Genomic DNA, 72,089 nt, shown 5'->3' with positions numbered 1-72,089 from the left:
AGTTTATTTTTCCTATCTAGGTGGCTTGTCTAAGTATGATAGGGATATTACTAGCTGGTTCAATGTTTTGCTATAATGTTTTATGGGCGGTGGATTATCTGAGGAAATTGGGTGTTGGGTCTGGGCTGACTAGAACTATGTTATAACTTAGGCAAGTCTGAGTCTGAGCGTTTCCTGGGTTCAGCGGGAAGGGGCAGGGCGTTCCCAGACCTGGAAGTGTGTGGTTCTTGTCTGTTCCCTGGTTCCCTCACTCAGTATCTCCAGAGCCACCTGGGCAGAGTTGGCAACTCTCACGTGCTTCCTACCTGCCTTCCCGGGTCACAGTGGTGCACCGCTAGTCCCTGGTCCCCTTTACTCAGTGTCCCAGGGCTTCCTAGGCTGGGACAGTGGGATGGCGACTTCCGCCCGCTTCCTCCTGGCCGTCTGGCCTCTCCTGACCTCTCTTACTCACAGTATCCCAAGGCTGCCTAGGTTGGGGCACTTGCTCGCTCTCTCCGGGTTCTCTGGTCCCTGTTTCCCTCCCCCCCTCTCATTTCTGATTCTGATTATTAAGTTTCTCTCTCTCCATTTCTTTGTGAATCTTGCAAATGGTTTATCAGTTTATTTTGTCAAAGAACCAGCTCGTGCTTTTATTGCTGCTTTGGATTTTTTTGGTGTACAATTCATTCATTTCTGTTCTAAGTTTCATTGTTTTCTTCTGCCTGCTTACTTTCAGTTCAATTTGTTGTTTTGTCTTTAGATTTTTTTCTAAATCTGTGATATTTTGCAGTGATGAGGTTAGTTTGACAGTTGTTACATATAAAGTTGAATATTAAAATTTATATTTTATGTATTTGTATACATATGCACATATAAATTCCATTTTCCAAAAAAACAATTTGTGCATGCATGCGTATTTAAAGAGTGAACTGAATTAAATTCTTGGACTAATTAATTTTAAGTGTAGGCTTTAATGTTTAAGTAGAACCAGGCAATAAACAGTGTTATAGAGTTAAGTGCTCCATGTTCATATTACGGAGTATGAAGGCTGTGATCAGAGCTATTACAAAGGAATCAGAGGGTATTATAAAGGCTGTGACTATTAAAACGACTAGTTAAAAAAATAAAACAGGGTTTTTATTGGTTAAGGCCTTATGTCTCAAACATTTATGAAATTATCTAAAAGTTTAGAATTTTTGTGCTATTATTTTCAGAGATAATGAAATAAAGTATAATTTTCAACTAAGAAAAGCAGAAGAGTTCAAAGTATCTAGGTAACTCCACCATTTAATTTAAAAAAAACACAAGTTTAATATTTATTTTACCTCAGTTGAAAAATAGAAAACTTTAAATAGTTTTGGTGATTTAAACTTGTTTTATCACTGGTTTTACAAAATAAAATATAGCACTCTATAATCTATATAATAAATAGATAGGTTTATAAGATACTATCCAATATTGTTTGCAATAATCTCTGGTTCCCAAGATCAGAATTAAATTCTCCTTTATCATTTAGGTTTTAGACTAGCATTATGTAGTATCTTACTAGGAAAAATACATATCTTTTATTCTTATTACTAAGCATAATAATATAAATAATAAATATACTATAATAAATAATATGAATAATAATATAAATAACCGTGGATGTCTGCTCATCCATAAACTCATCTCTGTAAACACATTGTACTCTCAAAAGGGATATAAAACAAGCTCTAAAAAATCATGGGTACATAGACCTCACTATTGAAAACTGAGCTCTCTCATGAGGAGAGGTTGGCCAAGTCCACTCAAGCCTTGTCAGTTGTAACTACAATGCAAAATTGGTGCAACACCAATGGCCCAACTTTATCACTTTATCACCAGAGATGCTTAATTGGTAAAAACTCAAGTTACACTGGTATTTGGGCTGAGAACTCATAAATGTAGAGTGACTATGGGCTTCCTACCCCCATCATTTTTCAAAAAGTCCTGGCAGCTGTACCAAGCCCCACAGGTAAAGCATGTGAGTTATAACTTGAGCCATGCCCAAAAGCTGCAACCATGTTAGTCACAGAATCTGGAATTTATGGACCACAAAGCTGCATGTGAAGACAGACCAAACCTCCATTTTTTTTCACTACTAACACTCCAATGGGAACACCAAACTAGATGTCAAAGTAACATAGAAGCCACCTAAGGTTACCAAATAAAACCAATAACAATATGGTCAACAAACAATAGTTTAGGAAACCCTCACATGCCTACTCAATGAGCCCCATTGAGAGATTCAATAATTTTCATAAAATTTCTTTTGCTGTAGTTTATTTCCATTCACTACCACTTCGCTGTATGCAAACAATATAAAGTAAATGATTTTATGCTTACCAATGGGACAACTTGATGGTGGAGAGTATCAGGGACAATTGTGAAGGCATTTTTACATTGGTGGTGGGATTGGTGCTGGAACACAGAATGGGAGAAACAAATGTGTTATGAACAACTGTTTAAAATCATATATTTAAATAAATTAATGAATATTATAAAAAGATCCACTTTGTGCTTTGTTTGTGCATTATTATAGCATTCAAAAAATAAATTACTTGAACATATTATACTTGAGGGTTCTTTGATATAGCAACATAAAAAGTTAAAACTATTTTCCATATTTTTATTTAAAATATTTATATCATATTAAAAATTCCAGATTTTAATTCAACATCATTTTCTCTACTATTCTTTGTTTATTTTCAACTCTTAAAGCATACCTATTGGAATGCAGATTAATTCTGGCTTAACTTTCAGAAATCAGTCCTAGGAACCCTTTACCCACTATACTATTTCCCCAGTCTCTCTTATTCCCAATTTAAGGAAAAGTATTAGGGGAAAGGGAAAGTTATTAGCCAAGAGTATAACCTCAGTGTGTCTCATTATGTTCCCTAAATTTCTCTTCTGAGCTTTAAAAGCTGTAGTCAAGCTACATTTAAATTTGAAATCTTATGGTCTATTTTATATTTATAGTTAGACCAAAGTTCAAAATTATGTTCACTCTAGTCATATATATTTAGTTATTTTCTAGAGAATAACTCTACTGGTGACATTAAACTTAGAGGATTAGAACATATTCCAATCTGAGAATTTACATGTACAAAAGTACATTCAGAACTTTTTTAGAATATATACTTTTTTTGTTTATTGTGTCCTATTTTCCAACTTTAGCTCATTTGTGAAAATGACAGTAAATATTTTTTCAAGTCAAATGGCAAAAACTATTCTTCTTAATCATCCCCTATGCAGTTTAAATTTTAATAAAGTTACAGAAATTTGACAAAGAAAGATAATTTATTTATACAACTCTGAAGTGATTTTAAATAATTTTTAATTTTTTAAATAAATATTACATTTTAGATTAGGAGTTACAGGAAATATTGCCAAAGTTATTCACACTTTACATTGTTTACTGTATTATTAGCATGTCATGTTAGCTTGGTACATTTTCACAATTAATATCTCATTAACCATGTTTGCTTGGTAGTAAATCCAAGTCAACTGCATGTAAGGCAAAAACCCAACCAATTGTAAAATTTTATTTTTCTAGTACTAAAGGAGATAAATATGACTTGTATTTTGAAGACAAACTAGAACTTGTTTTGAATAGAGAGTTTATATTGAGCTATATCCTGGATTTAGTTTTAAACTTGTTTTAAGTCAATAGTACCTCTTAAGTTTTTCGGCTTATGCATTTATTTATTTATTGGATTGGTACAACAAATATTTTTTAATAGTATTTAAGTTCTGGGATTAATTACCCCTGCATTTCTAGGGCTCTTTATTCAATTGTCAGCACCAATAACCTAAGACGAGAATATAATCTTCATAATCCTTAGTTTTTCACTGTGAAAAGTGTCTTCACTCTTCTTCAAGCAGACTGAAATACTTAATTATCCACATGAATAGAGAAAAGAAGGAACAAGGATTATTCAAAACAGTGACTAATTCCATTTTCCTCTGTAATTAGTCTGGGTTTAAGATAGGGAAAGAGGGAGACACTATGATTCCTAAAGAATTGGCAATATTTTAAACAAATTGGAAGACAGCCAAGAAAAACAATATACACTCTGGGTATAATGTTCATGATTTACCAATTGAAAGGAAAAGATTATAATATAAGACAAAAATGATCAATATACATTGCAATAATATATACAGATTTCTTGTTATCCAAATGTAAGCACATTATTTGGTAGTATCTTTTTTAAGTCTGCGAATCATATTGTCATTAATCACAGAAAAAATTCAGCATTCTCAAATTTCAAAAGTAAACTATTGAATATGAATGCTTACATATGATTAGAAGAGAAGACATCTTATTATTGGCTAATAATAATTTCAAATGTTTCTTAGTTATTAAACTATTATTTATTTTTGTTGCTGAATGACCAATCATTATTCACTACTTTGATTTTGGCTATTTACTCAAACACTTAATTCTAGGGATGTTTGAGAATATATGTACATTCCAAAATCTACAAAAACATTGAATAATTAAATAATTGCATAGATATGCATATGAATATTCAAGTACATAGAGGTACAATTTTTTTATTTGTTAATGATGTGATTGCTATATTTTACTATATTATATGAGAAAATATAATTCTACAATATTGCCGGATAACCTGAAATATCGCTCTACACTGGTACAAAAATGAGAACATCTGAAGTAAAATATTTGAAATATGTTGGAATGATAAACTGAACATTATTATTATTGTCAGTATCATGGATTATTTAAATCACACTTATTTATAGTTCATCACTAAACAAAATATTTCATACCCATTTTTTCAATTAGTTACATGAACAAACTATATATATTTAATTCCTATATACTTTGCTGTCTAGACATAAATGCCATAGATATAGCTACATAGTAAACTGGGTATCTAACTTTTAATGATATTTCTTTTAATGATAATGTTTATCCAACATAGAATTAGTAAAATATAAATACAGCTAGAAAAATAAAGCTGCTTAATTTTATTTTTATGCTGTTGAATACTATATTTTCTGTTACATATATTTAAAGATATATGAACATAACATTTTTTTTCAATATTTGAGCATAATTTGAAACTGTGGAGTTTCAATTTTCTTTCATTTGGAAGTGGTAAGGGGAAAGATGGTGTTTTGGGAGTCATACCTGTCTGTCTTCAGCGGTTATTTCAGCTCTGTTCACATGGATCGTTCTTGGCAGTGCTTGTGGAACCATATGTACTGAGTATATAGTCAAGGTTGTAAATTTCTGTTAGTATTTTTTGGGGGGGTTTGGGGCCAAAGTTGGTGACACTCAGGAGTTGTTCCTGGCTATGCACTCAGAAATTGTCCCATATGGGATGCCTGGGAATGAACCGTGGTTCATCCTAGGTCAGTGTGTGCAAGGCAAATGCCCTACTGCTGCACCACCGCTCTGGCCCAGTTTCTGTCAGTCTTAACAGCTATATTTCTCCTTGGCCTGCATTATACTGTAGTCCTTATATGAACTTCAGTATACTATTTTTTTAAACTCGCTCAAGTGCACCTGTTCCAGTGGTCTTCATAACTCTGAAAGTAATTTATTTTATAAATACTTTTCATTGCCAGTACTGTAGAATATGCAAATTACTACATGGCATCTGTTTTGCAATTAATTGGTGATTTAAAAAAGCAACAGCTTTATTATTACTTCTCCAATAGCTGTTTCTTAAGACAAGACATGCTTCATTAATTACCATTGTGAGAACAATTTTCCATTACCACTTGAAGAGTACCCTGTTATTGGTAGAACTGAAAAACATCAACCTTTAAATTCCCCCTCTCCTCATATTGAAACCATTACATCAACATATTCCATCACTTTTATAGGCCACAGGTGAAATATTATAGGAAGACATCTGGAAAAATTATGACACAGCATAAATCCTTATAAAGTTATATTTTCATTTGTCATTACGATTATTATTTTCTTAAAAAGCTCTGAGTATAAAATACCAGTTAAGGAATCTTGCTTGGTGTGAATGAACACATGTCAATGAAAATTAATCATTTTGATTTTTGTAAGGAGAGCTCCAAAGCAGTGCTCACGAGGAAATGGGGCCCCACTAGCACTTTGCAGTCAACTGGGTCAACAGATTGATGCGAAGTCCACAGGATGCAGTGCTGCCTGGAACCTTGCTGTGCTGGGGGATTATGTAGAGAAAGATACGCAAGCCAGCCCTTGTATTTGATGGTTTTTCAGGGTTGTGCCCAGTAATGTTTATTGTACCACATGGTGCCAGGAATATAACCCAGTTGGAACACATGTTAAGTATGTACCATAACCACTGCACTATATCCATCTCCAAATAATTCTGATACTTGAAATTATCTCAAAGTTTCTGTCAGCTGTTTGCAAGTGGTAGAAATAGAGCCATGCCAAGTCAAAATAAGAAAAAAACAACAACTAGAAATTGAGCTTCCATATGATTCAGTAATATGAGTCTTAAAGATTTACCTTAGGGACCCCAAAACACAATGCAGAAAAATCCTTTGCATTAATACATTCATTGAAGCATAATTCTCAATAGCCAGAATCTAGAAAAAACTAAATTCCTTGAGAAGAAATGAGTGAATTAATAAACTCTAGTACACAATGGAATTATGCAGTTGTTGGGAAAAAACGAAGTCATGGAAATTTGCTTATACTTGGGAGAAACTATTATGCTGAGTAAAATGAGTCAAAGGGAGAGGCATAGACATAGAATGATTCCACTCATTTGTGGCATATAAGAACAAAAAAAGTAAAGTAATAATATCAAGAGACAATAGAGTAAGCTAGGAGAACCAGTTTATGGTAGGAAGCATGCCACAAATAGTTGGAACAGTGCAGTTAGAGTAGAGAAGAGTTCACTATGACAATAATAATTGGAACTGATCATTTTAGACCAGTTCTAAAAGGGGATAAACTTATATACACTGTACCCCTTTATTAACAATAGTGCAAACCACTGTGTATAAAAGGGAGAAAAATCAAGAGAGAAAGAGACACAGAGACAGAGACAGAAACAGAGACAGAGCAAACAGTAAAAATGTCTGTCTCAGAAGTAGTCAGAAGGAGGGAAATTGGAGACATTGGTGACAGAAAATATATGCTGATAAACGTTGGTTCACATTGTATGATTGAACAATCATGAACAAGTTTGTAACCACAGTGACTAAATAAGCTGATTTAAAAAGAAAAAAATTAGGGCCCGGAGAGATAGCACAGCGGCGTTTGCCTTGCAAGCAGCCGATCCAGGACCAAAGGTGGTTGGTTCGAATCCTGGTGTCCCATATGGTCCCCCGTGCCTGCCAGGAGCTATTTCTGAGCAGACAGCCAGGAGTAACCCCTGAGCACCACCGGGTGTGGCCCCCAAAACAAACAAACAAAAAAACAACAACAAAAAAAAGAAAAAAATTAGAAAAATCACCAAATATTTACATAATGGAATGGACTATCAAAATTAATTTATCACATTATTCTCATAGTGCAAAAAATAGTAAAAAATAAAGCCACTAATAATATATGGTAATGGGATGAATGAGAGTGATGTAAGACTACCTTGTTCTGTTCTTTAACATTTTTAAGACATGAGTATATTTGTGTAAACACATTAAACAAATATGTTTGCTGTTTACTGAGAAAAAATAATTTTTGGAAGTAAACCAAATATCACAACTTATTTATTTATTTATTTAATATTTTCATGTTGTCAGACAGAATATTAAATTTAAAATGACCATTTTAATGCATATTAAATTTTAAATGCTTATATGAGTATGTGCTGTGAAGTGATCTAAATGTTCTAATATTTTCACAACTTTATTTAACTTCACAAAGATCAACGAAGAGTTTATGTAAAACATATTTTATCTCAACATTATGTTTAATAAAACACTGAAAGCAATTAAAAATACACATGTTAAACTCACTATGTTTTTTCTCACATGTCCATTTATTTTGGTTGGTGAACAGCCTAGACTTGTAGCTTACTTTGGTACTTTTTGTCATTTCATCATATTTAGTAACTTTATATCAACTCAACACTAGAACTTAAATGAGCTTGCTAATGTTATTAATGGGAAGAGAATGTCAAAACCACTAAGAGAACATGTTGTAAATATTTTATTACAATCTATCATACCTTTGCTTTTTGCGGGTTTTTATTTTGTGGTAAAAATATTTGTTATAGTCTTAAGCTTGTTGTACTGGTTATCAGGCTGTATGAATTTCTGAGACAAAGTTTAAATAGTCTGTTAGGTAATATGACTTTTATTCTTTAGTCAAATGTCACTTGTAATGTTAGAATGATTTATTTCGCGTAAGTACTATAGAAGTTGAAGATTATATGCTCTGGCAGCCACAATCTGCAATAAATCTGAGTAAATTTACATAACATTTCATAATTTTCTAATGGGAGAAAGGAGTTTACAAAGGAATTAAAGAGCCTTTGAAACAAGGTGCTACCTCGTGCAAATGATCACATAAATTAGGTTTTTGTGATAATCACATTTGGAAAAGATTTAATTAAACTTCAGGATAGAGAGTCTGTTCAGTGTAATGAATAACTGTGGAATTTAGCACTTCATTTATACCCAGTTTAGAAGCAAAATTTCAAAACCAAAAAAATGTGCGCACACACACATACACACACAAAGACATGATGATAGATATTTAAAGTCATTTTTAGTGATATTTCAGAATATATGTTGAATTTCTATTCTCTACCAATGAATACATAGATTTTCCATGAACATGTAACTAAAACTTGATATGTGTCATACCAGTACTTGTATCAAAAAATTCAAAATTCTTAAAGTCACAGTGTCACATATCAGTACAGAAAAGGATATTCGGATATGACTCATTTAGTACTGAAATATTTAGGTACTTTTTCTACATTCCTGCTTGATGCCTGATCTCAGTCTGTTCCTGACTTTGAGCTCACCCTAAAATATCATTTCAAATATTCAGCTTAGATCTGACACTTAGCTTTTCTTCACTTTTTTATCACTATGTTTCAATTTATTTTTATTCCCCCTGAATGTATTTTTCCTGAAATTCATCCATATTAATGACTTATATGATATGACATATATAATATGACAACCAGGATATATGATATGACAATAGAACTCTGATTAAGGATGGTGGTGAAAATAGGATAATGGGAGGGAATCTTTGGAAAATAATGTAAGAATCAAAGAACTCTGGTGGTAAACATGGTAGAATACCCTGCAGCCATATATTACTTCCTTGACATTGAAGCTAAAGGCATCTTAAAGGATAACACACCACTGGCCAAGCAAGTGGAAGCAAAGAAAACCAAATAAGACTACATTAAATTGAGGAGCTCCTGCACTCAAAAAGAAAACAATGACTAGGATGCAAAGACTACCCCAAATTTGGAGAAACTATTTAATCATAAGATAATGGGCTAATATCTAAGATATACTATGCACTGATAGAATTTTTGCAGAATAAAAAAGCTAAACCCTTCTGAAAATGGGAAGAAGAGATAGACACTTCCTTAAGAAAGAAATGCAGATGGCCAAAAGACATGTAAAAATATGAGTGAAGTAATAATTCAAAACCTAGTTATATGAGGATATTATTTTCCTGTGAAAATCTGGTCATTTTATTAGCTATTGTACCTAATTTACTGTGGAATGTTGGATTTTTAAATAATGATACTCTTCACATTAGGGAAAATCGAAAAAAGACAAAGAAAGCTTATTTAGAAAGGTCAGAGCAGATTCTTTAAATTAGATATGGTAGTAACTTTGTCTACACTAGTAGCTATGTTCACCAAGGCTCTCCTTTCCCTACTTTTCTGCCCTTGAGAATTTTTAACAGTGGCTATTTGGAAGATAGCTCCAAGCCCTTCATCATGTTTGTTTATCCAGCTTTGCTCAGTCTTGGAAGTGTGTTTCTGCTAAGACTTAATCTCCACACAAAATCTGGTTAAGAGCCCAGAGTGATAGTACAGCGCATAGGGCATTTGCCTTGCACAGGACCTACTAGAGTTCAATCTTCAATCGAGGCAATTCATATGACCCTCTCAGCAAGACAGGAAGGAACCTGAAGCGGAATCAAAAATAAGCCCTGAGCACCACTGGGTGTGGCACCAAAACCACTACCACCTACCACTACCACCACCACCACCACTGCCACCATCACCAAAGTTTGATTTAGGGCTTTCTTAAGAAGCAGTGATCATCGCTGTTTAGAACAATATTCCTGCTTTTAACTAAGACTGTTCCTGCTTCTCTCAACACACACACATTTCTCAAAATATTCTATGAAAGATGTATGACTTAATATTTTCACAAGCATCTACTAAAGTTTAAGAAAATGAATGAGGTGTTTCATCTTGAACCAAAACTCTGCCCTTTAGTAGGCAGAAAAATTATCTTCACACTAAGGCTTAGCGAATAGGATTAGTGAGCTAAAATAAGCATAGATATTTGAATAGCTTTTTTCTTAGGAAAACAAATTATTTGTGTCTCATCAGTGATATATCCTATCATAAGTAACTTTAAAATTAGATAAAAATGGGGCCGGAGAGATAGTATGGAGGTAAGGCATTTGCCTTGCGTACAGAAAGTCTGTGGTTCGAAGCCCGGCATGCCATATGGTCCCCTGAGCCCTGAGCCTGCCTGGAGCGATTTCTGAGCAAAGAGCCAGGAGTAACCCCTGAGCGTGGCCGGGTGTGACGCCAAAACCAAAAAAAAAAAAAAAAAGATAAAAAATTAGGCTTTATATAATCCACCTTTGATTTGAAATTTTCACTTTAAAATATATAATTATAGAGGATGGAGAGATAGCACAGCGAGTAGGGTATTTGCCTTGCATTCGACAAACTGAAGTTTAAATCCCTGGCATCCCCTTATAGTCCTCTGAGCCTACCAGGAGTGATTTCTGAGTGCCAAGACAGGAATGACCCTTTCGCACTGCCGGTGTGTGTGTGTGTGTGTGTGTGTGTGTGTGTGTGTGTGTGTGTGTGTGTGTGTATAAAGAAAATAATTTGAGAAATGTTCATCATAAATAGAGTTAAATGTATAATGTAAAAACAAATAACTTTCTTGGGGATCAGAGAGATAGGACAGCAGGTAGGATGATTGTCTTGTGTGCATCCAATCCAGTCTCAATCCCTGGCATTGCATATTGTTCTATAAGCATTGCCAAAAGTAATTACTGAACTCAGAGACAGGAGTAATCCTTGAGCACTTCCAGGTATGGCCCCCAAAGAAAAACCAAAAAAAATAACAAAAAGTAAACAAATTTTCAACATGATGATACTATTAATGATAAAAGAAACACTTATATAACATTAAAAAATATACAAATGGCAAATTATGAATACTTAATTTCACAAAAAGTAGTGACTCAAATTAAAATTATTTAAATATTTAAATATATCATAATTTCTGAAGATATTCTTTAATATAAAGATTAAAGTAACTCAAACACTTTTGGGAAGTTATGTATTGCAGTTTGATAGGTGTTTTGTCTTTTAAATTCTCACATCACCTAGTAATTCTTGTCTCTATAAATATATTCCATGAAAACAGATTCAGTTCACAACCTTCTTATAAAATAATACTTATTGTCTCTCTCTATTTATATATATGTACAATACTGAAAATAGTAGATACTTACTAAATGGTCAGCAAAGAAAAATAAAAAATGCTGAGAAGCATCAATATATTATGATATATATTATGTCTTCATAAATATAAAGATATTACAACATCTTTACTGTACTGTAACTATATGTATAAAACCTATACAATCATATTAAAAACGTAAGTGTGATCTAGCAAATTTGTCCTAGAATCTTCCATAGTATAATATCCAGACACACAAATATAATCTCCGTTTATATGTGTGTGCCTCTCATATGAATCATTCAATAATATATAGATATTATTTATATAGATTTAGCAATTAAAATATCTGCATTCATAGATAAAGAAAATTTTTATTGAAGAATCAATATTTCCTTTTATCCATTACTTCTACTTACATCATTTGAAACAATCACCTTCACTCACCAATATACCAATAGGGGCCTATACTGATATTGCCACAAAATAATAGAAAAAATACTTAATTCAAGCTCAACTTAGAGTCTGTTATTCTTAAGGACACAGTTGTTCAGATCATCTTCTAATATCTTTATTGCTACCTCTCTATTTTAACAATTCTGTAAATATTCTAGAGAACAATGTCCAGGGCGACCATAATAATCATATTATTAAGTACCATCTTAGACAAAGCAGCCCTCTATTTTATGTACAATATATACACATGTATATATGTATATATATGTGTACAATATAACACATGACTTCAATGATGTAATCAGGAAAAATCAACTTCAGATTTTCCTGCAAGACAAGATAAGAAGTTTTGTGGTTGAAATTTCCTTAAATATTTTATAGGAAGTAAGAAGGAGAAAAAAAGGTAAAGAATAAGCCAGGAATAAAGCTTATGATACCCTTAATTCTATATAAATTTGACGTTAGATATTTCATAAAAACTAATATGATAAAAAGAAACAAATATTTTCTGTTTAGTTTAAAATCTCAATGATATTTTTAATTACACAAATCATATAAATGACTGTGCTAAGTGTAGGTTAGTTGAATTAGTTAAACTGTGCCAGTCACTCCATAGATAGAAAGCACTGCCTAAAAATAAAGAAGAAAGAGAAAAATGTACAAAGTTATTTATATAAAAGTTACAGGAGACATTCTTCTGGTCCAGAGAGAGCAATGAACCTGTCAATATAGGTAGAAAGATCCTGGAAAAACAAAACTCTGCAAAAGATGATGAAATCTGATTTGCTGGCCATATGTAAGCCAGGAGAACAGCTTAGCTGTTAAAAAAAAAATCATGAAAACAACTGAACATATTTCTACTTCATTTAAATTTTCAAATTTCTCTCCTCTTTATTTCTATTTAGCACAAGACAAAAGCAGCTCTCTATTTTTATAAAGGGAAAAATAGATAAGCCAATTAATTCATATTACATTTAAGAATGTGACCATACTAATTTTAGTATATAAGAGAAATACCTGGGAAATAAGTAAATTAAGTCCACAATTAAATTGTGAACTCTCTCTCTCTCTCTCTCTCTCTCTCTCAAAAAGAATGATCATGAAACTAACAATCATTTCAACTACAAAGCTATCATTTGAACATAAGGTGTACTTTAACGGTTAGGTAAAACAGTATAAAATTATCAGGGAAGCAGTCATTTTCGTTTACATTTAGACTTCTTGAAGAAAAATAATCTGAAAATAGTTCCAAACATTTGGAGTACTTCTGAATTAGTATTCTTTGAAGCATGAAGATAAATTGATTCCAGGATGATTCCACAAAGGCACCAAAAAAGTCATAAAAGCTGCTGACTGCACACAACTGTTGAATGTTTAGTCTGTGAGCTCAACACGTTCTCTAGGCCGAGGATAAAGGAGATTTTATTGCAAATGGTCAAGATGGTTTCAGTTAGAGGAAAGCTGTCAATTTGATATACTTATGAGTTTTAATACCTATAATCTTTGAAGGATCCTTAAAATGCAAATATCAACCACACCCAATTGGTTCTGAAGTTTCAATTCATTGTAAAGAATGTACAAGGAGTAATCCTTTCTTACCTAGTATTGTACATCAATCATGTTCGCTAGTTCTATATGAGCATATGTGAAACTTCCTAGTGTAACGTGATATTAAATAACTTGAAAATCTCAGAAGCATAATACATTATGTAATATAGCAATTCTTTGATATAAAATTTTAGGCTTTGCATTTTTATTTTCAATTCTAAATATGGTTTTGGATAAAGTGATGAGAACAATGCAATAGACTACTATAGTTACTCAGAATCAGTACAGCTGATAATTTAAACAGGCCACATGCTCATTCAGAGTCCCACTTTCTCAAGATAGTGATTAGGAATATAATCAGAAATCAAAAGAGAACTTGCCACTTTACTAAGCAGAATTTTAGTTTACACATCTATTACAAAGGAGCTGTTAGGTTTAATTGCAATCTGGGACCACATGTGTGTTCCTTGTTATTTACAAGTCTCTCCTCTCTGTACTTCCTCTGATTATTTTTATTAATTTTCATTTATCTTTTTAAGCTTCTTGGGGCTCAGCATTCTCTTGCACAGAGAAAACAGAACAACTTGTGTAGTTCTCATGACACTTTGTAAGATCTCAGTTCTTTATGGTTGCTTGGTAGCCCATTTAAAAATCTCATGGAAAGCTTGAGGTGCTAAGGAGCAGATTATGGGGATAGGTTCCATGGGCAAATGCATACTGGTCTTAAGCTGTGTAAAGACAAATGGAGAGAAATTCTACCTTCATCGTTATGAATTCTTTTTTAATTTGTTTTTGAGCAACGCCCTGTGACACTTAGGGGTATGCGCTCTAAAATCGCTCCTGGCTTAGGGGACCATATGGAACACCTTGAGATCTAACAGAGGTTTTTCCTAGATCAGCCTCGTGCAGGGCAAATGCCATACCGCTGTGCATTGCTCTGGCCCCATCTTTATGAATTCTTTTTTTTTGGGGGGGAGGGGTTTGGTTTTGGGGCCACACCTGGCGGTGCTCAGGGGTTACTCCTGGCTTTCTGCTCAGAAATAGCTCCTGGCAGGCACGGGGGACCATATGGGACACCGGGATTCGAACCAACCACCTTTGGTCCTGGATTGGCTGCTTGCAAGGCAAACGCCATTGTGCTATCTCTCCGGGCCATCTTTATGAATTCTTATCTCTCACTTAAAAGCGGAAACCTTATAGGTTTGCTTTGAGTGTGTAGTATTTTATAAAGAACAGGTTTCAGGGGTAAATAAACCTGAAGTATGATTCAAACTTTAGCTTTGTCATCATTTATCACATTGACATTGGGAGTATTGAAAGAATTCTCTAAACCAGAATTTCCTTAACTGAAAAATGTAGATAAAAGTTCCTAACTTATAAGATTATGATGACTTTAGAATAGTTAAAATGATTGCATTGCAATTTACATAGCTGGTACTTAATAAATGATAGCAATAACTATTGCTATTATGATTCTACCCAATGGCTAACAGTTCAGGAATCTGTTTGCATGGATGCAGATTTCTATAACCCTCAAGCCTCAGTCACTTTTCAAGAATGACAAATTTTATTGGCTTAATTTCAGAACATGAAGATATACCTCATCAAAAGCCTGATTTCATTAGTCTGATAACTGTTACTTTATATATAAAAATATGCTGTTCAACATGAATTATAATCTATTTTCCAAAGATAAAATAACGACAAGTCAAAGGAAAAAAATCAAAATTCCCTTGACTTTTTTTTTAATATATTCAGTTTGAAATTATCCATATGTGCTCTGAGACCTACACATGTCCATTGTTCACTGGACCCATGTTAGCCTTATGAGTTCCACTTGTGTTCGGCTCTTTCTGCATCTGTCTTTAATATGCAGAATATAATTTCTCAAAAAGAATGTTTACCTCATATTCTCAAAGGTATTAACTTAAAAATGATATCTGAATGAATTTTCTATACATATAAACAATGAAAAGAGAATATGTAGGCCAAAAAAAAAAAAGAAAGTGACTATTAGACTAGAGTGTTTGATTTAGAGTCAGTAATATCTCAAATCTTATTACCCATATAGATGAATCTTCCTTGGGTGCGACCCTTACAAAGTAACAAGGTTTATTATAGGTGAAACAGCTATGTCTATTAGTTATTTCAGCTTGATCATCATTGCTTTCAAGCAACCTCAAACATTATGTTTTCAAAAATATTCATCAAATAAATCCCAAATGAAGTCACAGGCTTAGAATTCTTTAGGCTTCAGTTTTTTGAATTTGTGATTAAATGCTGTTTGCTATTGTCTCCTGGCAGAAAATTATTCTTTTGTTGTTCGATTTGAGTTTTGATTTTTGAGTCACTCCTGGTTGTACTTAGGGTTTACTCCAGGTGGTGCCAAGATTAATGTGGTAGCAGGCTGCTCAGCAAGGGAACTGGCTTTCTTCAGGCTTAAAATCGGGTTTAGGGCAAGAATCTAGGCTTCAGGGAATGAGAAAGATATAGGAATTATGGGGCCAAAACGATAGCGCAGTGGTAGAGTGTTTGCTTTACGCAAGACCATTCCAGGACGGACCTCGGTTCCAGCCCTGGCGTCCCATATGGTCCCCCAAGCCAGGAGCGATTTTTGAGCGCATAGCCAGGAGTAACCCTTGAGTATCACCAGGTGTGGTTCCAAAACGAAAAGCAAAACCAACCAACAGAAAGCAAAGAAGATATAGGGATTAGCAGGTCATAATTCTATTATCCTGGAAAGAACTTAATATCTCCATCGAATTGTATTAGATGATCCCAAAATTATTACAACAAAAATTGTAGGGGATAGTGCGGCAGGTAAGTCAATGTCTTGCATATAGCTAACATGGGTTTGATCCTCAGTACCCCTTATGTGTACTACAGAATTAAGCCCTGAGCCAGGTGTAGACCCTGAGTACCACTAGGTATGTCCCTTAAACAAAGAAACAAATGGGGAGATTTATAGGAGTACGTAGATATTTGGTGAATATGGGTTCATTGTTAAAAATATATATACATATGCTTTCAAGTATATACATGTGTGTTCAATTATGTACAAAAATAAAAATTTATGAGATATTTGAAAGTTTCATTTTTTTAATCTTTTTTTTTTTTGGCAACACCCAGTGATGCTCAAAGATTTTTCCTGGCTATGTGCTCGGGATCACTCCTGGTGTGTTCAGGTGACTATATGGGGTGCTGACAATAAAGCCTGTGTCTATTGCATACACAGAGAGTTCCCTACTCACTGTTGCTCCAGCTCCTAGATCATCTTAAAGTTTCACAATCTATAATCAATAATTATTTTAAAAATAAGTGGAATAGGGTATGTGGTGTAGTGTAAACTTATTTTAAATATTTTGCACTATAATATTAAAGCATATTTTATATATCTTTTCTTTAATTTTTAATTTTTAAGTGCAGCACTGATTGTCCCCTCTCTCAAGTTTTTCCTTTTTAGTTATTGAAGTACAATAGAATCACTAAAATTTACTTAGAAAGATGTGAAAGAAAGAGGGAGACTGTGATCAAAAGAGAACACAGAAATCTTCAATGTAGAAAAAGCGTACCCCAATTTTTTATGTTCTATTACTTTTAACTTATGAAAGTCCAACTTCTGACTTTGTTCTGTAAAATCATCTTTAATATATTTTTAATATATCTCATCAAGGAGTTGCTAAGTGTAAAATTTAGTAACCCAATTATGATTTGATTATATTTAATTTGCTATAGTATTTTCCACTGTTAAAAATATGTGTCATCTTGAAAATTTTTATGTGACACGATAATGTTTTTTGGGGGGATCACTTCTGATGAGGCTTGAGGGACCATATAGTGGGGACCTGGTGTTGAACTCTGGTTGACTGCATACAAGGCAAGCACACTACCCAATGTACTATTACTCCATATTATAGTGTCTTATTTTACCAAATACTTCTGCTTACTCTTAGTTTTCTTTAATTTTATACATTTTTTCTGCATTGCTTAGTGGAAAACATTTCCGTCAACTTTCTGATGTCCTCTTCCTTACAAATTTTAACAATACTCAGATTCAACTTCAAAGTTCCAAGCTAAAGCCTCAAAGATATAAATTAATTACTGAAGAATTTTAAGTCCCTATTAAATGGTTTAATGACACTGATTACATAAATTCTCTGTCTACAACTTATTTCCATACTAGATTTTATACCCCACTTACCTCTTTTCCAAGCTTACATGAACTGTCAACTGTTGTTTCCCCAATTTAAAAGTGGTTGAAAGTCTAGATCTTAGATCCATTATCCAACATACGTAATAGTTTGTTAAAATGTTCAAATAGATTCATTCAAATGTTGAGTTAGAATTTTTCACATATCATAAGAACTCAGCAATGACTAGGATTTTTGTGTAAGAGTTTTTTTGTCTTGATTATTATTTTATATTATTGATCATAATATAGACTCAATATGCCTTTAAAAGATTCTAAGAGCCAAACCATTTTCTGTTATATCACCTTACTTAAATCCTTTACTTTAGATACTTCATTTTTCTATGTTGCTTTATTAAAAAAAAAGAGAGATAGAACATTGATGGAGTTCTTGTTTAGTGTCTCAGTACATTTATTTGTTTCCATTATCATCAAAATCATTTACAAATACATTAACACTTTATTCAAGACTTTCTAACATCAGTGCACTATCTTTTCTTTCATATTGGTTCATCTCCAAATCCTTATAAGTGCTTTAACTATTTCAAACAAAAGAAACAAAAACTCTTTTTTTTTCTTGTCTCTGGGAATCCTAACTCTTCCCCATTGTGATTTGATTTCCATCACTTCTTTGAGAACATATAACTGAACAAATATATAGCTTTAAGGTGTGTCCACGAAAAATATTTTCTTACTGGCCCTGAACTTTTCAATGTATGCTAATAAATATTATCTTGGATATAGACTTATTTTCAAAGAGTTTATACAAGTGTTTAAACTTCCTCAGATTTATGAGGAAAGATTCAATTTGATATTCTCAATCTTAAATGAAATTTACCCTGCCTTTGGAATATTAGATGGCTACAATCTCTCTTAAATGAACTGAATCATTTAAAGGGGGGGCAAGAAAAGGAAATGGGGGAACAGAGGGAGTAGTTATTCAACACAGAAAGTGAGATGATAAAGGAGATGTGCCAAGCCCAGACTGATAACTGTTTTTCTAACTCAGGAAAGTATGAGCAAAGGGGAAGAACTGTAACAATTTTTCTTTTATGGTCTATATATCATATCTCCACTCTCTCAGATCAAGATGGTTTTTGAGACTTCTTTTAATAGTATTAGGTTGTACTTTACATTCACCTTTCTTCATGCTTGTCAAAAATGTTTTTCTTACCTGTTTGTGAAGATTGACATGACAAAAGTCTCTAAAATTGGATATTTTTAAAAAAGAGATCACTATCCAGAAATTTAAAAAAAAAGTTCTAAATAAAAACCTTATTCTACCACATAACTTGAACTATCTAGTCCCACCTCCCAATTAGAAGTGGAAATAAGGGAGGCACCAAGACCAAACAGGTGTAAGACCACTAAGTAGTAAGTTAGGCATGGAGGGGACCACTCATTCTAGCAGCTCCGGGGATGAAGGGAGGATATGGGAGGCAGGACGGGAGTGGAGGTGGAGGGAGGACAATGCAGTGGTGGGAATTCCCCTGATTTTATGTTAATATGTACCTAAAATATTATTGTCAACGATATGTAAGCTACAATGATTAAAATAAAAATTAAATTTAAAAAAACCTTATTCTATTTCAGTCTTCCTAATATGCAATCTTATATAATATAAAACTTATAATGTGTAAATAATAAGATCAAATGAGAAGTGACTTTAAATAACAATGATAGATTTTTCAAGACCAAGTGCTTTCACCCAGTAAAAGTACAGATAAATTTACTTAAATAATTATTTGGGGTCTGACTATACTAATTGGTTAAAATAAATTTTATAGTAATTTTATATATATTATAGTAATTTTATGTACTTTGAATACATGAAAGGCACTATTTTTAGCTAACAAGAGGACTAACTTTGGCACTGTGAACTCCAGAAATATGGAAAATATATGATCACAATAATGAACATGACAAGAGCTGAAGCAACAGTGGGGAAGGCACTTTCCTTTAAAATGGGGGGGGGGGACATATTCAGTCCCTGAGTCCTGCCAGAGTGATCTCTCTACACAAAACCAGGAAAAGTCCTGAGCACCACTGGATGTTACCCTGCCCCTAAAAATAAACATAAAAATAATTTACATGTAAATAATTTCCTGATGGAAACCTTGGAACAAATTATCAAAGCATTCAAATCTGATGATGCAAATAAAACTCTTTGCTTTCTGCCCTAAAACATTTTTAAAAAGAAGGAGAAAACAGCTTAAGTTTTGGCACTAGCAAATCCAATTTTATTATTTCCCTTTTGAAGACTTACACCAAGTCTATTAAAATAAATGGATGTGAATCATCTTTAAACAAATTTTCTGATTTTGTGAAAATATCTTGGTTCTATAACATAAAACCAAAGGACTAGCTAGAAAGACAGAAATAGAGGAAGAAAAAGTTAAAGTAGACAGAGGAAAGATTAAGAAGGTATGTGATTAACGAATTCAGTAATGATGAAAGAGCTCATGTAAAAACTTTGACATAGATCTTTTCAATAGATCCTTCACTAGATACAGATTGTTTCACCTATAAATTGCATGCAATTTTACCTAGGCAATATAAAGCCTGGTAAAAGATATTTGATCCCCAAGGTTTCTAATATTAAAGCAAGTTTCTTAAAGCCCATGCATAAAATGGCAGTAGCTAACATTGATTAAGCACTAAGGCATCAAACATCATTTTCAGTTCTCTGTGTGCGTTTTCTTTAAATCACTTCAGAGCCCTATGAGGTTGCTAACTCTAATTTTCTCCATTTTATAAATGAGAGTTGAATCTGTGGGGTATTAAGTAAGATGTGTAGATTGAGTAAATGGCAATCATGGTGCTTACGAAAGGTAGTCTGATTCAAAACTCACATCTACAACATTTGTATTTGTACATAGGAAGAGCATATTTTTTGAGCAATTGTCATTACTGACTTCATATTTAGAAGATGAAGGTCATATTTATCTTCTACAGCAGCACTTCAAGGGATGCTTGGAATAAACATAGTTATATTCAAAATATACAACTTATTTTCCATCCTTCCCTTAAAGTCTTTTTAAATTACTCTCTTAATAAAATGCATGTAATGGATTGCCTAGCAAATAGTTAAGGTATAATTCTGTTTCAAAGTTTTGTGCTTAAGAAGATAAAGTGTTTTTTGCTGTTTACTTTCTTGAAGTTTAGTGGCATTTCCACCAGAAAATTAACTTAATTTTTAAACATGTAAGCATTTACTGCAGGAAAGGAAAAATATTGGTGACCCTGAAAAATTGTGTTCTAGGAGCTGGTAAAATTTGTTCACCTTGCAGAATCAACTAAAATCAGTGGTAAGTGGCACATGGATCCAAAATTCTCTTCATATATATGTGCTTGTATATGTGCATATTTATATATACATAAAGATACTATAGATTGACAGACAGACAGATAGACAGAGACAGACAGACAGAAAAGCAGTCTCTTAGCAATGCATCTTTTATGTTCATTCTTAATGTTGGAAAAGTTTGTAGATTTTATGGGATTCTCATTAAAAAAATGCAATGCTCCCTTTATAGAGTGTACCTTCTCATGATTGAATAGGACTTCAGTACATTCTAGCATTGTAGTTGCTCAATAAAGGCTTATTGAAAAGAAGAAAATTTTATCAGTATTTTGAGCCCAAGAAAAAAATTGTTAGGAAGATGCAAGTTCAAATTCAGGTGCTCTCTGCATGTCATAATTAGGCCAGGTGTTGAGCAATGGTATCTTAAAGACAAATGTTATAAAGAAGTAATGGGTAACTTTTTAAAATTCATTGCGACCAAATAATACTAATCAGTTTTCTATGGCCTTGAGACTTGAGCAGATAATATTGCCTCTCTTCTGAGAAGATGCTTGAGACTTACACAAAAAGAGAATTTTCTGCAAGATAAGGCAAAAAATGCCTGATAAAACCAATAGTTGAAGGTTAAGCTAATTCCTAGAAGCCACAGGACAACTCACTGCCACACAAAAGAAAACTCACCTGAAACCAGACAGTGCTGTCTCAGTGCCAGATCCATTTACTCTATCTCTGCCAGAACTTCCCTGCCCATAAGACTAATTCCTCGTTGTAATGGCCACACACACTTATGAGGCAAGTGTGTGGTATTCATGAAGAGAAAAGTAGAATAAAAAATAGTTCAGAGATGTACATACTTTTTCAGAGAAGGTTAAAATTATTCCCACATATAGGGGAGATTTAGGGTTCAGGTGAGAGAGGGGAATGAGAGGGTAAAAGATTGGGGTGGTGTGGAGGAAGAAATATTACTCCTTACTCCATCAAGTTCATGATTCATGACAACAACAATCACTCTTCTTTTTCTCCTATTTTCATTGCAAAAGTTAAATCAGTGTACTGTTGCCATTTATAAACATGAATGAGACAGAGAATGAGCATCCGTAGCATTTTGAAAAATTTATTAGAAAGCAATTTATCTTCCTTTAAACTTGCATTGAGAAAGAAACATAATTTTGAGAATTAGTACTTACCCTTTTATTTCTTTATAGTGCACAGACAAGTATTAAAATTTTTTTGTGGGGCTGGAAAGTGAGCACAGCGGTAGGGTGTTTGTCTTGCATGTGGCAGACACAGGAGGAACCTGATTCGGTTCCTGGCATTCCATATGGTCCCCCAGCCTTTCACGGGATATATCTGAGTGCAAAGCCAGGAGTGACCCCTTAGTGCCCTTCGGTGTGGCCCAAGAACCAATCAATCAATGAATAAAAAAGTTTTAAAAAATTAGCGTTGAACTCAGTTATGCAACATATGCCAATAAATAAATCCATCATTTTTTTATATTTGGCAAATAAATTTTGTTTTAGCCTGATCTCATACTTTATTTTCCAACATTTGGTGAACTCTCATAAAGGTGATGGAGTAAGGTAGAAATCTTAATAATATCCAAGAATTTGGCTGCCTCTGTGAATAATGACTGTTTGAAATAAAGATAAATTTCTATTAAAATATATAATTTGTTTTCAATATTCAAATCAATAAGGCACTGGTAATATAAATTAAATGCTATTGATTTATAGAATTCTAGAAAATATACATCTTAAGAGCATATGTCACAGAATTACATTTTACATTGTAAATCTGTACTTGTAACACAACATAGAAGAAAGTTTCCTTCAGGCTTTCACAACAGATTTATGTTTCAGGAATTGGGTTCTGTATTCCAAGACTGAAGGAGATTTCATTTCTAAAATTCCAAGCTGAACCTAGGAACACGTTAGTCATTTGCCTTTTAGCTTTATGCTATGAAAGGTAAAACAGTCTTTTCAAGGACAAACATATTTCTGTAGCTGAAATAACTAGCTCTGAAAACATTTGTAATCACAAGTACCACATGTCTAGCTCTGACTAATAAGTAGATTTTTCAGGAATACTGATATTTTGTAAATGATTTGGAGGTTTAACTGAAGCCATATGTATAGACAGCTTTGAGGTTCTTTTCAAAGATCAGGTGTCAGGGAGAACTGTTTATCTACTATCAGTTGAACCTATATTAGTCCCAGTTAGCTAGAAAGGAAATTACAGGGGATCTTTAGGGCTAAATGACATGGAAAGTTTGGAAAAAACTGATTTGATTAGTGTGGATGAAATAATGCTCATTTATTTGTCATTAGTAAACTACATATTGAACACCTACTAATACAAGGTGTAAGTATAGTCACTTCAGCACTTTGACTTGACAACTATTTTACTTTCACTGCATATAATATATTCCCATAAATACTCTTATGTGTGACAGAGTACAGAACATTTCATAACAGTGTAATGTACTATGTCAGCTCAAAGAAATATAAATATGAGAAACACAGTAAGGTTTTTATAACTAGTATTAAAGCAATTCAGGGCACATGAAGATTCAGGTCATTCCAGCCCCCCAAATATTATAGTAACAGATATATTATTAAACAAATAATATTAACAAAGGCATAAACTTGAGAAAGTGTTTAGTGGGCATATGAAACTCTGCTTGGCTAAATTGATATAGTGAGGAACGAAGACTAAATTTGTTTTGGCTTATGATTTTTAAAATTCTATTAGTAAAATTTTTATGTACCTACAGAAAAAGCAGTACAGTTATATAATAGGGAATATATTTGAGATGACGATGGCAATTTTAAATGGTACATTGGTGAAGAAACCAATAGATAATTGCTGGAGTTAAAATTAGATGAAAAGTTATTTCATGGTTCTTGACACAAGAAAAAAGATACTGACACCAAGCATTTGGGGGTGAGTTCCCGGAGAAACTGGTGTTAGCAATAAAAGAATTGAGAAACCAGAAAAGGAGCAGCTTTACAAGGGAAAATGAATGAGCTTAGGTTTAGGTAATACTTACAGATCACCATTCGGATAATCTAACTCCAACAGGAGTTAGAAATTCAATCTTGAAACCCAGGAGAGAGACCAAAATGGTAAATATAGATTTGAGAGCCATGGGCTGCCTAGATGCAATCACTGAAACTGACAGATTAGATGAGAGTGTTAAGAGAGTGATTGCAAAGGGAAAAAGGCAAGCCAAGGACAAAGACCCTAATGTCTTTCTTCAGTGAGTGAAGATGTTAGATTTCAAAACAGTCACAGCTTCTGCTTCGCCAGCTGCATTCATTTTTATTTCCAAAAAAATGTATTAGAACTGCAAAAGAAAAGAATAAAAATGTATGCTCTGATCGTTATTTTCCTGTTTGCCGTCCTTGGACCAGAAAAGACTTTTCTCATGCAGGACCTGATATTTTAAAAAAAAATTGCCTAATCTCTCTGACTTGCCTTTCAGTCCGACAACTCTCCAAATCAAAACATCATTGTCAGTTTCCCTATTAATATTAAGTTAGCATGAGCTTTCACTCACACAGCTGGCTCATTTGTCAGCACGAAGTTACAGAAGACCCATGTGCTCTCTAAATCCTAAGAAATTGAAATCTAGAGGGGACAAATGATGCAGGAAGTTAGGTAGTCTTCCCATGGCAATGACTTTTGGAGAAATAATAAAACTTAAAAAGAAATTACTCAGCTCAAAGTATCTTTTCCCAAAAACACATACTCAGATGTAAATTATCAGCTCTTCGAAGAAGAGAAACTAAGGCACTACAGAGGTGTAAAAACTTGGGCCCCACCTAGCAAAAAGTGGAACAACCTTCATTCCCCACCTCTCCCCAGAAAATAAGAAACTATTGTAGGCAAGAAAGCTTATGATAAGACTCCAAAAGAAAGGGTCTTCTGAATCTCTCTGCAAGTGATTCCTGAACACAGAGACAAGAGTAATAACTGTGTACTGCTGGGTATGGCCAAAAAATAAGAAAAAAAGAATATGACAGGACCACCAAGAGTCCCAAACTTTCTCTATGACAATGCCAGGTTAACTTTTACATATGCAGAGAACTCCAGGTTAAAACAATTTGGAGGAACTATATACATATACATAAGGTTATATACATAACCTTTTCCCAAAAGTCACCCGAGACTTTGTTGATACTGTAAAATCCCATATTTTCTCTTGTGTTTGTAATCTCACTTTCATTTCCCCATGTCTCTCAAACTTTCTTTCAATAAAAAAAAATCCTGTTTCTATTCTCTCTCAAACATTTTTGTGTACTGTTTGCAGCATTTAAAGCACATGCCACTTAGTAGTAGCCAGTATTGAATGTTTTCAGAATTTTAGGCATCTAGCAAAACCCTAATTTGCTGTGTATAATAATGTTAATGAGACCATAGTGCTTATGTACCTTTATGTATAATGTAAGTTGGGGGCAAGTAGAAAGGGATAGTAGCCAGAAATTCTGTATGAGGAACTATTAATAGATACATGTATGTAGGAACATGTATATATTAATAAACTAAAATTTATTACAAAAATGATCAGTTAACTATAGGCATTAGCATTTATCCAAACAGCAATTTGAGGTTGGTGTTAATTACCACCTATGCTAGTTAGGTGAGTCTGTTATAGCTCGGTATTTATCCCAACAACATAAAACTATGCAAAACTTCTTTTGAGAATCACATATTCGTGAGTTCAGGGATTTTTTTTATTCTGTACTCGAGTATCTGTACTGTATTCAAGAGTTCTGTCCTTTCTTGATTTTTGTACCCAATCCTAGTGAGGATTGGTCGACAATGCACAGTTCTGGGGATTAAGCAAGAGTCTATTACATGTACAAGTCAAAATTCTACCCATTCTATTATCTTCCCTGTACCTTATAGACATTTTTATTATATTTTTATTTTATTATTATAGTGTTGAATTTTTCTAGGTAAAAAGCCAGAAAACATACTGCAGAATAAAGTGAATTTATTTGTATCATTTAACAAAGCATTTGAGATAAGAACAACCCATTATGAAAACTAATTGTAGCCATTCCTCTTCATTGTCTATGAAAGAACCCTGAAAAGTAAGATATTAAGGATAAATAATAAGAACTGAAGAATATAAATTCTATGTCAGATAGGTTAAGAAAGATTTCATTGGTTGTTCAGAAGTTCATAGAATAATCTAAAATAATTTCTAAAATCTAGGGAGGCAATTGAAGACCTCCATCATTCATTGCTTGTTTATTTGGGAAGTATGGACCACTCTTGGCTATTCCTGGCTTTGTGCTTAGAGATCACCTTGGATGTCACCCTAGACCACTGCTTCTCAATTATTTTCTGTCATGACCCCCTAGGAAGAAGATAACATTTTTCGAGCCCCATGCATAGCTGTAAATAGTATCTTTATTTTAAAAAAAAGAACTTTAAACTGCTAAACAAAAATATATAAAATAATTTGAGCTGAGTTTTTAAATCAGAGGTGATGTCTTCATTAATGGCTACAATGAGCACGTTTTGCAATGCATAGCTTTTCGAAGCTTTTTTAAACAGGACACAACAACTCTCAGCTCCAGAGACATACAGAGGCATAAACACAGGGCTTAGCTTGCTATGACAGTGTTTGCCGAGGTTAAACGTGTCCCCCACGATTTGAGAAGAACTGCCCTAGACCATATATTCTGATGGGAACCATATATAAAGGCACTATCATGGCCCCTTACTATGAACTACCATCCTTCTCATTTCACTATGATCTGTCACATTCTAAGTCTTTGAATTATTTATTCTATGGTAACATACATTGAAGACATGGAACTTTCTTCTAACTCAGGTTCCTCAGAGAATTTGAACTGATTCCTTCTTTCTATTGGCACATATATATACTTATTTCTGTGATAAGTAATAATTTATAAGTTAAGAAACTATGAATATGCAAATAAAAATAAAGTATAAAACAAGCATCTCTATTGTCAGGATATAGAAAATAAGAGTCCTAGAAAGTAAAATAAAATTTATCCAGGAAGCCACAAGCTCAATGAGAATGGAGCTAACAATTGCACTAAGAATATTTTAAAGATATATACCCTGCTTTGGAACTTTACCAAAGGCACAAGTAAGTGTGTTTATCAAAAAAAATTCTCTATTTTAGTGTTCTGAAGTTATAAACACTAATTTAAAGGCTTTCTTAAATATTTAAAGTTGACTTATATCCCTTTATAAATAAAGCATCATGTGAAAACTTGAGAAGAATTAGTTTCTTTCTGAGTATTCTGAGGTCATTATGTGGAAAGCAAATGTTTAAACCTATCCAAATATCCCACTCTGTTAATAATTATACCTCAAGTTACCCTAAACAACATAAGCTAAAATAGCTAAAGAAATCTCTGTGTTTAAGAACAAAGTACATTTGTTATACATAACTATTATAACACATTTGTCCATTATCTGAATTATTTATTAAATTCTTTGTTTTACCATATGGTTAGCATATCATATGAAAATAGTAATAATTATAATAATCTATACCAAAAAGATGTCCATAAAAGCATATTTTATAAAATTTATCAATTTAAATGATGAATAGGATCATTTGTTTTTAAAGGTATATTTAAAGATAAATTTGACTTGTATATCAAAAAACTGTTCTTGAAAGTATGTCATAAAAGAGGAAATGACAAGGGACCAGAAAAATAGTACAGTGGATAAGATGCTGGTCTTGCATGTGGCAGATCCATGTTTGATACACAGCACCCCAAATGATCCCCAAAGCCTTCCAAGAGTGACCCTAACCATAGAGACAGAATTAAGGATTTTGCACTACTGAGTGAGGTCCAAAAAATAAAGGGTGGAAATTGAGATTTAAAAAGATACATACTAAGATCCCAAAAAAGCCATGCATCCCTACATTTGTCTCAGCACAGTTTATAATGGCCAGAATCTGGAAGCATCTCAATTGCCCAAGTACAAATGAGTGTCTGAAAAAACTCTGGCTAATCTACACAATAAAATATTATGCAGCTATTATAAAATAATGCCCCATTGAAATACCAAGATCTCTAGTTACAGAGGACTGATTTTGTCATCCACAACTGAGCAGAAAAGTATCCTGGCACCATAAAAGGACCTTGGGTTTCAAAAATGAGTGTTTATAGAGCTTATAGTTGCTCTCATACAGTATGCTTCAAGGATTGGGCCTCCCTGCCCCTGCAGAGATACCACAAAGGTGCATTAATTTCTCGGAGGGAGTATGTGTTTAAAACATACAAAGAACACACAAGACACACAGACTAAGATATGGGAAAACTAGTGAAAGCCAGCTAGCTCCTGTGTATTGCAAAGAGGACAGATCATTATATATCATACATGCTGTGGGGGGAGGAAAACAGAGTAATAAAAAGAAGTGTAGAACAAACACTTTGTCTGAGCAACTTCTCAAGGTCTTTGGTTACACAGATAACAGCATAAGTTTTTTTTTTTTCCTTAAGATTCCTCAAGTGGTCTAGCTACATAATTAACAATGATCCCCTAACATAACTCCCCCTAGCACCTGGCTACATAGATAACAAAAATTGCTTCCCCCAAACCCACGGATATGTTTAAAATATGTTAGAATATGTTTTTCTCCCAAGGTTACTGGTGCGAGTGTTCCCTTTGGCTTGTCACAATGCCTCACATAACATTTTAGATTGACCTTGGTAAAGACAGGCTGCATCCTTCTTCAGACCTCTTGAGAGACTGCTAGAGACTTACTAGGCTTCAGCTCCCCACAAAGGATGAAAAAACTCTGTATCTCCTAGGCCAAAGGAATTCCATTTCTAACTTCCCCAATACTTATTGTGCCTATGCAAAACACAAATAACAACAACAATAATAACAACAAAAAATCCCACAAAGCCTTGTCACACCAGCCCTTCAATTATTATTTTCTTTTTTCCTCTTTTCTTTCTTGTGATTGTTGTTTTGGTGATGATTTTTTTGTTGCTGCTGCTATGTTTTTTTTTGTCATTGCTTGTTTTTGTTTTTGTTTTTGTTTATATTTGTTTTATTGTTTTGGTTTTTCTTTTTCTTTTTTTTTCTTTCTTCTTTTGAATTGATATTTATAGTCACTAGACAGATTCCTCCCAGCTTTGTTTTTTCCTTTCTTTATTTTCTTTTCCCAGTAGAACTTGAATCATCCTGTTCTTCCTCCTGACTTAAGGGGGAAAAAATAGATGGTACCAGGAGCAACCAGTCGTATGAACATTGGTAGAAATGAAAAATGATCAGACTTAAGCACCAAACTCAAAGTCAAGGACATCAGAATTGATACCCAATCTATAACAAGCTATACACAACAGAGACCTCTTACACTAGCAGTCCATGGGGCAAAGGGGAAAGATATGGGATGAATGATTGAAACAGAGGTGGATGGAGGACAACACTGGTGGTGGGAATGGCCCTAATTCATTGTCATTATGTTCTTTAGCTATTACAATTAAAAACTTGTAATTCACTTTGATCACAATAAAATTATTTTAAAAATAAAGTCATGAGATTTACTTATACATGGATAAATATGGAGATTATTATGCCAAGTGAAATGAGTCAGAGGGAGAGGAATATATATATATTATATATATATAAATAAAATCTCATTTATGGAATATGACAAAAATTATGATATGGTAATAATATTCAGAATATCCATAATATCAATAGTGATAAGGGACAGGAGGACTGGTCCCTGGCAGGACACTTGCCACAGATAGTGAAGCAGTACAGTTAGGTTAGAGACGTATTCACCATTATGATAATTGAAACAGACCACTCTGAACATAGAGTGCTAAAAGGAGATGAAGTGATATGAATAGATACTACCCCTTGATTAACTATTGTTAATTAACTATTGTGCAAACCACAGGGAGAGAAATAAAGAGTGACAGTGAGAGAGAGAAAATAAAAAAGCAAGAGTAGGAGAGAGGAGTAAAATATCTGCTGAGAAGCAGGAAGATGGAGAGAGGGAGGGAAACTGGGGACATTGGTGATGGGAAACATGTACTGGTAAAAATTGGTGTAAATTCTATGACTGAAACTCAACCATGAATATTTTTGTAATCATTGTTCTTAAATAAATTATTATTAAAGCAAATAAACTGATAAGAACATTATGCATTTTATCAAAGATCAATGCTTTTTATAAAAAAACAATTGTGGACTTCTGGTTTCCAGCTCACAGACAAAAATTCAAGATTGTTTTTCTGATTTAACTCATGAAAAGGTAAAGAGACAAAAATAAAGAACTATTTTGGGGATCCATAATAGGGAAGAAATGATGAAAAATTCTGTTCCCACGATTAGCACAAGTGTCAGCCAATATCAGAGAGAAAATTACAGTGAGTAAAAGTAGAAACAGCCTTGAGGACACTAAAAGGGAAGTGGAAGGAAATTCTGAGCTATAATTAACGGACTGCTGGAGGATCATTGAGGCAATCCTAAAAATTAAAAATTCCAACAAATGACCAGGAACAAATGACCAGGAATCAGCACAATATTTTGATTCACCTTGAAAAGGCTTGTATGGCTAGATGGCACAGGTTTCTAATTTCTGAGACTCTCTTGTTTTGTTGTGGACCAATATCAAAATATAGTCTAAGTAAAGAGAATAAAAATGATTATTGTCTTTTTTAAATTAAGATATATATTTATTTAGTGCTCTTAGTAGACTTATTTTATCATGTAAAATAAGGACATTCTCAGAGAAGTGTCTGTTCAATTCATCTCATTTTTTTGATGGCTTTTATATGTGTTGTGGGCTTAAACTTTCTGAGTAATTTGTATATCCTAGATATCAAACCTTTATCTCCTGTGTTAGTTGCAAATATTTTTCCCACTCAGTTATCTCTTTTAGTTTTATTCTGTGTTTTTTTTTGCCATACAGAAATATTTTAGTTTGATGTAGTCTCATTCATTCAGATTTGACTAACAGATGGCCAACAGACACATAAAAAATGCTGGTAATCATTTATCATTAGGAAAATCCAAATCATGACAGAAATGAAATAGCATATTACACTAGTGAGGATGGCACATATCAAAAATATTGGGAACAATTGTGTTGGCAAGGATGTTTCAGAAGAAATCCTCATCCACTACTGGTGGAAATTCTGCCTGGTCCAACCCTATAGAAAAAGTATGGAGGGTTTCTCAATAAACTAAGGATCAATCTGTCATATTACCCAGCAACCCCACTTTTGAATATCTATCCCCAGGATAAAAAAATTCTGTTCCAAAATAATGTATGCACACTACTATCTATTGCAGCACTAATTAGCACTCAATAGCTAAGAATTGGAAAAAACCTAGATGTCCAACAACAGATGCATTCATCATGAAAATGTGGTGCATATATATAATGACATATTAAATAGCTGTAAGGAATGAATCAGTAATGCAATTTACAGCAACATGGATGAAATTAGAAGATATTATGTTAAATTAAGTAAACCAGAAGGAATAAAAATACAGAATTATATCACTTATATGTGGTATGTAGAATAACTGCATGAAAAATGCAATGATTTACATGGTAGTTGCCTTGAACATTCTTGATCCCAAAGTATAGTGATTAGAAGCAAATAAACTGAGTGGAAGAGTAAAAGCACAGTTATGAAGTAATGGCAGCCAAAAACCAAGTGGTCTCGGGTGCATTGGTGGTGTTATAAAAGAACAAGATTGGGGCCAGAGGCCAGAGAGATAGCATGAAGGTAAGGCATTTGCCTTACATGCAGAAGGTCAGTGGTTTAAATCCTGTCATCTCATATGGTCCCCTGAGCCTGCCATAAGCAATTTCTGAGCATAGAACCAGGAGTAACCCCTGAGCGCTGCCAGGTGTGACCCAAAAACCAGAAGAAGAAGAAGAAGAAGAAGAAGAAGAAGAAGAAGAAGAAGAAGAAGAAGAAGAAGAAGAAGAAGAAGAAGAAGAAGAAGAAGAAGAAGAAGAAGAAGAAGAAGAAGAAGAAGAAGAAGGAAGAAGAAGAAGAAGAAGAAGAAGAAGAAGAAGAAGAAAGAAGAAGAAGAAGAAGAAGAAGAAGAAGAAGAAGAAGAAGAAGAAGAAGAAGAAGAAGAAGAAGAAGAAGGAAGAAGAAGAAGAAGAAGAAGAAGAAGAAGAAGAAGAAGAAGAAGAAGAAGAAGAAGAAGAAGAAGAAGAAGAAGAAGAAGAAGAAGAAGAAGAAGAAGAAGAAGAAGGAGGAGGAGAAGAAGAAGGAGAAGGAGAAGGAGAAGGAGAAGGAGAAGGAGAAGGAGGAGAAGGAGAAGGAGAAGGAGAAGGAGAAGGAGGAGGAGGAGGAGGAGGAGGAGGAGATGATGATGGTGACTAAATAGCCAAGACAGAGTTAACAACAATAAAATCATGATACCCAACCTTTAAAATTCAAAACTTATGCTGTCAATATGGGGCAGGGGTGATTTCATGGAGGGGCTCTGGGAACATTAGTGGATCAAGGTCAACACTGGTGGTGGGATTGACCCTAATACATTGTATGTCTAAAACCCAACTATGAAAAACTTAGTAAAACACAATGGTTTCAATAAAATATTTTAAAAAGTAAATTAGAGCCATTCCCACCACTAGTGTTAAGAGAGACTGAAGAAAAAAGTGAATAAATAAATGAAAGTGAAAAAAATGAACGAGCAAGGGTCTTAACACAAAGTGCTGAAGTTCTTCAGTTCTGTATTCAGCTTTTCAACCTACCATTCATAAGTTAACTGCTTTCCCAAAATTAAAAATGCAATTCTATTCCCCATATTCTAAAGAAAGTGACAAGTTCAATTTTTATTGTTGTTGTTGTTTGTTTGTTTTGTTTTGGGGCCATACCTATTTGCGCCCAGTGGTTATTCCTGGCTCTGCGCTAAGGAATTGCCCCTGGTAGGCTCAGGGGACCACATGGGATGCCAGAAATTAAACCTGGATCCATCCCTCATTGGCTAACTTCAAGGCAAATGCCCTGCTTCTGTGCTTTTGGTCTGGCCCCTACAAATTTAATTGTTAATAGATAATTATCATGAGACTAATATGTGGACTAAAGAAGTTTACTCCTTAAAAGAAGAGCATAAAATCCAACAGAAATAGATTTGTCAATAATGAAAATATAGTATTATGAAAGTCAGTAGCAGGACCGGAGAGATAGCATGGAGGTAAGGCGGTTGCCTTACATGCAGAAGAATGGTGGTTTGAATCCCAGCATTCCATATGGTCCCACTGAGCCTGCCAGGAGCAATTTCTGAGCATAGAGCCAGGAGTGACACCTGACTACTGTTGGGTGTGATCAAAAAAAAAAAAAAGTGAAAGTAAGTAGCACCTGAGGGTCCCAAAAATCTAGACATCAGATCAAAATGCACATTTTGGATGACAGATCAAGTAGTTCTTAGCTGAAAGTTAATAGTAGGTTTTAGTATCAGCATTGTATACAATATAAATTATTAATATATAATACTTTAAGTCAGTTGTACTAAGAAAGAATATTTAGTATTAATTCAGCAATTAACTGATGGTTAATATATACTATATAATGTATAACTATGTAATTACATTTATTTTATAAATACATATTAATATATAATACTATTCATGAGATCTATTTATGGTCAGAGTTATCTCAAGATATTAAATCTTTGTGGGAAAATCTATCATCTCTACCCTCTGGAAACAATACTTATAGAAATTGAGTTCCTCAATGTAAAAGAGAATTCTTGTGTACTGTATAAGTATATTAGATTTTCTAAATACATAGCTGATTCACATGGGATACCATTTGTATCAAGAAACTTTTTCTCAATGCGAGAAGAATTTTATTAGCATTAAGAGCATTCGGAGACTCATTGCCTCATTTACAGTGGTACACACATGAAAATGACAGAAGGCAATGTGTATACACATTACTTTCCTTTATTTCTGCATACATATTCACATATGGGTCAATTAATTATTGCTATTCTTAAACTGAATGTAATCTTTACAAATGCTATTTTACAATAGTTATTTGTGTCATTCATCTTTGATCTTGGGCTGAATAATGAAAGTGTATTTAAGCAATTGCTTTTGTTAATTTTTCCAGACCCTCTTAAAAAATTGAAACTAAACTTAAATTCTCAAATTTCTGAAAGTTGTCTTTTATATGGAAAGAAATTATGATGTACCTGTTTTTCATTAAAAAAAAAAGAATCACAGCATTATTCATTTTCTACTCTGGTTATGCTATTAGGAATCACTCTTGGCATCTGTAGAGGAACCATATTCGATGCTGGGGATGGAACCAAAGTTAGTTACATGTAAGATAAATACCCTTTCCACTGTACTATTGTTCCAGCCCCCAAAATATTAGCATTCTGGAACCCTAAAATACTTAGTTTTAATAGCATTTATTTATTTTTAGTAAAACGTTTTCATCATCACAAAAAAAAACTCATGGTTTTTGCTTTTTTCTCCCACATTATGTAAAAATATTCCACTATATTTTCTATATGCTTTTAAGACTTAATTTTAACAGTGAATCTTTTAGAACTAACAGTGTCTCTGTGTTTTATTTAAAATACTGAATTCCTATTTGGGCTTCTAAGTATGTGTTGTTTACTAAAAATACAGAATAAAATAAGCTAAAATATGGCTATAGATATCCATAATGTAGGTGGTGCTAAAAAAGTTCAGATTATTGGTTGCATCACTATAATCAGGCTAGATCCTTACTTTAGCAACGGATCAAATAATTTAAGAATAGTGTGGAGTTTCTAGTAAGTTAATGTTGGGATGTTTTTCTGATAGATTATGAAATTTAAAATTTTAATATTAGCATAAAATACTTAAGTGACCATCCATTCATATTATTCAGTATAGAAAGGAATGGACATGAAAATCTTTAGTTTATCTTTCACTAATCTTAACACTGAGCACCAAGTCTCCTGCAAGTGCTCTGAGGAATGTTTGAGTAGGCATTGTACTTCTCTGTACTTGATTCTTCAGCTAACTCTTTGGGTTGATGACAGCTGCTCTTGCAATTAGCCCTTCCCCTGACCTCATGGTCAACCACAATAACCTTAGAGATTTCAGAAAGAGAAACTATTACGTTTAAGGTATCTGGACAAGACCTGCATGTGTGCAAATTAATAGGGGAACTGTTCTCTGTGCTTTACTCTCCCTTTTCTCTCCTGGTTACAAATGGCTCCCATTCATATGTGACAGGCACATCTGGTTACCTACTCTAATGGATGAAGGAATTGATCTAACAGGAAGGGGAAGCTATATAATACTCCCCAAGAATGTTTAAAAGTGGATTCCTTGGCCTTCTTTTTTTTTGAAAACAAGATTCTTACGGGCACATCCTAAATTGAAAGACAATTTTCTTACTTATATCTTTTACCTTAGAAGATAAAAATAGGTTGACTTAAATGGTCCTTATAGTGATGGTTCAAGAGTATAAGTATGAAAAAACAAGATTTTTAACAGATTGTAATTATAAATTTATAATGAGCTTAATTTCTCTAGCTTTCTTTAACATGTCTAGGGTTTCTAGGAGGGATTATAGGTTATACATGTTTACTCTGGAAATTTTCATATAACAAGTTTAGAAAAGAGAATGTGAGCCTGGAGAGATCATACTGAGTATAAGGTATTGACCTTGCTTGCGGTAGAGCTTGTTTTAATCCCTAGCACTGTCTATGGTTCCCTTAGTCTTGCAGAAGTGATCCCTAAACACAGAGACAAAGCTTAGGGTAGGCCTGATAACTACTGTGATGACCACTGTGTGAGGCCCAAGAACATAAACAAAAAGTCAGGTGGTGGCTCATAATCAATTTAGATGCAATTTTTGAGCTGATAAACACATTTTAGCTCTCTATTATTATCATTGCCTTTTAATTTCAATAGAAATCTAGAAGTTAGTATCTAGAAACTGTGGACTAAGGTCACATTTTTTAAAGGTTACTTATTCAGTGTCATGCCCACCCATGTCTAAAAAATAGAAATAAAAATTAAAAAATGGATTAAAAGCAAAGAGCATAGTTACAATTAGAAAATAATGAAAGATGAATCATAAAAAATGAAACAATGAAAAACCAGGTGCTAAGGACCTGTGTTGGCAAGGAAGTGCTGAGTGTTGCTGGAGAAAGGAGAGAGATTAAAAATTCAATTGCAGAGTAAAGATGTATTGAATCTTAGAAGATTTGTACAGTGAGATAGTTTAGGTGTGCTGAGATACTATTAAGAATATTTTCCAAAGTCCTTTTAGTTAGTAGTATCTACAATCTTGCTTACACAGAACTAGAAAGATAGGAGTGATAAGGCTATATATAATGTCAAAGAAATTAATTTTTTTCATCATTTTTATAGACCTATGCAAACAATATCCCTAAAAAGCTGTTTCAAGATCTTTTTGGCCATTAAATTTTGCATAATAAAGAAGTATATTCAGGGGCCTGAGCAGTGGCACTAGCATTAAGGCATCTGCCTTGCCAGCACTAGCCTAGGATGGACCTCGGTTATATCCGCCCCCCCTCTCCTTCCCGGCTTTCCATATGATTTCCCAAGCCGGGAGTGATTTCTGAGAGCATAGCCAGAAATAACCCCTGAGCGTCACAAAAACAAAAACAAAAAAATGAAGTATATCCAGCTACCCTAATTATATTTTGTATATTATAACAACTGTATCTAATTTATTTAATAAAAGAAATAGGAATATATTTTATGTGGGCAACATAAGGAAAAGAGAACTTATGAAATAAAGATATTTATGTAATAGTGACCAATTAATTAGTAGCATATTTTGATAACAGCAAAAAACATTCTTTGTAATTTTAACATTTATTCTTCATCTACTTCTGAAAGTCATTGTAAAAGACAGTTTTTAAAATATATGTAATTTTTTAAAACTTACTCTTTAAACTTCTTTTTTTTTTAATTTTTTTTTTTGTGGTTTTTGGGTCACACCCGGCAGTGCTCAGGGGTTATTTCTGGCTCTAGGCTCAGAAATTGCTCCTGGCAGGCACAGGGGACCATATGTGGCGCTGGGATTCAAACCGATGACCTCCTGCATGAAAGGCAAACGCCTTACCTCCATGCTATCTCTCCGGCCTCTACTCTTTAAACTTCTTTAGCTTTCAAAAATTGTACATTACTCCACACCATGAAAATGTTACTTCATTTTATCAACTAAGTACTTCTATGACTATGAGAAAAAAAAATGTTTGACACAATAAAGAAAAAAAATTCTACAAATATTTGTCAAAAGCACTTAAGTAAAACATGAAAGACATTTTGACAGGTGATTAAACAATGTTGACAACTGAAAAGTTGAAATGAGAGTTCTAAGGTAAGAAAGATATATTCTCACCCTCAAGTATATGACAAGGAGTCTCAAATATAGTCAAGAAGTACATCCTATAGGGCAGTGGTCATTCAGTAATTCCTTTTTTTTTTTGTTTTGTTTTTGGTTTTTGGGTCACTTTTGGCAGCTCTCAGAGATTACTCCTGGCTCTAAGCTCAGAAATCGCTCCTGGCAGGCTTGGGGGACCATATCGAATGCTGGGATTCGAATCACCATCCTTCTGCATGCAAGGCAAATGCCTTACCTCTATGCTATCTCTCTGACCCCATTCAGTAATTCTTGATAAAGTTAGTATTTTTTAAATATTTCCAGAATAATTAAGATGTAAATCCCCTTTGAAACATAATTTAGCAACAGGTTGTTTATTCATATTTATTCATGGAGGTCAGAGAGAACTCTGCAGAAAACAGTAATAGCTAGCTCTTTTTATCTCTGGTCTCTGGTGCATTCTGCAAAGCCTTCTACTGCTCTCTATATTTAAACTGCATCACGGAAGTGTCTGAAAGGTTTTAGATTAGCTTGGGTCGCTACTTTGACTCTCTTCTTGTTATTAAACAAATAAGTACAGGTATTATTGAAATAGGTGTCCTTAAATGATCTCAAGACCTTTGATCTGATAGCTCTAAAATGCCAAGGCACTTGACTCAACAAAACTGGCATTGATCATTCATGATAATATTACTATAAAAAAGTAAATTGTAAATTTTATGAGAACTAACATAAGAACTTTTATGGAAGGTATAATGCACTTTGGTGGTGGTAGAATGCACTAATATTTTACATCAATGCATAAATGTTAACACTGGTGAGAATAACTATATTCTCAAACAATGATAGAAATTTCAATAATCATAATAATATGTATTTAAGTTTCTCAGCAGGTGTCTATTTTCATTACTGACCCCAAGAAACACATGGAGAGTTGTTACAACTGGAGGATTGGTACTGGCATCTAATTGGTAAAAATGAAAGATATCACTATATACTCTTGCTACATAGAATATATCACTCCCATACAATAAGGTATATAACCTTATAAAACCATGTTTTATAAATATGAGAAACCCTGGTGTAAGAACATAAAGAGAACTTATCACATAGTTTGAGACAATACAGAACTAGAGACACTGAAATTTTGATTTATGGTTATAAAATATCTTGACATAGTACATTTCTCCTGTGTCTAAACTACTCCCTAATAATAAATTACACTTCTTATGATGCTGTATTAACTGTTTAAAACCACCAGGGAGCTATTCTGTATGCTACTACATTGCTGTAGTACATACAGCCTTGGGGTATTTAAAAAGTTAATGGAACTTTCAAAAGTACCTAATTTACAACTAAGCATTAAGAGAACCAACACATGTGAAAAAGATATAAATGCACTTAAAAAGAAACACATAAACAAGTTCAAATAGTCAGAGGACACAGAGTGATTCAAGTTAAATGTATACATGTGTGCTGAAGGAAGGGGGTTATTAATTAGGTAAGACAAGAGTCAGTCCTGAGTCTGGATTTAAAGAAAACAAAAATTGCAGACTTATGAGGAGGACATTCTAGCAAGTCAGGAACCTTTGTCAATGGAAAGCAGAAAGTGACTAATAGCTAATTCAATTTCCTAAGTCTTTTCAGCAAATGGGAGTTTAAGAAAATTATTGGTTGCCTCTGATTAAAAGTCTATATAAAATTAATGCTAATAGTACATGTTTATATATAATGAGGATCGAACCTAAAAATACCTATTATGAATTATAAACATTTTAACAATAATATTATTGCTTTATCGCAAATTTGGCTTCTTATAATAATATAATTATTAGTGTTGGGCACATATCTTTGGGCTCCATTATCATTCTTATCATTGCTCAGAAGATGATATGCTGTGCCGGGGATGAAACCAGGGTTTGAAGTGTGCAAGGCAAAGGCTTTCACCCTTATATGTCTCACTGGCTCTCGAGTTTATTTATTTTTTTATTTGTAAAGGTTTATGCATTTTGGGATACATGTTTTGTTTAGAAACAATTTTAAGCATTTCAATATTGACATTAGCAAGGAGTGTCAGATTATTGCATGCTATTCAATATTAAAATATGAAATAAGAAGGGCGCAGAAGCCATCTTGGGCTATGCAGTTTCCAGCTGCCTGAGACTGCATTTCATCAGCCTCTGTTTCAGAGAGTTTTTGGCTGGCTCCGCCCTCCTGTTGTGCCTTGGATGACCCTGAGGACTTGAAGGGAACTCTTTGCTTTTCTTGTCTGTCTTTCCTGAATACTTGAAGCTCTCCTCAGAGGCCTAGGAAGTGCACACCCCAAAAAACTGTCAGCTAGAGGCCGCAGAAAAGCCGGCTGCTCCACTTTGCTTCATGGCCACGCACTCTTTTAAACCAATGAAACCTACCACAACACGCAGAAAAAAAATCACACTACAAGCATGACAATGGGGAAACCTCGCAGGCAAACACCATGCACAGAGAATGAAGATGATACCTCGGACAACCCAAAAAATTCCAACTATCTGATTAACCTCTCAGATAAGGAGTTTAGAATAGAAATATGGAAGATGTTCGTAGAATTCAAAAAAAGCATATCGATCTGAACAGAACACAAAGACAGAAATCAGAAAACTCCAAGCTGAAACAATAGTTCTGAAAAACACGGTAGCTCAACTGAAAACCTCAGTAGATGGCCTCACCAGCAGAGTAACAGAAGCTAAGGACAAAATCAATGTGCTGGAAGATGAGGTCAAAAAACTCAACACAACAGAAGAAATTGGAAAAGAACCTTAAGACAAATGATCAGGCAATGAAAAAAATACTCAAAGAATGCGAACAGATGAAAATAGAAAATTTTAATAAGCTCAACAGAAACAACATAAGAATCATTGGAGTTCCAGAGGCCCAGGTAGGAGATCCCCAGGAAGAATCAACTGTCAAAGACATCATCAAAGAGATTCTCCCAGAGTTAAAGACTACATACAATCAAATCCTGCATGCCTGAAGGGTACCAGCTAAAAGAGACCCGAAGAAAAACACCCCAAGACACATCCTCATTATAATGACAAATTCCACAGATAGAGATAGAATACTGAAAGCACAAGATTAAAAAGGGAAATTACATTCAAAGGAGTATCCTTACGACTTACAGCAGACATGTCACAAGACACTCTTAAGGCCAGAAGACAGTGGTGGGATATCGTGACAAGACAATGGAATGAATGCCTCACTGAGAATACTGCATCCAGCTCGACTCACATTCAGCTTTGAAGGAAGGAAACATAGCTTCTTGGATAAACAACAGCTCAGAAACATTACAGATGAAAAACCAGCCTTAAAGGAAAAATTGAAAGGTCTACTTTAAGACAAGAGAGACCAACAAACACATCAAACTTATCTACAAAGATGACATTAAATCCTATGAAAATCATCTCCCTCAATCAATGGGCTAAATTCACCAATTAAAAGACACAGAGTGGCAAAATGGGTCAAAAAGATGAATCTAACCTTCTGCTGCCTACAAGAAACACACCTGAATAATCGCAACAAACATATACTCAAAACAAAAGACTGGAGGAAAATCATCCAAGCAAACAACACCCTTAAGAAAGCTGGGGTGGCCATATTAATATCTGATGACACCAACTTTATACTCAGAAAAGTGGTAAGGGACAAAGATGGACACTGTACTATTCAAGGGATATGTGCAACAGGAAGAAATCAGACTATTAAACATATATGCACCCAATGAGAAATCAGAAAATTATTTAATACAATTATTGACAATTCTCAAAGAAGACATCAATAATACAATAATTGTGGGAGACTTCAACATGGCCCTGTCAACACTTGATAGGTCAACAAAACTGAAACCCAACAAAAACATACTATCCCTGAAAAGAGAAATGGAAGAAAAAAGACTAGTAGATATATATAGGACATTCCACCCCAAAAAAACCTGGATACCATTCTTCTCTAATGTACATGGGTCATTCTCCAGCATAGACCATATGCTGACACATAAAACATACCTTCATAAAATCAAGAGGATAGAAATTTTGCAGGCTACCCTTGCTGACCACAAGGCTCTGAAATTAGATGTGAACTACAAAGCCACACAGAAGAAAAACTTTAATAATTGGAAATTAAACAGCCTGCTACTGAACAACCAGTGGATCCGAGATAAAATCAAAGAGGAAATCAAAACGTTCCTGGAAACAAATGATAATGAAGACACCAACTGCCAGAATCTATGGGACACAGCAAAAGCGGTCCTGAGAGGAAAATTTATAGCGAACATAGACCCCCAGTTTACAGCATGTACAAAGGTAAAATTCAAATGGTATCAGACCTGATACCATAAGGTATATAGAACAACACGTCGGTAAAACACTCCATGACATGAGACTAAAGGCATCTTCAAGGAGGAAACTGCACTTTCCAAACAAGTGGAAGCAGAGATCAATAGATGGGAATATATTAAACTGAGAAGCATCTGAACCTCAAAAGAAATAGCGCCCAGGATACAAGAGCCCTCCCCCCACTATGTGGGAAAAAGTGGGAGAAACTATTCACCCAATACCCATCAGATAAGGGGCTAATCTCCAAAATATACAGGGCACTGACAGAACTTTACAAGAACAAAACATCTAATCACATGAAAAATGGGGAGAAGAAATGAACAGACACTTTGATAAAAAAGAAATACAAATGCCCAAAAGGCACATGAAAAAATGCTCCTCATCACTAATCATCAGGGAGATGCAAAACAAAACAACCATGAGGTACCATCTCACATCACAGAGATTGGCACATATCACAAAGAATGAGATCAGTGCTGGCGGAGATGTGGAGAGAAAGGAACGCTTATCCACTGCTGGTGGAAATGCCATCTAGTCCAATCTCTATGGAAAGAGATATGGAGTTTCCTCCAAAATCTGGAAATTGAGCTCCCATTTGACCCAGCTATTCCACTGCTAGGGATATACCCTAGAACACAAGAATACAATACAAAAACCCCTTCCTCATACCTATATTTATTGCAGCACTATTCACAATAGCCAGGCTCTGGAAACAACCAAGATGCCCTTCAACAGACGAATGGCTAAAGAAACAATGGTACATATATACAATGGAATATTATGCAGCCATCAGGAGAGATGAAGTCATGAAATTTTCCTATACATGGATGTACATGGAATGTATCATGCTGAGTGAAATAAGGCAGAGGGAGAGAGAGAGAGAGAGAGAGAGAGAGAGAGAGAGAGAGAGAGAGAGAGAGAGAGAGAGAGATGCAGAATAGTCTCACTCATCTATGGGTTTTAAGAAAAATAAAAGTCATTTTTGCAAAAATCCTCAGAGACAATGAGAGGACTGGAACTTCCAGCTCACTTCAAGAAGCTCATCACAAAGAGTGGTGAGTACAGTTATAGAAATAACTACATTTAGAACTACCATAAGCATGTGAATAAATGAGGGAACTGGAAAGCCTGTCTAGAGTACAGGTGGGAGTGGGGTGGGATGGAGGGAGATTTGGGACATTGGTGGTGGGAATGTTGCACTGGTGAAGGGGCTGTTCTTTACATGACTGAAACCTAATCACAATCATATTTGTAATCAAGATGCTTAAATAAAGATATTTTAAATAAAAAGGAAAAAACACCTTATATAAGAAAAAAAAAGAAGCTTTGCGCAGTGGCAGTATTGTAGCCAATGAGGTTTATCCGAGGCGCGATTATTGCTAATTGAAAACTTTTCCCAATACCCCACCGTGACGACTTGAACTATAGTCGGCATTGGCAATTTTTGACAGTCTCTATGGAGACCGATTTAAAAAAAACAAAAAACAGTATAGTGGATAGGGCATTTTTTGCATGTGTCTGGCCTGGGTTTTATCCCATAAGGTCCCTTAAGCAAAGCCAGGATAAGTTGCTGAATGTAATGTCAGAGCCTCCTCCCTACCAAAATGAGAGATTCTGGTGGGTACTAAATTAGAGAGTTTTAAAATATGAAATAAGAGTTAAAATAATATAATACACAAATATATTGCGTTTCTTTCATGAGAATGAGTAAAACTTCATGATTGATAATTCCACTTTGATTTACTTATTCAATATTATACATTTTATGAACTACATTGAGTTTGTTCCCTCTACCAGTCTCTTTAAAAATGCTTGGGCCCGGAGAGATAGCACAGCGGCATTTGCCTTGCAAGCAGCCGATCCAGGACCAAAGGTGGTTGGTTCGAATTCCGGTGTCCCATATAGTCCCCCGTGCTGGCCAGGAGCTATTTCTGAGCGGACAGCCAGGAATAACCGCTGAGCATGCCGGGTGTGGCCCAAAAACAAAAAAAATGCTTGCAATACATACTAATGCATTTATTTGTCATGTGTATATGCTGGGATTCTTTTTTCTTTATTTATTTAAACATCTTGATTACAAATACGATTGTAATTAGGTTTCAGTCATGTAAAGAACACCCCTCTTCACCAATGCAACATTCCCACCAGCAATGTCCCAAATCTCCCTCCATCCTACCCTACCCCCACCTGTACTCTAGACTAGTTTATTATCTAAGGCAAATAGAAATCTACTCATTAATTTTTTAAAAATAATATTTTAATAATATTTATTTATTTAAGCAGAGTGGTTAGATAAATGTTCATAGTTGGGTTTCAGTCATTGAATGTACACTGCCCATCACCAGTGCAACTATGTCAAAAATTTATCTTACTTGCCACATGGGAAAAGACTCAAATTAAAATCTATCTGGATATTTTTCACTGAAAAAAAAATCAAAAAAGTTAGAAAGTGTGTCTCCTTACCCATGAGTTTTCAAATAGGTTAGTATGGTTTTGATTTTTGCTTTTGGCAAGTGTTTTTAGATAAAAAGAAATCAAAGCTTTGAATATTAAATTTTTCCTTTCTTTGAATATACAGGGAGACATGCTCTGCACCTGCAAAGTACAATGGTGGCAGAATCACATTAGTGTGTAAACATTAAAAGAGGTGCCATTGGTGCAAAGCATACATAGTTAAGAACAGTTATTTTTCCCCTAAGTATGCTCTATATATTCTTTGTTAGAAATAATATTTCTTCTTTGAGGAGACCTCTAGAAATAGAGAGGTAATAGTAGTAATAATTAAATAAGTTAAATGTTGGAATTTTACCTCTTCGTTTTATAGTGTCCTTCCTAGCTACTTTTGACTTCCATATGCATAGAACTCCAAAGAAAACATAATTTCTATCAACAGACATTGTACATTTTATGTGCCAGTGGTGTTAGGTGGTGCTACATAAATATTTGATAAGCTATTATTACAGATATATTTGTATTTTTAAAATGAAATTAACATTTGCATGAGAGAATTTGAATATTGTAGATTATCTTCCATAATGAGGGTGAGTTCCAACCAAAGAGCTGAAGACCTAAATAAAATAATGTACTATATCAAGGGAAAAGGAGCTTATCCCAAGTGACTTTCTCTGAATTTCCAAACCATCTCATTACTAGTTCCTTTCTGAAAACACATTTAATATATATATATATATATATATATATATATATATATATATATATATATATATACACACATATATAAATAGAAAATAGGACATTGACTGAAAGCCTCAATAATATATACATTTTAATTTTCTCAAATTATAGATTCACTATATGAATAAAAATATAAAACGTTATCCTCATAAATGACATTTTACAAAAAATTCAATAAGGTTCACATGGAAATAAAAAATAATGAGGTCATTTAAGTCACTTCTGAAAAATTACAAGGCTCAGAGAGTTAAAATAAGAGATCTCAAGACTAGATGAAGTTATAATCATTAAGGTAGTTTCATAGTGGTTAAAGGGAAGATAAACTGATGGTGCAGATTAGAGTCCATAAATCAGCCCTCATAGAACATTTGATTTACACCAAAAGGACACTAGAGTGCAGCAGAAAAGATGATCTTTTCAATAAACAATGCTGGGTCGATTTGTTATCCATATGGATCTAAAAAACTGTTTTTTGGCCCACAATGCATATCATACGGAAAACACACTTCCAGATGGACTGCAGATTTAAATATAAAAGAAGAGACAAAATAAAAACCTTGAAAGGAAAACACAGGAGAACATTGGTGATTGTGACTTTGGCAAAGATTTCATAAACAGGATATATACATACAAAAACCTAAATACAAATAAACAAAAAGAATAGAGATGAATCTGATTTTAAATTAAGAACTTGTGCTCATAAAAAAGACACCAAAAAGAGAGTAAAAACACAACTCAAAACATCATAGAAGTTATTCTTGATATATATACCTGGCAATGAAATATATTCAAAATCTATAAACAATGAAAAGGCTAGCTGCCACATAGGTTTAAAAAAAACTATTTAAAATATAGGAGAGTATATTGCTAATGTACATATCACAAAATGTTCATTTTTATTAAGAAATAGGGAAACACATATCACAACCCCAGTTGTAATACACAGAGAACACAAAATAACAAAAGGTTCCATATAAGTTTGACAAGGGTATGGAGCAACTGAAAATTTTATACTCAATTCATATGCATGTCAATTATCTGTATGCTCTAAAAAACTGAACAGTATTTTCTGTGATCCACTCCTAAGTGTAGATACAGAAAACGGAGCCTGTATGTTCAAGAAACTGAAAGGAAATATTATTTAAATACCACCAATAGAGAAATGCATGAGGAAACTTTCATATATTCACATAGGGAATTCTATACCAATGAAAATGAATAATGCATACCTACTTAAACATATAAAGGACTTTCCCTAATATAAAGCAAAAAAACAATATAAGTGAAAAAAAATTTACTTCATGTGACCACTGTGCTCTATGTGCTCTTCTGTTTTAAGAGCATACAATTATTTAAAGTATACACAATATTCAAGACAATCTTGTGACAGGGGCCAATTATATTCCAGGAGGAATTAACCTTAGAAAATAAAAAAAGAGGAGAGATGAACCTGGCAACATATGAAACTAAACACAGAACCATCTATCTTCCCAGTTACTGGTTGCCAAATAATGATACTATGATACATTTAACTAAAACTCAGTAGAAATTTGCTCAGATAAAAAGCAGTTTAATCTTACATAACTTGTCTCTATGAGAAGCAAAAACATAAGAAGGCAAAGTGGAAAATGACTCACTATAGAGTATATACCTGGTAAGTGAAGCTCTGAGTTCTATCTTCCATATTAAAACAAAACAAGAAGTGTAAAATTTTTAGGTTTATAAAACAGAAATTCTCTGTGTATTTTCTTCTTGGATATATTCACTGACTGGAGATCCAAGAAGACAGTTTTCTCTGGAGCAGAATAGAATAGGTACTTAGAAGTGATGTGTCATTTCTGGCAGGCTTTCTATAACCTGTGGTCTCTACATAAGGAGATCTAATGGTCTTTTGATGGACACCTCTACCTTAAGCTAGATCTTCAGCATCTGTATCTCTCTATCTCTGTTTTTCTCTCACCCCTGTTCTAATATGTTATCAGGGAAACTAAATTAACTATTAAGATTTGCAACTCTTTGAGTTGGTGCCATTAGTCATATGTAGATGAGAACAACACCTGTGCAACCTCCAAAAGCAGCTGCAAACCAAATTACAGAAAAGGGAGAACTATAATTAGGATCATTATAAGGAACATTGTAATAAATATTGAGAATTAACTTTTCTTCCTTCTTTTACTAATGACATAGGTCTAACAAAAAGAATAATTCCAAGAATCAATTTGGCTGACCTTTGATAACCAGGCAACCTTTTATATTAATTGATTAATTGATTTTTTTACTTTTCCTGAATTACTTTCTCAGATGAAACATGATATTTCAGTAATTGTATGACCTCTATATTTAATAGCCAATAAATAATTGGGAGTACCCTATTGTCTGGAACTATTTTATCAGGCTGGTACATTAGGACTCATGTTATTTTATTTGCTATCTGTGTCATACTCAGGAATAAATTATAAATTTCAGAACATAGCTTGCTTTAGGCTAGAGTACAGTTTCATTAAAATATAAATACAATGTGTCTGACCCTTTTAATAAATACACAAACATTGAAATAAAATAAAAGCAACCTGGAAGTCACTATTCTTTAATTGTCATATCTAAGGCACTATTCTCATTTTGATGTGATGAACACAAGAGGGCATCCATTTTCACAAGCAGATAAACACTTTTGGTACTCAATGAGGGATACAAACAATTTAATGATGATAATGATTAGTACAAATTATTGTTTAAATTGATTTCAGTACAAAGCAGTGGCACATTAGATGGAGTTAAGTCATGTAAATATTCCTACATTTTATGAAAAATATTTAACTGTATTTCAAGTTCAAATATATAGATATGTTGGTGTTATGATAGCTATTCTTTAATAGAATATAACTGAATATGTGATTATTACTTTATATCTATATTTGTGTTTATATGCCTGACAACACAGCATTTTAATACTGATGGAAAACCTAGTAATTAGATTGATAAAAATTATCACATGTAGTTTTAAAAGGAAAACATGGTACTAAAGGAAGTAAGAAGTAAAATGAGAGAAGGTTTGAGGGCCAAAGTAAAGTACAGTGTGTAGATAATTTTCTTGCATACGGTCAACTAGGGTTTGATCCCCAGCACTCATTTGGTCTCCTGAAACCACCAAGAGTGAATCCTACATGCAGAGCCAGTGGTAATCCTTGGTGCATGACTGGCTATAGCCCAAAAAACAAGAAGAGTGGCATGGGTGGACAAAGACTATCTAGTCATTGTAATTATCAAATATAATGGTTTAATATCAAAGATATAATATTAAATAGTTTAAACTACTAAACACCAAGAAAATGTAAAATATATAAAGAAAACTCAGAAATTAAGGAGTATTATATCAATCACATTCTTAGAAATAAACTATCTTTAAGCTGAAACTAGACCAACAAATGCAATCATCAAGCAAGCTTACACCAAGCAAGGTTCATAGACTCACTCTGTTTTAAAAAGATATACATACAAATAGTGAAAATGTATAGATACTTGGCCACACAACAGAAACTGGCTCTCTGAAGAATAGGGTAAGTCCACTCTGGAAAATCTATGCCTTCAGCACCCACCACCCACAATATCCCTTTCACCAATGACCCTGCTTCACCACTCCTTTACATCTCTCTGCAGTGATACCAATTAGATATTCTGGTATTTGGGGTGGTGTCATCAGGACTTTTCAGAATGAGTGCATGCAGGCACCTTCACTCCCCATCTTAAACAGCATCTATTTTTTAAATTTTTATTTTATTTTATTGAAACAATTGTGATCTACAGTCCTTCATAGTTTAATTTCAGATGTACAATGAGTCAGGGCCCTACCAGTGTCAACTTCCCTCCACCATAAATTTATTTATTTATTTATTTCATAGGCACAGCAAAATATGAGGAAAATAGAAAGGAAAAACAGATGTCCTAAAAACAGGTAGGTCTTACCCATGAATAATCCTGGCATAAAACAAACTACAGACTCCAGGCTTTCAAAGTTGTCTAATCCCAAAGTCTTTCTCTGTGGTTCCAGTAAAAGTTCTTCACAATCAGGGTTGTCACAGTAAGGTTTCTGAAGTGAGAAATCCTGGTTTTTGTACTGATCGTATATCGAAGAATGGGCTCATTAGTTATTGTATTGACAAAATTTCTAATCTAGTCATTTTTACTTAATTATGCTTGCTATTATAATCTGATGTTTATGTCTACAGGTAACAATGGAATATGCAACTGCATGCCATAAACTCTTGCTACAGAGCTCATTCATTGAGTATGTTATTGTAATTTGTTTTCAGTTTTAGATAGTTAACCATTATACCTACATGTTTCATGGTTTAGTTTGCTTTCAGGAAAGGAACCTGGATGCTCAAGACATTCTAGACATTTCTTTATGGTATAGACTCCTTTTACAGTGCTCATTATCATCACTTAATTTTTTTAGACTTGAAAATTAGGATTTTTTTGTTTTTGTTTTTGGGCCACACCCAATGATGCTCAGGGGTTACTCCTGGCTATGCGCTCAGAAATCACTCCTGGCTTGGGGAACCATATGGGACACTGGGGGATCGAACCATGGTCTGTCCTAGGTCAGTGTGTGCAAGGCAAAAACCCTACCGATTGCGCTATAGCTCAGGTCCCCAATTTTTTTTTTTTTGCAGGGGGATTGCTGTTAAGAATGCTCTATAGACAATATAACCTAGGAAGCCTTTCTTCAGTAAAGTTTACCCTTACCAGTGATGATTGACCTAGAAAATAGAAAACCTTTACATCTGACTTGCCTGCTTTATGTTTTATAAGTGTTCTGACTCATTCCACTTGGGTTAGTTTTTTTTTATTTTTTTGGAGGGCCACACCCTTTTGATGCTCAGGGGTTACTCCTGGCTAAGCACTCAGAAATTGCTCTCTATGGCCCTTTTCCCCCTATCTCCCTTCACTATGGACTATTGCTTGCTACTAGTTTGGGTTTCTGAAAAGCCCTCAGCTCAAGGACATTTTCTAATATATGACTGCTGGTAGCCATTTTTTAGAGTCCACAAGCCCATATTGCAGGCAAAAACTGTGCTCTGATTTTTACCCTCCACCCCTACTATTTCAAAAGACTTAAAGGGGACATGTTGATCTACTTTGGATATATTTGGAGGGGGGAGGGTCACACCTAGCAGTGCTCAGGGGTTACTCCTGGCTCTATGCTCAGAAATTACTCCTGATAGACTCTGGGGACCATATAAAATGCTGGGATTTGAACCACTGTCCTTCTGCATGCACGTCAAACACCCTGCCTCCATGCTATCTGGATATTTCTTTAGATGTATTTTCTTAATAAATATAGTTCTTATTGCCTATCTTCTTATGTAGTGGCAATTTTCCCCATTCCTTAATTTGAACCTAGTTAGTTGTAAATTCTAGTAGATAAGTTTCACTTGGCTTCCAATTTCATGCTATAACCAGGTTATTGGGATTTTTATAACTTGTTATTTTTACCCCCATATGCAGCAGTAGTACCACGTGGCATTGTTTCTCTTTGCATAGGCACATTAAGATGACAACATTTTACATATGCAAACAAGTTATCTAATAGGTATAGGAACACATAAAATTTTTTATTGCTGTGTGACTCTACACTCTGAACACGCTCAGATTAGACATTGACCATACACCCCTAAATCATGGATCCCAGCTATGGAACCAGCAGGGTTTTCTACACCAGCACCGGGAATTGAACTTCTATTAGAGAAGGGTCTATTATTGTCCTGCATTGACTTGCTCCAGAGAAGGTTCTTATAATACTCTGACCAATTGGTAACAACAACAATCTGCTTTCAAGGCAAGGTTCTCTGCATTGCCACCTCCTTGTAAAATGAAATTAGAACACACTCCATGTTACCCTGACTTTGACATAGAATGTGTTCAAAAAAGAGGATTTCTAACTACAGAAACCTTACTGTGACAACCCCATCATCACCTTCTATCTTCAGAGGCTCTGGCAGTCAAAACCACAACCCATTTGTGAACTTGCAATAGCTTCATTTCTATTTAATATTATCATCCCCATAGGAACAAACCAACTTAGATTACAAAGTATATCTTAAGACACCTAATGTTCAGAAATAAATGAATTAACAGAAAAGTCAACTAGCAACAAGCTTACTAAACCTGAAAAGGTTAGTTCTACCATTCTCTTAGGGACCCTACCTCAATGCCCTATTGAACACCTGATCACCCTTTCCCCATTATCATATTCATTATAAGTTTGTTTTATCTATCAATTCTTAGAATCTGTTCCCTTTGGTCATTTCTTATTTTCTTAGTATGTTTCTTTATGTCTCACATAAAAATGTCATCTTTTTTCTCTCCTGGATAACTTTACTCAGCATGATTACTTTGAGTTTTATTCATAGAGTGGTAAATTACATGATTTTGTTATTTCTATAGTTGTGGACTCTAAATAAGTGTATATTTAATGAATAAAATAAAAATTAAACAAAATGGTGTACATATATCTAAAAATAGGCAGAAACTAGGGACAGTAAGGAATATTGAAAAAGTCTACTAGAACATCTGATTAAAAACACCTTGATCACAGCTCTAGGATGATGCCTGCACTCAACTAAAACCACCATGATTGCTACCAGATGCTGACCACCACCACTATTACTACAACTACAAAACTCTCAGCATAGCATGAACACTCCTGTCACACATCTGTTTATCACTGCTATTGAACTCTGAGTTCAAAGTAGGAGCTTCAAGCAGCTGAACTTATATCATACATTTGTGCTTTGTACATTAGGCATCTTGAATGCTGGAAGCACAAGACACTATTGCCCAAATCTCACAGTGAGTTTTAGATCTTGATGTACTTTTTCAGGATTTGAAATAAAATATGTTTACTATATAATGTGAAACACAATTTCCTGCTAGATACATAGATACATGAAGATTTATATATCTCAACGCATACATATACACAAAAATATTTTTCAGACTTTGGGATAAAAGCCTATAATAGTGCATAGTATCAATTTTCATGTATTAGAGGCTCAGTTTTTCTTATCTTTATATTATATATGTTTACTATTATATATAGTTATATTTAAGGTCCACAAGGAAAATAATATGTATCATAAATTCAGAATCTTCCATTGCTCTTAAGAAATATGTGTACACAATATTTCTGTGTTAAGTAACTCTAAGTGGAAATCATAACCCTCATATATTGATCATCAAATTCATGTTATTTAAAAACAGATGCAACTAAATTATGTTCTTTAAAAATACCATACTTAACATCTTAACAATATACAGTGGCTTTGTTTTCCTCAGGAGCATAATGAAAAGATGCATATTTAAAGTACCAGAGAGATAACTTAAAAAATTAAAGCACAACCTTTGTATTGCAGTAACCCAAGTTTAGCTCCCACACAGCCTAGAGGCTCCAAGCACCACCTACAGTAACCTCTGAGCACCGAGCCTTCCCCTGTGAGCAGAGCACCCCTTGTGATTCAAAACAACAACAAAATGCTTGTTGCAGATTAGGGCCAAAGAGTTAGAGCCAGAAGTAACCTTGTAGCCCAATACCCGCCCCCAAAGAGAGATAGATATCACATTGATCCCAATAAAAAGTTTATCCATGTAACTGGGCTCAAAACAATGGTAAACTATTTCAGTAGCGGACTCAATTATATTTTTTCAAGAAAATTCTGAGGGGACATATTCTTACAAAGAATTATATTGAACTTTCAAAAGCCCAAGAACATTTCTTAATTAAAATGTCATAGCTGAAAAAATTCAATTATGCTTTAATGTTTACTCAACTGGATCTATTGACATGTAGAGATGTATTTCAATATGATGGCATTGTTGAATGCTCTAGCTTTTTAATATGCATAACTTATTAATGGTTATAAAAGATAGTTACAAGGCACATCAGCAAAGGTCAAAATATCATAGGTCATGGGTAAAATTTTTAAAGAGAAAAATCAAGATAAAAAGTTAACCTGGAATTATTATTTAAAATAACATTGCCAGGAAGGCATGCAAGATTTATATTTATCAAAATAAATAAGTTTGCATATACAGAGGTGTTAGAAAAGAGCCTGCTAATAATGTGTTTTAAGATAAAAGCAACAAATCTAGTACCAATAGTAGAACAACATCAAACCAGGTCCTTTGGAAGAACATAGCTGGGTTACCCACAAAGAAGCAAGCACAGAAATAGAAATGAACAAAGTTTCATGAACAGTTGTCATGGTCCAGACATACATATGCTGAATCAATTTCCAGAGGTGATCCTTGGAGAATGATTATAGTTCTAAGGTGACAGGACATTGCTGATAAATAGCAACACTTTGAACTCAGATCATTTGGGGACCTCCTTTCCCTTAGAAACTGACATAACCATCAGACTTTCCTAGTCATTTTTCCTATTTTTTTCCAATTATCATTGAGTTACCATGATTTATGAAACTGTTAATTATAACATTTTTTTTTCATTCAACATTCTAAGAGTACTTTCTTCCCTCTGATAGTGCTCCAAGTCTCCTAGTCTCTATACTGCAAGTTCAAAGTCATGGACAATCTCTAGTGTCTTTTGTAATTGTCTCTTTTACTCAGGCCACTATCTGCATATTGTTTTGAATTTCTGCACACTGTGAAGGAGCATTCCAAAAAGGAATCCAGAGAATGCTTTAACTAAACCTTTGATTAGATGTGCCCCATGGACCATTCACGACTTTAACTTGGCCTTATTAGAAACAGAGTCATGAAATGATTTTCAAAGGTATATTGAAATCACTGCACAGTTTTTACAATAACTTGTCCCAGAACTTCATGTTCAAATATTCTGGGTTAATTGATCTGGGTTTATGGCCTGAACATTAGTTAAAAGTTTCTCTAGAATATGCTTACAGCAAAGCCAACAGTGCAGACAACCAACAAAAGTCAAACTAGTTATGCGATGGTTGCAGTGAAATGGCCAACAGATACACTAATAGGAAAAAGAATCAAAAGGCAGACAAAAAATAATGATGACAAAGACTGGTACAAAGATTATTTAAGCAAAATCATTATATTGTATGGTCTGTTCCTTATGCATTCTAGTTGACTGTTCTCATTAATTCACCCTGATTTAAATTGGAGAATAGATGATAACACCATCATTAGCTGTATCTATATGTGTGGATATTTGCTTATTGACCTTTCTGCTTTTATTGAAACATATAAACTCGGGTTTAGGCTTACAACAAAACTGGGTGATAAATTAAAAAAAAAGAGAGAGGGAGAGAAAAGCTCTTGAGTTTTTATTTATTTATTTATTTACCAATTACCATAGGCTATCATTTATTCACCATATTTATGAGTGTGCTTCTCACTTTGTTTCCTTATGTGGTATATTTTTCTACTAGTGAACACCCCCTAGTTTCATACCTGGATTCTCCTTTTACATAAATTTTACCTATCGCCCTTTTGGCTCCTTTTGGAGTCAAAAATAATCATATAGTTATTGCTGTAGGTATTCATATGCCCACACTTGATGGTGTGTTTGGCTTACTCCTGACTCCGAATTCAGGGATCACTCCTGGCACTATTCAGAAGGCCCCTGGATAACTTAGAATCCAATCTGGGTTGGCTACATGCAAGTAAAGCACCCTGTCAGCTGTGCTATCACAGTCCAACAATAAATTTACAAAACAGAGAAAAAATGTTTAAGAGAAAATTAAATAGCAACTGGTTTTTCGTTTGCTTTTGGGAGGCATATTAAGTAATATCATTCCCTAGGGATACTAAGGAAAGTTTTTTTGTTTTTGTTTTTGTTTTTTTACTTTGTGCTCAGGAATTGTTCAGGAGGTGTTCAGGAACCATTTGTGATATAGGAGATTGAAGTAGGATTAATTTCCATTGTACCATCCTTTCAAATAAAATAGTAACTTACTTTTTGTTGTTGTTGTTGTTATCAAAAAAACTAGTACCAGGATACAGTCCAAAGATTTCAGTATTTGCCTTATATACACCTGACCCAGCTCAAACTCTAATACCACATGGTCCCCTAGTGGCCATCGTTTCTAGTAACTCAATGCTGAGTAATTTCCCATCCTTGGGCTATAACATTTAACTATAAGGTTGAGTAGGCCAGGAATTTTCAGAACTATACCCTAGACCCTGCCTTGGTGGTTCACTTCCCTTCTTGCTTCCAGGAAAAAAAAACTGTGAAACAATCAAGAAACTTGAAACTATGGACTCCTGCTCCCATGAATAGATTTGGGTGCAAGAAAATTAGGTCAGTTCAAAATGTCTAACCAATGAAATGTATTAGTTAAAATAAATTAGAAAATATAGAACTAAAGGAGGTTCTAGGTACAATCTGAATAGGATTCAAGCTCAATTTATCTATAATTATGTTGTATCTCTCTTTTTCTTTTCCCCTTCTCACTCTCTCTCCTTCTCTCTCTCTCTCTCTCTCTCTCTCTCTCTCTCTCTCTCTCTCTCTCTCTCTCTCTCTCTCTCTCTCTCTCTCTCTCTCTCTCTCTCTCTCTCTCTCTCTCTCTCTCTCTCTCTCTCTCTCTCTCTCTCTCTCTCTCTCTCTCTCTCTCTCTCTCTCTCTCTCTCTCTCTCTCTCTCTCTCTCTCTCTCTCTCTCTCTCTCTCTCTCTCTCTCTCTCTCTTGTGCTGCTTTCTTCTGGGGTTAGTTACCCTTACTGTAGCAAAATGGTAAAAGTAGCAAAGCAGCAGCTACAAGATCTCCTTTACACAAATCCAAGCTTGGTCCTTTTTATTTTCAACAGAAAGACATTTGTCTCATGGTTATAATCTCACAAAACTTTGGAAGTCCCCCCTCCCCTTTTCACTTTGGTTGGCAGCAAACTGTTGTCCAAAATTGAATTATGTTTCTTCCCATGATGCCTTTAGAAAGTTGATAAAATGGAGAACCTGCTATTAAATTTTGGGAGGCACTCATCTTTCTGGGAATTCTCACGGAAAATTAATGAGAAAAAAAAAGAAAATTAATGAGAGTGTGAGCTCGGGACAGAGAAAGACACAGAAAGGGAAACACACAATGTGTGTGTGTGTGTGTGTGAGAGAGAGAGAGAGAGAGAGAGAGAGAGAGAGAGAGAGAGAGAGAGAGAGGAGAGAGAGAGAGAGAAGATGCAGAGTGCAGAGACAGGTAAAAAGAAAAAAAAAGAAGAAAATGGAGGACTACAAAAGTCACAGGCTGTCTACAACAGAATCTTTTATATCTAGAATCCTATTTAGTCTGTTGGCTGATTATGTGTCCCCGGTTGAATAAGTCCCTTTTATTGCTAAAATGAGTATGTTTGAAAAGTTGATGTTATTTTGAACGTCCTGCTCTACTTAAAAAGCCTTAACATTGTATTGCTAAAATATATTTCAGTGGGGCTGATCCTCAGTTTATTTTTTTGAAAAACATATATAAGCATAGATCTGATTCATGGTCTTGGACAAAATCTTTAAAGAAAATTAAGAGACATTGATACTTTTCTTTGGTAATTTTGACTCTATTGTTTATCCCTTATTGATAAGATTCTTATTTTCTTTTCTACTGCTGTCCCTGGGTTACTGATAGATAATTCAGAGCAATTTTCTGACTTTGTTTAATGATGGGTTATCCTCTGTTTGTTTTAAGACTTCCTGGAATGATTTACTTTGCTCCCAACATTCTGTTGTATTCAAAATGTTCCGTGACACAGCTAAGGCAAATTTATCGAGGCTTTCAATTTTAATTAGTTTTTTTCTCATATTTTCTCTGAAGAGTTAATCCCCTTTTAATGAAATTGTAAAATATAAGCAAATCTTACACGACATTTTTATTACCTTCTCATTTGGTATCAGAAGTCTAACTGTACTGCCTTGTAAAATGTACCAAATTTTAAATGCATATTAAAATGGTAATTTTTATCTCAAATCAATGGCTTGAGCTTTAATTTATTTGAACAAAATAAAACAATAAAGATAATGGCTTAGTGCTGTATTTCATCATGTTTTATAATTTCAAATATTATTATAGCATCTTTAGCTCTGTTAAAAGTATAGTGAAATGCCTCTTCTTAACTTGAAATTGTAATAGACCTAAACTTTCCATCAGAAACAATTTGACAGTGTAAGAGGGAGACACTCTCCTATTATTCACAATATTTTATGATATAAAATGTTACATCTTGATGATTGTAAAACTCAAATGTAGGTGTGGGTTTTCCAGATTATTAGTGATATAACTTGATCTCATTGATAAAGATAATATTTTCCTTCCCTTTTTTCTTTCACTTTCTCTTTCTTTTTCATTCTTGTGGTTATTATTGGGTGATTTATTTTTATTTTTACTTTTATTTGCCGGGAGCATTTTTTTCTTTTTTTTCTTCCATTTATTTTTCTCTCTTTCTTTACTTGGTAGTCTTTACCAAATTTTTTTTCCCTTTTTTTCTTATCCTTTTTATCTCCAATGAGAATGGAATGGATGCTCAATCTACAGAAGCTGTAAAATGGAGACCAGTTGCACTAGCATTCTGGGAGGTAACGGAGGGAGATATGGGATGCATGCTGGAAACAGGGGTGGAGGAAGGACAGCAGTGGTGGTGGGAATGCCCCTCATTCATTGTCACTATGTACCATAAATGATGCAGTGAAAGATTTGTAATGCACTTTGGTCACAATAAAAATTAAAAAAAAAAAAAGAAAGAACAGAACTAAATATCCAAACCAGAATCAACAACAAAGAAATCATGAGACCTAAACTAAACTAAAAATGGGCCAGTTATGCTGGGAGGCTGCGGCAAGAGGTGGTGGCATAGGATGAACTCTGTAAACTTTGGTAAAGGGAGTTTGACACTGGGGTTGGGATTGCTCTTGAAACATTGTATGCATAAAACCAAATTATGAAGAACTTTGTAAATCATAAAGGTTTCAATAAAAAATTAAAAAGAAAAAAAGAAAATATTTGGCTTCTAATAGCTCTTCCTAAATGTTCAACCATATCTCACATTTAAGGCTTGAAAAGGGAATCTAGGGATGTAGGAGTTGCATGATTGTATCATTTATTTAATTTGCGTACCCCTGTTCCTATTGCTTTAACTTTTTATTTAAGATCAAAATACAAGCTCTCTGGTTAGCTTTTTGCTGACAATTTATAACCAGCTCGTAAATGCCCATTTTCTTGTGATTTATTTGGGCCCCCTACTTGCTGTCCATGACCCTTTTCTCCTAGGTCCCCACACATTGCTCATCTTAGGCAACCCCAGTTGAAATTCATTAGCGTATGTACCTCTTTAGAAAGAAAAGCTGCATTTAAACAGGGCCCATACGAGCTCCAGTGTCTCCATCCGCGTTTGCCAAAGAAGAGAAAAACAACCCGGTTATGGTCGCGCCTGAGAACTGTTTACAGACATAACTGAACTTCAATGCCAATTGTACACACTGGGTACAATTCCTCATCAGAGGATTAACAGAAAGCAAACCAAGTTTTGATGATGAAGTTATTTGAGAAAAAGTCATTCTAACAGTCAAAGGAGAAGAACCTTGAGAAGGAAGGCATCTTCTAAAGGTCAATGCTCAGCATGCTATAATCCTTACCATCTGTGTGCAAACTGGTAAGATTTTGAAACTGTCATATGCAGTCTTTTTCTGAAAATAACAGACATAGGGGAAAAAAAGATACTTGCCCAACAGGGAACCTGGATGTATTTAGCTTGGTAGAAAATGAAAATACTGTATGGTATAAACTTAGGATGACCCTTAATTTTCTATCCCCTTGACCTACATGAGTCCACAGATAATTTCAGAAAAGACTGCCATGGTAAATTGAAAAAATTCCGTCACCACTGAAATGAAATGTTATATTTACAAGGTGGAACAGCAGGCAGCTCACCCTCTAGGAGCACTCTCCTTCATCTGACTTCATATTTTGATGAGTCTAACAAGACCGTCTCTATTCTTTACTACTAAGAATTATTTCTAAATAGTAGAAATGAATTTGGCTTTTCTTTACACACTAGTTTGACAGTTATTTTCAAAACTGAATATAATGTGACTAAATATGTAGAGATAAATTTGTCTCTTGTTAGAACAGTATATTTGATATTTTATATAATTTTAAGATTTAGAAAAATAGAAAAATCATTGTTAAAAAATAATCATTCTAAACATGTGTCGTTATATTTTTTTATTTTTATTTATTTATTTTTGTTTGTTTTGGGGCCACATTGGTGACTCTCAGGGGTTATCCCTGGATATGAGCTCAGAAATCGCTTCTGGCTTGGGGAATCATATGGAATGCTGGGGATGGAACCCAGGTCTGTCCTGGGAAGCTGTGTGCAAAGCAAATGCCCTACCACTGTGCTATCACTCTGGACCCAACATGTGTCATTATATTAATTGGTACAAAAATCATTTAAAATGAAAAAAACTGATGATATATTTTATTATTTCTATGCATGGCTATATAACATCTTGTATTATTTTATAATTTTTATATTTATAATTATATAGCATCTATAAATTATAATTTATATTTATAATTCAATTCTTGAGACATCTGTAGGCTAATACTAACTTGATTTTTTTAATGTATAACCTCCTAATCAGAAAATTTTATATTTAGGAGCTACTTTATATACTCACATCACTTTATTCATATTTAAAATATACAAAAAATTTAAACATACTCATTGGTTTGAAAGAGTCATTATATTCAAGTACTGTCATGTAATCAAATGTGACCTTGTATTTTGGCATACATTAGTCACAATAAAGGTAACAGGTTCTACCTAGTATGCTGACATCTAGACGATACAGATGGAGCTAAAGGCTAACTGACTTGGATTTTCTTCAGTGAATTCCTTGCTTTGTTTGAAAAACACAAAATAGGAAGCAAGTCCTTGCAACATTTGTCACTGCTCCTAGAGCCTCCCAGGAAAATATGATCCATAAAATCTTCGACATAAAAAAATAATAACACTCTCCAAATGCTAGTTAATAAAATGCTCCACCTCTTTAGGAGAAAGAGATATTTTATTTGTATTCATTAGGGTGACCTAATCACTCACTTGTACACTTTATTATACCTCTCACGTGTGATGTAAGAGTGAACACATGAAAATAAAACTTGCAGATCATATATTTTTCTCCCTCCACATATTTAAAACACAGAAACTCTTTGTTACTCCCTCTTCCCACCTTCCCTCTGGGTTTTACTCTTTCCCTTTACTCTGCTTTCTCTTTTACTTATTCTTTCTTGCATTGTCCATCAATGACTCCCCTAATGAACCTCACTTTCATTTTCTAAAGGCATCTTAGTTAAAGACTCAGTAAGATTAAACAACAGTTTATTAGATTGTTTCTTTGACATTGCATTAGTTTTCAGCTTTTTTATTTCCACCTAAAATTTCTCTTCAGAAGTTTATTTTATAACTACAAATAGGAATAGATGATTTCAAGAAATATACAACCATAAGGGGAAAATTAGTTCTAAGAGAAGAGAAAGAAATAAAGGAACTATTTATACATAGGCTGCTAAATAAATAATTGTTTACTATTGGAGGGAAGGAGTATCACCATTAACAAATGATAATGATCTAAGTCCATTATTTTCAATATTATATGTCACTGTCAGTCATTTTAAAATCTACAGGGCAATAATTCTCCCTAATAACTGCCAAATGTAGTCAATATATTTGCATTGTTTTACTTTACGGCTTATGAAATGCAAATGAATGTTCTGATAATAATTCTTCTTATTTAATTAGTTCTACTTTATAAATATTCTCTTCAGCAAAGTATAAAAAATAAGAACACCAATTTTAATCCTAATGCAGTCATTTTCCCATCCTTTTGTTTGTATTGCTGACCCATTGCTTTGAAATTGCTGACCAAGAAGGCAGGATTCATGACAAAAGACATGAGACTTTATTGAAAGGACATGAACTCTCCAGAAATCGAACATTCATGATGTTATTTTAAACCCAGAGAAAAGTATCATAATCATATCATATTTTTAACTAATTAAAAATAACATCTTTGGGAAATGGATACTGTTCTTCCATCAGAGGCCCTCACCCTCTGTTATGAATGTCCTGCTCTGTTACTGCATTAGATCTGCATGCATGCCTCCCAGCAAGCCTCCTTTGGAGAAAAAAATAATGTTTCTCACTCACTCTATTGTGATTTTGCATAAATGATGGTAGATAAGTGCCAGACATCTAGAAAATTAAAATATTTCGTTACCCTAAGTATTGTTAAAGTTAAGGACTGCCCAAAGAGTTGCTTTTGGAGTAGAGAATCTGCTGTGTCATGTGGAAAGGATCTTCTGCTCACTACTCTTCCTCATGATCTTTTCCATAATACATAGCTACTAATTTCAGATCAGGACTGTCAAAGGGGTATGATAATTGGACTATGTTTAATGATTATAGATTTAAGTCATGACAATGGGCTCCCTGATTATTGAGATCTCTTTTTACTACTCATCCATTTATGTGTGTTCTCTAGGACACATTTCAAACTGTATTTATTAATCATTTGACATTGTCTATAATTTATTTAATTAGGTTAAGGCCATATTTACTTCATTTTCCACTCTAACCCTATATAACTACAAATATCACATAAATCCAGAATATAATTTACAAAGACAAAACACTGTTTTGGTAGTTTACACCAGGGCTGCTCTCCACTTTTTAATATTTTATACTGTACATGAATCCCAAATTTATTTTATGGAAATTTCTCTCTGCAGAAAGTCAAGTTTTAAGAATTACAAGGATGTCATTAAATTATTGGATTTTAAGGACTCTATCAAATATTGTCATTCTATGTAACATTAATGCTATATATGCATTAGAACACTCTCGGGGCCGGGCGGTGGCGCTGGAGGTAAGGTGCCTGCCTTGCCTGCGCTAGCCTAGGATGGACCGCGGTTCGATCCCCCGGCATCCCATTTGGTCCCCCAAGAAGCCAGGAGCAACTTCTGAGCGCATAGCCAGGAGTAACCCCTGAGCGTCACAGGGTGTGGCCCAAAAACCAAAAAAAAAAAAAAAAAAGAACACTCAGATATAAATTGCTAAATAGAAAGATAAATAGATTAATACATGAAGCCAAGTAAATATTGTTGAAGAATGGGGGAAGTAGTTATTTGGTATTACGAGGAGGACTAATAGTAGTGCCATGATTAAGGGGAACATAACATGTCAGCAGCATCATAATGGGTCCTTAAAAGAAAGAAAAAAAAAGAATAGCTAACAAAGAGTAAGGAATATTTTTTCATCTACTGCCCAGCTTTTCTGGTACAACCAGTTTCCTCTGCACTTAGTATAAGTTAGATACAGTTATTGCTGAAAATAAGGGTGGGCCATTTTGAGCAATCAGAGCCCTGCAACCCACACCCATCTGTACTAATTTGTTTCCTATTAAAACATGTCTTTTGAATCTGTTGGCTTGTGCTAAGAAAAAAATCCAGGCATTATGTTCAATGGAATGTAGAGAAATATTCATGAACCCAAGGGTCTGTGACTTCCCACAGGAAGTTTTGGTCTCTGCCTTCAAATTAACCTGTCCAGGTGCTGCTTGGAGGCTTACAGATTATGGAGATCAATCCAAAAATTTCACAGTAATTGCTTTTGTAGTTAAGATTCTGCATTTTTTATAAAATTTGTAAGTTGTTAGAGGATTAATGGCCAGAAAATATGTCTCAGTTCTCGCAATATTTATTGAACACTGGGATTTAGATAGGAAGTTGTGTAAGCTCTGAGAAAACACATGGACACATACACACAGCATATTATATTCTACTTAAATTTACTCAGATATATGATCAAAGACTAGACTTAATTTTTTTTATTTCTTTACTTCTTTCTTTCTTTCTTTCTTTATTTGGTTATCTCTGACAGTGCTCACAGCTTATTCCTGGTCCGAACCCAGAGTCACTCCTAGCAGTGCTTTGAGGATATGTGGTGTTGGGACTCAAATGCTAGTTGACTGCCTGCAAGTGCCATATATGCTGTACTATCTTTCAAGCACTATAATGTGTTTTTCTAAGACATCTGGGTGTAAGCTCTTTTCCCCCCGTTGCCAGAAACAGTCGTGTTTATAGGCATGTTTTACTGGAAATCTGTTGCTTCTCACAATGTTTCCTGCACAACTGTCTTAGTAAAACTACATCTGGAAATGACAAGCACTATAGTTGTAAATCTGGAAGTCAGTGTGCTGTTGTAATAGCTTGCAGCTACAATATGACCATCTTGCTGAATGCCAAAGAGAGTTACAAAGACAGAGGCCAGCTGCGGCTACTGAAATGGATGCAATTTTTCTGAGGGGATGGAATGGGTTTTAAGAGGGTTGTAATACCTCTTGTCAAACTATCAAATGAACAGAGTATCAGTGAACTTATTGTCTCTTTGACACATCAATTTGTTAGAGACTATGACACTCATATTGTATTGGCTAGGCATGATATCTTAAATGGTCTGGAAACAGGTAGATAATTTTGAATTGCAACTTCCGGGTCTTAGACTGGGCTTTACAGCATCCAAGTAGATATTTCCTCAGAAAATGAACCTCCTTTCTCAAGAGGCACAAAATGCCATCCTCAAGTGTTAGATTCAAAATCAAACATCAGTTCTTATTCCTGGATAACAGATGAACAATAGGTAGAGGTCCCTAAAAGGATCTTATCTGACATGTTTAAAGATTGATCAAGGTATTTTTAAATAAGTCAAGGTAATCACAAACTTATTTATTACTATAAGCAGTGTAAAATTCCAATTTTTATGTAAAGACACTATTTAGAATGCAACAATAGACAAACTAGGCTATATTCAGTAATTACAAATGTTTAAAAAGTTTGACAAATACACATTGTATATTATGATATATTCTTGGGTATTTCTTGAGTACTGCTGCATTTAGACAAATGAATTTTGACTACAAAGTATATGTGTTTTATCAATCATTTTCACTAGTATTTTTTTCAATAATGTCAATGAGTATATTTAATTGCATACTTGAAATAACTAAAATGTCTTACATGTCATACCTTTCTAGCACTTTCTTCATTTAGTTATGTCTTGGAAGCATAGAAATTCATCTACTTTGATAGGTTTAACCTCCTTACATCATTTCTTTTGTTCCATGTAATTTTATTTCCTATGAAATTTTGCTTCTATATATATTTCTTCTATTTTTGATTTGCATTCTAGACCTTTTATCTTTCATTTAAATCATGCCTATATTGTTTCATTATAAAACTCGAGGTGTTCATGAACACAAATATTTAAAAAATGTTTTAAATCATGATGTAAAACATGATAAGCATAGTTAACATTACTATTTGTATATTTCAAAATTTCTAACAAACTAAAAGTTCTCATAAAACAAAAAGTAAATTGTATGAAAATTAAACTAAATAGAAATTATCATTCATTATAATTATAATTAATAAGCTTAAATATATTAATTCTACTAAACTCATACACTACAATGGTCTAATCATATCATTTACATAAATATATTTATATAATTCATTAAATTATATTCCAAGTTATGCATCGTAATGAAGCTGCTAGGACCAAAAATATATTAAAAAATTTAAAATAAGTGCTTTTGCAAGATCGATGAGTGTAGCTATCCAAATCACAGAGTTAACAACACTGAAATAAGAGATCCAAACTTCAACAACAAAAATTAAAATGGGACCTGAGCGGTGGCGCAAGTGGTAGGGCATTTCCCTTGCACATGCTAACCTAAGACAGACCATGGTTCAATCCCCCAGAGTCCCATGTGGTCCCTCATACCAAGAATAATTTCTGATCACATAGATAGGAGAAACCCCTGAGCATCACCAGGTATGGCCCAAAAATTAAAAATAAATAAATAAATACATAAATAAATAAATAAATAAATAAATAATGTCATGGTGGCAAACTGGGAATTAGGATAGGTGGCTGAAAGAGAACCTTAAGACCCTGGTGAAGGGAATTAGATATTAGTGGTAGGATTAGTGCAGGAACATAATATGTCTAAAACACAAAAATAAATTACTTTGTAAATCATAGTGTCTTAATTTTTAAAATGCAAAGAAGGTAAAGGAAATGAGCATTATTAAAATTTAAAAAAAAATCTTGGAGGGCTAGGTAGATAGTTACAAAAGTTGACTGGAGTTCAGGCTTTTACAAAAGTTACAAAAGTTGACTGGAGTTCAGGCTTTTGCAGAAGCCCTGGGCTGAATCTCTGAAACTATATGATCTTTCATGATGTATCCCTGGTGGCTCCTAAAAACTCCTGGAGAGTCACCCCTAATTTTATTTTTATTATTATTTTTTGGTTTTGGGGTCACACCTGGCAGTGCTCAGAGGTTACTCTTGACTCTACACTCAGAAATTGCTCCTGGCAGACTCAGGGGACCATATAGTATGTCAGGATTTGAAAGACCTTCTGCATGCAAGACATATGCCCTACCTCCATACTCTCTCTGGTCCCTTTATTATAGTTTTTAAGTAAAATATATTTTATTTAGAAATTCTGAGGAAGATAAGGGAGAGGAAGAGAAAGTAAATGGCTTATGAGAGAATGCAGGTTTCTCCAAATGTAGAGAGAGTAATCCCAGAATTAAAATATGAATACCTACATCTCAGGTTGGCAGGCAGCACTGATGGCATCTGCAGGTGAGTGCCTTGTGCATGAACTGGAGACACACATGAGCTGGCACCTGGAATTAAAAAAAAAATAAAAACTGGCTCTTTTAGGTAGATTTGAGAATCACTGAATTACACAACACTATGTAGAAGAGCATATTGGAAAAATAAATATAAATGAAACTACGCCTGCCCAGTGGTGCCCAACTGTGAAAAATTGTGAGTGCTTCCTGTGTGTGTCTGTCTACTGTCCTGTCGTGTGAACCTCTTAGGAGTGGGCCGAAAAGAGGCTCCAGAAAACTCGCTCTCCCAGAGGCCCATTCTAGGGTGGGAACTCCAAGGAATTGCTCCATAACATGAAAACCGGCTATAAGCAGTATTTTCAGAAGCCAGGACCCCTGTTTGTGACATCAGGCTGGGAAAATCTATGAAACTACACCTGCCCAGTGGGGCCCGACTGTGAAAAATTGTGAGCGCTGCCTGTGTGTGTCTGTCTACTGTCCTGTCGTGTGAACCTATTGGGAGTGGGCAGAAAAGAGGCTCCAAAAGAGCACGGCCACTCCACTTCGCTATGTGGCCATGAGCTCTTTCTAAGGAAAGAACACCATCGCAAGAAGAAAAAAATCACACTAAGAACTGTGCTGGATAACTGAAGCCCAGCATTTCTCTCCGGACTGTCTTCTCTGCTGCATGCTCGGGCCTAAGATTTGATCCTGTGTGAGGCTTTATCCACGGAGGACTCCCCTCCCTTGGAGGCAAGTCGACCCATCTAGAAAGGGCAGAGCCAGAGGAGTGTGGCTGCCTACATCAGTTAGCCAATAAATACCACCACAACACGTAGAAAAACCCACAGTACAAGTGTGAAAATGGGGAAACAACGAAGGCCAGCATCAGACATAGAGAATGAAGATGAAAATTCTGATGACCAGATAATGACCAACCAACTAATCAACCTCTTAGATAAGGACTTAAGACAAGCAATATGGAAGATGCTCAAAGAACTCAAAGAAACCATGGATCGAGTTGAACAGCACACTAATAAGAACCAAGAAAATATGAAGACAGAAATTACAAAACTCCAAACTGAAATAACATGTCAACTAACAGGACTGAAAAACTCAGTAAACGAAGTGAATGACAAAATGGATAAGCTCTGGGACAGGATATCAGAGGCTGAGAATACACTTGGTGCTGTGAAAGATGAGATAAATAACAATTCCATACAGCAGGAGAAATTGGGAAAAAACTTAAAGCAAATGAACAGACAATGGAAAAATTAGTCAAAAAATGGGAACAGATGAGAATAGAAGTCTATGATAAGATCAACAGAAACAACTTAAGAATCATTGGAGTCCCAGAGACCCAGGAAGAAAATTTCCAGGAAGAATCAACGGTCAAGAACATTAATAAAGAGAAACTTCCAGAGCTAAAGAATATATGTGATCAAATCCTGCATGCTCGAAGAGTACCAACCAAAAGAGACCCAAGAAAAACCGCCCCAAGACACATCCTAGTCACAATGACAAATCCCACAAATAGAGACAGAATTCTGAAAACAGCAAGATCAAAAGGGGAAATTACATTCAAGCAAGCATCCTTGAGACTTACAGCAAACCTGTCACCAGAAACATTCAATGCCAGAAAGCAGTGGTGGGATATTGTGACAAGGCTGAATGAAATGAATGCTTCACCTACAATACTGTACCCAGCAAAACTCACTTTCCAGTTTGATGGAAGAATACATGGTTTCACAGACAAAAAACAGCTCAGAAACTTTACAGACTCAAAACCAGTCTTAAGAGAAAAACTGAAAGACCTAATTTAAGACAAGACTAACCAAAAGACAAACCAGATTTCGATATAAAGATGGCATTAAACCCCAGGACAATTCTTTCTCTCAACGTCAATGGACTAAATGCACCAGTTAAGAGACACAGAGTGGGTAATGGATCAAAAAACTCAATCCAACCTTCTGCTGCCTATAAGAAATGCACCTGAATAGTCAGAACAAACATAGACTCAAAATAAAAGGCTGGAGAAAAATTATCCAAGCAAACAACACCCATAAAAAAGCTGGAGTGGCCATACTAATATCAGATAATGCAAACTTTATACTCAGGAAGGTTGTAAGGGACAAAGATGGACATTTTATATTAATCAAGGGGTATGTAGAGCAGAAAGAAATCACTCTCCTAAACATATATGCACCGAATGAAGGGCCAGCAAAATATTTAATACAACTGTTGACAAATCTGAAAAGTAATATCAATAACAACACAATAATTGTGAGGGACCTCAACACGGCTTTGTCAACACTGGATAGGTCAACCAGACTGAAACCCAACAAGAATATACTAGACCTGAGGAGAGAAATGGAAGAAAGAGGCCTAGTGGACATATATAGGACACTCCATCCCCAGAAACATGGATACACATTCTTCTCCAATGTACATGGGACATTCTCCAGGATAGACTACATGCTGGCACATAAAACATACCTCCATAATATCAAGAGAATTGAAATTTTGCAGACTATCTTCGCTGACCACAAGGCTCTGAAAATATTTGTGAATTCCAAAGGGACATAGAAGAAAAACTTTAACACCTGGAAGTTAAACAGCCTCATACTCAATAACCAGTGGGTCTGAGATGAAATTAAGGAGGAAATCAAAAGGTTCCTGGAAACTAATGACAATAAAGACACCAACTATGAGAACTTATGGGACACAGCAAAAGCAGTACTAAGAGGAAAATTTATAGCTTTGCAAGCACACATAAGGAAGGAAGAAGGAGCTTACCTGAGTAGCTTAATGATGCAGCTAATAGAACTAGAAAGTGCTCAATAAAAGGACCGAAAAATAGGGAGACAGAAGGAAATAACAAAGCTGAGAGCAGAAATCAACGAAGTGGAAACCAAAAATAAAAATCCAAAAGATCAATGAAAGCAGAAGTTGGTTCTTTGAAAAAATAAGCAAGATTGATAGACCACTGGCAAAACTAACAAAGAAAAAGAGAGAGAAAAACTTGATAACTCGTATTAGGAATGAAAAACGATATGACAGATATTCAAATGGTAATCAGAAACTACTTTATGAAACTCTATGCCACTAAAAATGAGAACCAGGAAGAAATGGATAAATTCTTGGACTCTTATAATCTTCCACAGTTGAAGGAAGAGGATGTAGCATATCTAAACACCCCCATTACTATTGATGAAATTAAAATGGTAATCAAATGTCTGCCCAAAAACAAAAGCCCAGGCTCAGATGGATTCAATAATGAATTCTTTCAAACTTTCCAAGAGGAACTACTACCAATGCTGGCAAGACTCTTCCATAAAATTGAACAAATGAAAAGACTTCCAAATAGCTTTTATGAAGCCAACTTCACCTTGATACCTAAACCAGACAGAGATGCTACGAAAAAAGAAAATTACAGATCAATATCACTGATGAATGCAGATGCAATGATCCTCAAAAAAAATCCGGGCAAATAGGACTAAATGCCTCATTAAGAAGATCATCCACTACGATCAAGTATGTTTCATCCCAGAAATGCAAGGCTGGTTTAACATCCGTAAATCTATCAACATAATACACAACATCAACAACAAGAAAAATAGAAATCACATTCATAACAATAGATGCAGAGAAAGCATTTGATAAGGTCCAACACCCATTCTTGATCAAAACTCTCAGCAAGAAGGGAATGGAAGGAACCTTTCTCAATATAGTTAAGGCCATCTACCACAAGCCAGTGGCAAATATTATCCTCAATGGAGAAAAACTAAAAGCCTTTTCTCTAAATTCTGGCAGAAGACAAGGCTGTCCTCTCTCACCACTCCTATTCAACATAGCACTGGAAGTACTCGCTATAGCGATTAGGCAAGAAAAAGATATCCAGCGAATTCAGATAGGAAAGGAAGAAGTCAAGCTCTTGCTGTTTGCAGATAACATGACACTGTACTTAGAAAACCCTAAAGACTCTACTAAAAAGCTTCTAGAAACAATAGACTCATATAGCAAGGTGGCAGGCTACAAAAGTAATACACAAAAATCAATGGCCTTTCTATACACCAATAGTAGTAAGGAAGAAATGGACATTAAGAAAACAACCCCATTCACAATAGTGCCACACAAACTCAAATATCTTGGAATCAACTTGACTAAAAATGTAAAGGACCTATACAAAGAAAACTATAAAACTCTGCTCCAAGAAATAAGAGAGGACACACAGAAATGGAAACACATACCCTGCTCATGATTTAGCAGGATTAACATCATCAAAGTGGCAATACTCCCCAAGGCATTATACAGATTTAATGTGATCCCTCTAAAGATACCCGTGGCATTATTCAGAGAAGTTGATCAGGCACTTTTGAAATTTGTTTGTAACAATAAACACCCTAGAATAGCTAAAGCAATCATTGGGAAAAAGAATCTGCGAGGAATTACTTTCCTCGGGGCCGGGCGGTGGCACAAGAGGTAAGGTGCCTGCCTTGCCTGCGCTAGCCTTGGAGGACCACAGTTCGATCCCCCGGCGTCCCATATGATCCCCCAAGCCAGGAGCAACTTCTGAGCGCATAGCCAGGAGTAACCCCTGAGCGTTACCGGGTGTGGCCCAAAAACCAAAAAAAAAAAAAAAAAAAAGAATTACTTTCCTCAACTTTAAACTGTACTACAAAGCAATAGTTATCAAAACAGCATGGTATAAACAGCATGGAATAAGGACGGGCCCTCAGATCAGTGGAATAGGCTTGAATACTCAGAAAATGTTCCCCAGATATACAATCACCTAATTTTTGATAAAGGAGCAAGAAATCCTAAATGGAGCACAGAAAGCCTCTTCAACAATTGGTGTTGTTGCATCTGGCTAGCCACTTGCATAATATTGAACTTTTTAATCCCCAGCTAATATCATGTACGAAGGTAAAATCCAAATGGATGGAAGACCTCGATATCAGACCCAAAACCATAAGATATATAAAGCAACACATAGGCAAAACACTCCAGGACATTGAGACTACAGGCATCTTCAAGAAGGAAACTGTACTCTCCAAGCAAGTGAAAGCAGAGATTAACAGATGGGAATATATTAAGCTGAGAAGCTTCTGCACCTCAAAGGAAATAGCACCCAGGATACAAGAGCCCCCCACTGAGTGGGAGAAACTATTCACCCAATACCCATCAGATAAGGGGCTAATCTCCAAAATATACAGGGCACTGACAGAAATTTACAAAAAAAACATCCAATCCCATCAAAAATGGGGAGAAGAAATGAACAGACACTTTGACAAAGAAGAAATACAAATGGCCAAAAGACACATGAAAAAATGCTCCACATCACTAATCATCAGGGAGATGCAAATTAAAACAACTATGAGGTACCACCTTACACCACAGAGAATGGTACACATCACAAAAAATGAGAATAAACAGTGTTGGCGGGGATGTGGAAAGAAATGAACTCTTATCCACTGCTGGTGGAAATGCCATCTAGTTCAACCTTTATGGAAAGCGATATGTAGATTCCTCCAAAAACTGGAAATTGAGCTCCCATACGATCCAGCTATACCACTCCTAGGAATATACCCTAGGAACACAAAAATACAATACAAAAACCCCTTCCTTACACCTATATTTAGCACTATTTACCATAGCAAGACTCTGGAAACAACCAAGATGCCCTTCAACAGACGAATGGCTAAAGAAACTGTGGTACATATACACAATGGGATATTATGCAGCTGTCAGGAGAGATGAAGTCATGAAATTTTCCTATACATGGATGTACACGGAATCTATTATGCTGAATGAAATAAGTCAGAAAGAGAGAAAAACGCAGAATGGTCTCACTCATCTATGGGTTTTAAGAAAAATGAAAGATATTTTTGCAATAATAATTTTCAGACACAAAAGAGAAAAGAGCTGCAAGTTACAGCTCACCTCAGGAAGCTCACCACAAAGAGTAATGAGTTTAGTTAGAGAAATAACTACATTTTGAACTGTCCTAATAATGAGAATGTATGAGGGAAATGGAATGCCTGTCCAGAGTACAGGCGGGGGTTGGGTGGGGAGGAGGGAGATTTGGGACATTGGTCATGGGAACGTTGCACTGGTGATGGGTGTTATTCTTTACATGACTGAAACCCAAACACAATCATGTATGTAATCAAGCTGTTTAAATAATATATTAAAATAAAAAGAAAAATGAATATAAATTGATCCTCAAAAGTGATGCATAAGCTGAAATATTTGTTTTCTTAAGACATAAATGCTGATGCAGGTTTAGTGAACAACAAAGTGTGAGTAATTTTATGACTCCTAAGATGTATGACTCTCACCCATATTCAAACCTAATTTCAAATTGTACCTTGCTCCAAATTATTAAGAAGACATGG

General features: G+C 34.5%; 1 non-coding gene across 1 annotated transcript; it reads left to right on the top strand.

The window, feature by feature from the left end:
• Positions 1-43,169: 43,169 nt before the first annotated feature.
• On the top strand, positions 43,170-43,310 carry LOC126002986 (U4 spliceosomal RNA). Its single transcript, XR_007493545.1, has one exon. It is a non-coding gene; the product is annotated as a U4 spliceosomal RNA (small nuclear RNA).
• The last annotated feature ends 28,779 nt before the right edge of the window (positions 43,311-72,089 follow it).

This window comes from Suncus etruscus, chromosome 2 (assembly GCF_024139225.1).
Source record: "Suncus etruscus isolate mSunEtr1 chromosome 2, mSunEtr1.pri.cur, whole genome shotgun sequence".
In the NCBI taxonomy this organism is placed as follows: Eukaryota; Metazoa; Chordata; class Mammalia; order Eulipotyphla; family Soricidae; genus Suncus; species Suncus etruscus.
This window is presented reverse-complemented; position numbering and strand designations above follow the sequence as displayed.